Raw genomic sequence first — 72,089 nt, 5'->3', positions numbered from 1 at the left:
CTCATAAGGGAAAAAGACGAAATTACCATAAGCACCACCGACTACGAGTAAACCAAACAAACCCATCCTCAAGGATTGATACTCCATACCCCGAATCGGAGGTTCGCTCAACCACCAGCAAAGAACTGGCAGAGGCCGAACTACCATTAGGTTGGAAAAACTCTAAGGAGAAAACTCCCAAGATAATCTAAGACTAATAAGGCCAACTACATCACGCAAACTCAATCTTAGTAACCATAGTCCCAACTCTTAGGGCACAGAAAGCCCTACTTCTAGGACACCAGGATCCCGATCTCTAGAAGACCATTCAAAAGGCCTCACCAAGAAAAGACTCGATAACCCATAACCTCCGATTGACCTAAGAACCTAGTTTCAGACATTTTACCTTCTGTGTGTTCAACACTCATAAGCGTCAGACCACCGAAACTCTAGAAATGCCACCTGTCAAGGTCAAGGTAAACACGAACCCACATCCCGAAGAGAAGCATGTGTAATGGACATTGACAAAGTTTGGGATACCCACTTGCTTCTAATCGAGTATTCATATAACAACAACTACCACTTGAGCATAGGAGTTGCACCCCTCAGGGCCCTATGTGGCCAGAGGTGCAGATCATCCTTTGTTAGGCTGAGATGGGAGATACCCAGCCGACAAGATGACAAACTCCCGATAGCACACTCACTAGACCCGAAGTTATTCGAGAAACCACGGAAAGGATAGTCCAAACCCAAACATGACCCCAAAGATCGTAACACCGACAAAGGAACTATGCGGATAACATCTTAAAACCTTGAAATCCCAAGGAGGGAATCGAGTTATTATTTAAGAATCCCCCTCGGGGAAAGATGACTCGAGCCGAAGGGAAATGTAAACTAAATCCCCGCTGCATCAGACCCTTCGAGATCCTCGCACGGATCGGCCCGGTAGCCTACAAACTCCAACTACCCTCCGAGTTTAGTAACGCACACCCTATATTCCATGTATCGAACCTAGAAAGTGTCTATCGGACAACCCTCCCAGCCCCACAAGACAAGACTAAGGTGAACTAGAACCTCCTAATCATTGATCAGCCTATCAAGACAATGAACGGGAAAGTTAAGAACACAAAACAAAGTCGCATCCCGATTGTGAAGGTTCGAGAGAACGCTAGACGCAAGCTGGAATTCATTTGGGAACGTGAAAACCAGATGAATCGAAAGTACCTTCACCTATTTCCAGATTCATGACCCTATCCATTGAAAGAATTTCGGGACGAAATTCCCTCTAACGGGGGGATGATGTCACAACTAGCCTTTTTGGCTAGGAAATTTCGTCCTCAAGTAAGCAAGGACTATTGTGAGACTTGTACTAACACTTCTAAGTGTACTATATGAGTTCCTAATGATCCATGTAGTGTTAGAATACAAATTTCTCCAAGTGTGAGAAATCTCTCCCAAATCTCTCCAAGTATATCGAATCTCTCCCAAATCTCTCCAAGTGTGTGAAATCTCTCCCAAATCTCTCCAAGTATATCGAATCTCTCCAAAATCTCTCCAAGAATGTGAAATCTCTCCCAAATCTCTCCATGTATGTGAAATATCTCCCAAATCTCTCCAAGTATGTGAAATCTCTCCAAGTATATCGAATCTCTCCAAAATCTCTCCAAGAATCTGAAATCTCTCCCAAATCTCTCCAAGTATGTGAAATCTCTCCCAAATCTCTCCCATAGGCGAAATCTCTCCAAGTATGTGAAATCTCTCCCAAATCTCTCCAAGAATGTGAAATCTCTCCCAAATCTCTCCACGTATCTCAAATCTCTCTAAGCACATTCCTTAGTCGAAACCAGCTCAAAACCGGAAGAGGAAACCCAAAAGGACCCTCTTGGTCCGGAACCCTCTTGGTCCTGAACCTCTTGGCCGGAACCCTTTTGGTCCGGAACCCTCCTGGTCCGGAATCCTCTTGGGCCGGAACCCATCCCTATTTCGGATGCTTCTGATGGATCCGGAATGCCCATGTTGATTCAGACAATCTCGCATCTCGGATCTTCATGGCTTCGGACGACCTCGCATGCCCCGGAAAGGAGTGGCTCCGAAAGATCGCGCTAGGCCGCTCCGGATTTGCCCAGCCAACTACGCGCCTCCGATCCGGACCTCCGGACTCCGCCTTACTGACTCCGGATGATACTAAAGGACTTCGGAATCCGAGAAAGTTCTCCAGAAGTGTGGACCTAACTCTGGAATCCTCCCTAAGCAATCCGGAACTTCCCTCAGACCTTCGGACCCTCGCAGGAACCAACCCCCACTCGTCCGGAATATCGACATAAAAATCTTTAAATTTTTTTGTATTACAACTTTAGATACATAATTAAATTTTTAGGAATATCGACATAAAAATCTTTAAGATTTTTGAAAGAAAAAAAGGTTTTATCTTAATTTCATTTTTTATTGTGTTAAAACCGAAACTTTGTAACTCTCTTCTACTTTTGCATGTTATTATAGGTTTTCACATATATATTTTGTGTTGGTATTTGTTATCATCAATGTTATTTAAGTGTAATGGGATTACTTTGTTGACCGAAAGTGATCTTGATAAATATTAAACAAGCAAAGAAGGTGTGGAGTACACACTTGTTTGAGTTTGATTAAGTTTCAAAGTACGCTGTCATTTAGGGGCGAAGCCCCTGAACGAACGGGGGTCCGGGGGCAGCGCCCCTGGGAGCAGGGTCCAAGGGGCGGCAGCCCCTGGCGGGGTCCAAGGGGCAGAGCCCCTGGCTGGGGTCATTGGTTTTTCAGATAATTGACCATTGGTTTGACCCTTATCCATATATTCGTTTTTATGATTTATGACAGTTTAAAACTGTCATATGACAGTTTTCAGACAAAGATCTTAAAGTTGGTTTTGGTCTCATTTCTGGTACATACGAAAATATCATCAAACATTCTTTGTTCTTGTCTCTCTGAGTCTTATCCAATTGAGAATTTGAGAGTACCACCCAAATACTTCGATTTGAAAGTGATAATCACAATTCTTAGAATTTCCAAGCCTTTCTATACCCAAATTTCTAACATTTTGCAAAGAAACACTTACCTTTACAATTTTTTACTTCTTTACCTTAACTATTTTTTTCCATATTATATGCATAAATATGTATTTTTAGAAGTATGAATACATATCTAGAAATATTAACATGTTTTTTAAAAGTATTTAGGTTTTTAGAAGTATAAATATATTGTTTAAAAGCATAAATATATATTTTTACTTTTATAAAAATTTAGATACGTAATTTTAGGTTTTCAGAAGTATAGATACATTTTTTTAAAGCATAAGTATGTATTTTTTATGTTTTTAGAAGAATAATTATATTTTTAGAAGTATAAATGCGTTTTTAGACGTATAAATACATATTTTTTACATATGTAGAAGTATAAATATGTATTTTTACATTTTATTTTTTTAATAGAGACCCATATAAAGACGTAATTTACGTTTTCAAAATTATAAATAAATTTTTTAGAAGCATAAATACGTATTTTTACGTTTTTCATAAATATATTTATATTTTTTAGGGTCAGTATGAAGTGTTAAAAAAATCTAATACCTTCTTAATCATCAAACAAATTCAATCACTCTTAATCTCCATCAAAATTAAGTTTTTCACTGTTTTCGATCTTTTCAATAAATTAAACCATTAGAGGAAGATTAATACATTTGTAAGCTTCAACAATGAATTAAACAATCCTATGAGACCAAGAACCGTGAAGAGTCGATACCTTTTGCATTGGCATGTGATCTTACATTGCATATAGTGTATCTTGCATTAAGTTTGTTTAAAGTAAATGGTTTTATTAAAAAAAAGATATTTATCGTATCTATAATCCAAATAGCTCATGAAATACTATTCTCAATGCTCTCACATACTATATTTTAAATGCAATGTATTCATGGTTCATGTATAAAGGCATAGAAATTTATGGTCCTTAGAAAAGGATCTTTTGGTAAATGACTAGAATGATAGTCTTTTGCACTTAGACTTTTTTTTGAAACAGCAAATCTAACATACTCCTAAACTATACATTAAATCCACCTATGTTCACGACGGGACTTGAACCCTCAACCTCAAGAAGGGAGGGCAACATCGGATACCGTTGGGCTAAAGGTATCTGTCTTTTGCTTTATGGTTTGTTTTAATATGAAGTTTGTAAGCCTAAGTTGTATTAACATTTCTAAAATGGTATGTGTTAAAAAAAATCTAATACATCTTAATCATCAAACAAATTCAATCACTCTTAATCTCCATCAAAATTAAGTTTTTCACTGTTTTCAATCTTTTCAATGAATTACACCATTAGAGGAAGATTAATTGTCACAACTAGCCTTTTTGGCTAGGAAATTTCGTCCTCAAGTAAGCAAGGACTATTGTGAGACTTGTACTAACACTTCTAAGTGTACTATATGAGTTCCTAGTGAGCCATGTAGTGTTAGAATACAAATTTCTCCAAGTGTGAGAAATCTCTCCCAAATCTCTCCAAGTATGTGAAATCTCTCCCAAATCTCTCCAAGTATGTAAAATCTCTCCAAGTATATCGAATCTCTCCAAAATCTCTCCAAGAATGTGAAATCTCTCCCAAATCTCTCCAAGTATGTGAAATCTCTCCCAAATCTCTCCAAGTATGTGAAATCTCTCCAAGTATATCGAATCTCTCCAAAATCTCTCCAAGAATGTGAAATCTCTCCAAGTATGTGAAATCTCTCCCAAATCTCTCCCATAGGCGAAATCTCTCCAAGTATGTGAAATCTCTCCCAAATCTCTCCAAGAATGTGAAATCTCTCCCAAATCTCTCCATGTATCTCAAATCTCTCTCAAGTCTCTCTAAGCACCTTCCTTAGTCGAAACCAACTCAAAACCGGAAGAGGAAACTCAAAAGGACCCTCTTGGTCCGGAACCTCTTGGTCCTGAACCTCTTGGCCGGAACCCTCTTGGTCCGGAACCCTCCTCGTCCGGAATCCTCTTGGGCCGGAACCCCTCCCTATTTCGGATGCTTCTGATGGATCCGGAATGCCCATGTTGATTCAGACAATCTCGCATCTCGGATCTTCATGGCTTCGGACGACCTCGCATGCCCCGGAAAGGAGTGGCTCCGGAAGATCTCGCTAGGCTGCTCCGGATTTGCCCAGCCAACTACGCGCCTCCGATCCGGACCTCCGGACTCCGCCTTACTGACTCCAGATGATACTAAAGGACTTCGGAATCCATGAAAGTGCTCCGGAAGTGTGGACCTGACTCTGGAATCCTCCCTAAGCAATCCAGAACTTCCCTCAGACCTTCGGACCCTCGCAGGAACCAACCCCCACTCCGGATTTTGGTCATTTTCGGACTTTTTCATCATTTTAAGGCATTTTGACGCCGGAAATCACACCAAACTCGTATTTTTCCTATCCTAAACCCTTAAACCCCTGTTTTATGCTAAAATTAATTATATTAAACATATTTACATAAAAATAAATGTTTGGGATTTAGGAAGATCTTATCCTAAATCAAGATAAGGACAAAGAGTTTGACTTTATGATGTGATGCAAATTCCTCATTTCCCAAGCAAGTCCCAGTTAAACATAAAAATACCCATGGATATAAGTCTTGTACACCAGTCCTCCAAGCAAGTGTCATATCACTCTTATCCCTCCACTTAGAATACGTGAACTCCTCTTCTCCCTTTTCCCCACTTCTCATTTTCATCTTCAGCAAACTTCTAAGAGTGCTCTCAACTCCTTCAAGCTTCAAGTTCATCTCTTCAAAGGAAATTCTCAAATTTCTTTGGTGAATATTTTTATCCTCTTTGAACAATAATTCTTCACATTATTCTAAGATTTCATTACATTTACACAAAAATTATTCTTAGGATATTTTTAAGTTCAAAGAAACTCTCAAGTGTTGGAACTTGGAAACTCCTCCTCAGCTCTCCAAATCACCCAGCAAGTCAACTAAGGTGAGCTTCATATCCCACCTTTTTCTAAGTTTTTATTGTTTTTGGGGGAGAGTACAAGTCAAATCTTGCCTATATACTTGATTAATTGCATGTATACGTATGTTTGTATGTGTGTGTGAAATATTATTAAATTATTATTTTAGTAATATTTTCATGAACGTAAGATTTCACAACTTTATAAAGAACAGTGGATACTTTGTGTACAAAAGAGCCTCCAAACTATTGGGTATGTCCAACTTAACCCCTTTATCTATGCTTTCGTGTCTAGAGATAAAACTTATAAAAAAAGGGACCTTGATAAGTTGACACTATTTCTAGTAATTTTCGAAAATGGAAACTTTGTGACTATTTGCAAACTATCAGGGAGTATTTTATAAATATTCAATATAAAAGTTTGTGTCATGAAAATACACAAATAGAGCCTTTATGACAGAAATATTTGCATGTCATAAACTGCTGTCGTAAAACCTCCAACAACATAAGTAATGTTCTATATGTCATAAAACAGAAAATGCGTGTCATAACCGGCAGTTATAAATTTATACAAATTATAACTTGACACTTTTTCTCTTGACTAAAATGACTTATTTTTCAATAAACGAAAAGGAACGAACACGAGCACCTAGTTAACGAGCACAATCAACGATACGGAACGAGAACGATATTTCTATTCAATAAGTACGAATTTCATTATTTTTCTAACAAATAATGGATCTCTAACGATTGCTCAAAAGGTTGTTAATATTCTAGTCAGACAAATCTCAAAAGTACCTAAATATAAAAATATTAGTGTACGTCTAAGTCCTGTAAGGAGTTATAGCCAGAGTCTCCTAGAGGGAGAGCGGGAATTTGTGTATAGATCTATACGGGGTTGACACCCCGCACCTTCGTTGTTCGCTACAGCTAGACATGCCAGTCTAGGGTGACAAATGTCTTTTCCAAACCGAGGGCGCCTGAGAAACGACAAAACAGGCACTCCGTCAGATTAGTATGGTTATAACGGCTCACTAGAATATGTTATGTCATCTAGAAATTTATGTAAGGAAAAAAAACCTCGTAAATAAATTTTGGCACGTTGTGTTGACCGTCCTATGCATGATAAGTGATGGTCCGCATTTGTTGCGTTGACTGTCCTTTTTCATCGCGTAGAATGTCCACAATTGCCATGTTGATTTTTTCTCCTAACAAGTATAGAGTCGTAATACTGCTATTTTACAAATTAAAAAGCGTAGGACTCTATGGAAAACATTTGTAAACGATTTTGAAAATGATAAACTAACCCACACATATACATAGTTGGAACTAGAACTTACGAATATTTTATAGCAGAAAATATAGGATTTTCTGGAGAAAACGATTTTCTACGATTTCGATAACGATAAACTAGAACGCACACTCAATTTTACTCGATAAGAGGAACAAGACTTTCAACCATATTCTCTTTTTGAAAATAAGGGATTTTTTCTGGAAACGGTTGACTATTACTATTCAAAAGAACGATTCTCATACACAGCTCGCTTTTACAAATTACACTACTTTTCAAAATCACTCCTTATGAGGATGAGCAAAAGTAATGACATGCACACACACATATCCATGATTTCCAAGGCAAGACTTCAAACGATTTCATAGAAAATATCGGATTTTCTGATGGTACAATGAGAACGATTCTAAACAAGTGTAAACAATTTTATACAAAAATGCTTATGAACTCACCAACTTTTTAGTTGACGCTTTTCAAAACGACTTGTATTCTCAGGGATCTAGTAAGCAGGTGACAAGGGACGCGGATGCAGGACTATTTAGTTGTAGTTTGGATTTTTTCTACTTATGTCTCTTTTGTGTAACTCGAAGAACAAATACAATATGTAAACAATGTAAGTTTGTTATCTCAATGTATGATGTTTGGATTGCTCTGTTTCATTTATATTCAATTGTTATGATACTGCACAATGAAGTCACCCGCCTCCGGACGTTTCCGCCGTCTGGTCCGGGGGTGTGGCAGATTGGTATCAGAGCATTGTTTATAGTGAACTGGTATATCTAGTCATACAAGATATACAACTATAAATACAATGGGACTAAAACACACTCTGCCTGAAAGTATACTTTAAAAATACAAGTATTCTATAAAAGTATACATATCTACTAACACAGTATCATAACGAGAAGAAAACAAAAGTAATTAAAGGTTGAACGCTACAGTCAAACCTAGGCAGTATGTAATCATATATGGGATAAATATAGCTTGATCAACAATATTTATTTGATATATGACCAACATGTATTTGGGAGTGATGGTGGTGTTGCAACAAACCTAAAACCTACCAACTATGAGTACAAGAGAATACTAGAATTGAACATCAAGTTTAAAATACTATAGGAGTATTTTAGGATACTATAAACCCCTCCCACACCTAAACTTTCCCCGTATATCTCATACCTCGATTCTCGCACAAACAACGTAGTTGAAATTCCTCGCCAAGACTTCTACTACCCTATCACGACGATTTGCGAATAGGGCAAGGAGAGACTAGAAGAAGTCCATGAGGAAAAACCCAGAACTGGATCCTAAGGAATACCAAGAGATGAATTGTGAAAGGAAGGATTCTGACTAAGAACCCATCAAGGATAAAAGCGCCGAGGAAACCCTTGGCGAAGCTCTACCCAATTGATAGTAGATCAGAGACCATTTCACCTTTATTTTCCCAGATACATAAACACCTTATATAGGTACTCCTGGAATAGACATACCTAGAAACTGTTGGGTTTTGAGCATTCTAACACTCCTAAGTGTACATGCAACCCTAATAAACCTTGGATCTATGTTTTCTCTAAAATACATGCAAATAATAATTTCCAAGGTTTACATCCTAACTAGCATGGCATGAAGAACTAGAATCATAAAACACTAGAAGAATGACATACCTTTTGATAGTGATTGATTGCTTGGAGTTTGAGAGCCTAGCACCAATAATGTGAATGCCTCAAGTGGAATCACAAATCACCACAAACCTTGGAACCTTGAGAGAATAATATATGTGCTCTAGAAATTAGGCCACCACTCTTGTTCACACACAACTACTGTCATTTCAAGCATCATAAGCTCCTTTATATAGTGTGGAGGATTAGGGTTACATCCATGTAAACCCTAATACCCATGACTCTTCCTTTCCAAGGATCCATGGGTTAAAAGCTCCATGGACTATCCATGGATTCCCATGCATGCCAAGCCCATTCCAAATGAGTATTAGCCCACACTACATAAAATACAAGAGCCCATATTTAATTAGTCACCTTTTTTATCACCAAATTAATTCTAAATTAATTTATGACCAATACTAATTAAATAATATGATTTAATATTAATATATTATAACTTATAATATATTAATAAAGCATGAACATACTATTCTCAAAAGATTATCCAAACAAATTGTTCGGGTGAAGTGCAACCCAAATGGACCATGCCGGGTCGGGTCAAGTACATCTCAAATATTGTTATGGACTTAGACACCTTATCCAACAGTCTCCCACTTGGATGAGTCTAATAACATATTTGCAGATATGACTTCAAGAACCAACCGGCAATCGTAGCTCTCAAACCCTGTTGAACTATGAAGCGCCATTTTAGATAAGTGATCATATAATCCCCTGCTCTCATGATATCAGCCGGACAAATACATGGAACAATGTCTTACTTATTGTCCAGCAGTTTGTTTCCCGATTTCCGATTTGTTTGACAAAGAACTTAATCGAACACATCAATTTAGTTCTGACCGGGCCCGGTACATAGGTCAAAACAAAATCATCGAGGGGCCCAGATATCGCTTCTAATCCTCTAAGGACTAGAAGGAACAGATAAACTTCGACTCATATACTTGTTTCTACTACTTGTTGAATTATACACAAAGGCACGTTTTATAACATCAAGTTACTGATGCGTTTTCGTGCAATCAATGTACAACCAACTCATAGGTAACAACTCATATCTCTAGGTTTGAAGACTTATATGATATTACCGTCTCACGATCACTCGAGATAAATTCCATGAAGTGATGCAAGTGAGCGTGGGTTAAATCCAATACTCATAACTTATGAGCAATCATGAGTGTTGTAGCCATGTCCAACATCTTAGACCTCTACAACCAACTCATGACAGTCTTGATTCATATCTACTTCCAACATATGACCGACTGTGGATGGTTTGAATAACTTAATCATTCGGAAAGAATAACCTAGTTATTATGGAAGTCAAAACATGCAAAGTGAAACACAATAATAATCGAATCCAATATGGTCTCAGAACCCTTTTGAATATAAATAAAACCACCTTTTATTTATCACCATATTGATTACACATTATTCATTGTATAATGTTTCAAATAATCAACTTAATACTTGAATAAAAAACAACAGTTGTCCCATGCTTCTAGCATGTACACTTTGTTTTTCTAAACAATAGTTATGCCATACTCCAAGTATGCATACTATGTTTGTCTATGATCTTTACTTTGTGAAATAGATCAATTGAACATGATTCCAATGATGCTCATTTCACAATCCCAAATCCTTATTGTAAATGTAAGAATTCCCAATTCCTACCATTTACCAAAAATCTATCAGATTTTAAACTTATATGCACTGATCCTTTCGTAATGATTATGCACAAGGTCACCAAAACCTTGTCATCAGTCATTACAGAGGATTCCAAAGGAGATCAATTCCATGGAAACGAAGTCTCATATTCAAAGTACATTGCTTTGAACATCCTTCTTGCACTAAGGTTTTCTAATCTTACACAGATTGAACAACTTCCACCTATGGAGACATTTCCATAGTCCCATTTCGACTATCACTTCCGAACAAGAGTTACCTCTTTTCAGAATATGTCAATATGGTCCTTTCCAACAATTTACATCATACTTCCAACTATCCCTGAGCAACCAATCTTTGGCGAACCTCATACTGTCCTCGACAATTTCTTAATCATTTTAGTCATATCCGGTTCTATTCCTTTTTCCCTCTTAATGCTCTAAGCATTTTTGAAAAATTTAGAACGGATAAATATTATAGCACATGTGACCGATCCTACACCCGAAGCATATGGGACACGATTCATGATGTCTCACATAAAGACCTGATACTAGATCAGTCTTTTGCTACAATATTTTTTATTTGCCATGTTTTCAAAAATCGACTATGAAGAGGGATGCCGTAATCATAATCGAATTTAAGAACGCAATATATATAGAATCTCCTTATGTTGAACCATTCCAACATAAAATCCATATATATATCCTTGACTAAAGATGATTGAAATCTCAATCTAAACTTTTTAGGATTGAAATGAAGTATAATCTCCTCTCCCTTAATTATAGCAAAACAACCTTTTCCAAGTGAAACTCTTGTTTTCTATAATTAACAATACTCATCATAATTGATTATGCTCCCACTAGCATAATAATTATTTAGCACAACAATTATGCTCCCAGTAGCTTTGACATGTACTCTGAAATTGACTTCTAGAAATCAATACTTTATTGACTTTCATCACCAAAGTTCAGACTTCTGACACGAGATGCTTCGACAAAACTTTATCTAAGCTTCTCAGACTCATACATCTTTCCTTAGATAGCTCACATGTGTGTCTAAACAATTATGAAGAGGGATGCCGTAATCATAATGTTTAGACCTGTTTGCCATTTCTCACAAGTCCATGTTAATGTGCCGGTTAACCACACACGCTCCACTAACGACTTTGAGAATGCAAACATCACAATTGCTATCTACTTAAAATCTACTTAGTGAAAGCGTTTCCTCACCATCATTTTCATGAATCGGAGAGAAACCTTATAACACTTAGATTTTATAGTGTATGAGTTTCTATCCATGTGAATTTGTCAAAACCATAATCACAAGACAAGGTTAGTGACAAATTCAGCCTTACATGGATTGAACTTGTTCAATCTTAATTTCTTGTCACCTGGTAGCACAAGGCCCACCAATGCTTCCAAGCTGTTATGCACACATTTTAGAACTAACAGAACTCATATGCATAGTCAACTTAATAGGAACAGACACAGAAACAAGAATCATGTCAACTTAATAGGTTGCAAACCTTAAGTCGTGTGCTAGTGATAAAACTCAGGTTTTACTCTTGATTAAATCTTGAAATCCTTTCAGGATCTTTAAGACTCCCACTGTCCTCTTGACATATAAGTTTCCCTAGTCAAGGACCATTCCTTTACAAAACAAATGTTCAAGGGATAGTGCGGATTCTTATCAAGATAAACACTTCACACAATTGGTCTTAGTTGGTCTTTGTCTTATCCAAGACATCACAACTTACCAATTTCAAATGTACAGGAGTAGAAAACATTTTACACTACATTTGATAAGTGTTTTAAACCTTACTTTATGTCACTCAATGTTACAATCTTGGAGTATGACTCTAAGAGTTGTTTTGAAACGAAGTATGATTCATCTTTTTGATTTAATCATTCCAACAATTCATGAATCCTCTTCTTAGCCATAAAATGCACTAAGATGTCCTTAGAGGATGAATTGTGACATGGTTTCTTAATCATTAAGACGATCATAAAACAAGATACTAAAGTACCCTCCCATCTTTTCAGATTTGAGAAACCTTTTATCTTTCTGCTCAATTTGATTCTTCCCATTCGTCCTGCCATACATTGAAACTTTTCCAATGTTTCAGAATTGTACTACAACTTGTAGGTACAACCATATTTACTTAAACTTTAGTAAATCATAACGAATAGTCTTATCGATCTTTGTGGTGGACCTTGACCAGCACACACCCAGTCTATCTAATTCCTTAGTCCTTCAATTGACTCACATATGCATGTGATCAATGAATTAGTCTCAATTTTACAAAGATGAAAATTCTCATTCATCATACAATACAGCTTGTATGATTCCAAGTTTCTGTCCAATTGAAGCTTGGGTGATGAGAACCTTTCCTCATTTGGTAAATTCAGACACAACCACAAATGAGAGAATCAAACTCATATTTCCACTATTGCTAGAAACATACAAACATCAATTTTCCATAAATGCCATTGCAAGGAGATATAAAATAAAGTAAAACAAAATTTTATTTATTCATAAAATGCGGAAAAACTTTTCCTTACAATGCAACTTTAAATGGAAACTATGCTATTACATATTTCCTAGCAATCTATCATAACTTCTAAGTAGTAGCTCAAGAATCCGATCCTCGAACCATGCGATAGAAATCCATCTTCGTGATCAGATTCAGCACACTCTTCTTTTAACCTTCCTTTTGCTCGATCCTGCTAAACATCAAGATGCAACCTAGTCACATCATGTAATAAGAATCAACAATTAGGAACTTTAACAAAGTTAGATAGTGGACTTACCTGAAGCCAAGTCAAACATTTTGTCTCTACTTGCTTTCAAATATTTCAGGTATTCAGGGCAGCTTCGCTTCCAATGTCCCTTCTCATGACAATAAAAACATATAGACTCTTTGGGAATGGTACACGAGACAATCACAGACGTATCCTTTCCCTTTACCTTTTGGTCAACCGGGTTGACCAAGGCCGATCCCTTTCCATTGGGAAGAGCAAGCTTTTCTGGACTTCCAATGTTACCATTGTCCATGTCCATGGAAGTTTGAGAATTAGACCTTCCATCAATATTTGCTTGACCATTGCGCCAAATCATTGATGACTCAGCAGCAACAAGCAAATAAGAAAGATCTATTAGGGTTATGTCAGGATTTGTCATATGGTAGTCTTTAATAAACTCACTATACGACTCAGGAAGTGACTGAAGAACCCAGTCAACAGCGAACTTCCTTGAAATAACAGCACCTAACATTCTCAGCCTGTCAATGTGTGACTTCATTCCTAAGACATGAGTGCACACAGGTCTTCCATCTTTATGTTTCATTTCTAGTAGAGCTTGAGTGATCTTGAACCTTTCAAGTCTTCGGGCTTGTGGGTCAGGGAGAATAAATGGAGGAGGTGGAGGAAGTGAAGCATGATGTTGAGGGACATCATCTTCAAGAAGAAAGTTTGTTCCAAGAGATTTGGGAAGATCATAGTTGTCTGAACCAGACATCTACAATGGGAGAAAATCAAGTTAGTTGATTCTAAGTCCTTAATATAACACCCAATAAGAAATATTAAGGCTAGGACCCAACACAATATTTTATAACTTGGAAGAGGGATGCCGTAATCCAAGCTATAAAATATTTGAAGGTAGGTGAATGACGATTCACCAATTTCCACCATAAAAAACGAAATGAATTATTAGGTTTTAATTGGATTTGAAATTCCTAGATTCTTTTGAGATTCATTGAACTTTTCAATGGCATGTTTCAATCTCGATTGTGCCCTTCAGGTTTTGTGACTGGGATGCCGAGGATCACAAAACAAGGTGTGAATAACCATGCAAACTCACTTGGTACCCTTAATATTATCACCTAATCGATGTGCCGGTTAACCACACACGCTCCACCGATTTATGATAAACATTAAGTCACCCTTCGTGATCCTTACTAGTCCAAGTTAGTGTGCCGGTTAACCACACACGCTCCACCAACGACTTGGTAAGGTACAAAGTGTGAATTTCATGGGTTAGCACCAAATTCACATTTTCCTAAAGTAACTAAGATTGGGAATTTATAAAAATATTTAGTTACTTTATAATCATTATACTTTTAATGAGAATTAAAGACATTTTCTTACCCGTTCGGCTAACGACCCTGTTGGATAAGGTGTCTAAGTCCATAACTATTTCTGGTATGTACTTGACCCGACCCGGCATGGTCCATTTGGGTTGCATGGCATCATGCATTTGGATAGACTAAATGAGAGAAATAACACTTGTGGTTTATTAATATATTATAAGTTCTAATATATTAATAGTATTATTTAATTAGTATTGATCAAGAATTAATCTAGGATTAATTAAGTGATCAAAAGATGACTAATTAAATATATGGGTTGATCATGTAAATCATCCATAACTTGTATAGTGGGCTAAAAGGCTCCATGGATAATCAAGTTGGGTTAAACCCATTGAATGCTCCATGGAGGATCCATGGGAGTTACAAACCCATGGGTCATGGAAATGAAGAGTCATGCCACATTAGGGTTTACATGGTGTAACCCTAGATGTGACACACTATATAAGCAACATGTTCTCCACCAAAATCGGCGACACATAAGAAACAAGAGGGCTAGGCCGATTTTAGAAGTGTGTATTCTCTCTAAAGTTATTCCAAAAGCATTTGGTGTTGTGTGAAGCATTTGAGGCATCACACTTGGGGTGCTAGGCTCACAAGGTTTCAAGGATCATAAGCAACAACAAGGTAAGTTATTCTATCTTTCATGCAAGTTAAAATTTGTTCCCCATGTATGTTAGATAGGAATATAACCTTGGAATTCAACTTTGCATGATAATTAGACAAACATAGATCCAAGGTTATTAGGGTTGTATGTACACTTAGGAAGTGTTAGACTGCTCAAAACCCATCAGTGGTATCAGAGCCTAGATTCGTTTTATTAAAATTACAAGTTTTTTTAAGTGTAATTTTTGATTCTTGAAAGTATTCATATTCATGTTCTTGAACTTATGAAGATTAGATGATCATAGGAATTGTTTGTAACCTTCATGGTAGTTTAATTCATGATCATAATGTGTTTTAATGGAGTCCATAACTTGTCCTCAAGTTATGGAAAACCAAAAGTCTCACTTTTATTAAAGCCATTAAAAGAACACAAGAGTTATAAAAATGAAGAGTCTTCATTTTTATTACTCAATTAATTCATAAGTTATAAGAAATGAAAAGTTTTGGAAGTTTACAAAACTTGCCCTCAAGTTTTGGAACATGTAAAGTCTTGATTAAAACTTTAGTTCCAACCCTTAGAATTTTAAAAGTTAAAATTCAACCCTTATACTTTATAATATTATAAGTTACTAATATATATATATATATATATATATATATATATATATATATATATATATATATATATATATATATATATATATATAACGTCAAGTCGTCTTACCGCTAGTACGTCTCATTCACGAAGCCGGTCTATAAGGGGGGTATAAGGTTGTTGCCTATAAAATGGCAACTTAATGGGTGTCCACTCTCACCCACCGCTTCCTTGATCGGTGGAGGATCGTTAGCCGAACGGGTAAGACAAGGACTTATAAATTCTCATTAAAAGTATGATGAATATTATAAAGTAACTAAATGCTTTTATTAAATTCCCAATATTAGTTACTTTAGGAAAATGTGAATAAGGTGCTAATCCATGAAATTACACTTTACACTTTGTTTAAGTCATTGGTGGAGCATGTGTGGTTAACCGGCATACTAACTTGGACTTAACAAGGTAGGTAAAGGGTGACTTAAGGTTTACCATAGCATCGGTGGAGCGTGTGTGGTTTACCCGCACATCGATTGAGTGATAAACCTTGAGGGTACCAAGTGATTTGCATGGTTACTTCACACCTCGTTTTGTGATCCTCGGTATCCCAGTCACAAAACTTGGAGGGCACACTCGAGATTGAAACATGCCTTTGAAAAGTAATCTCAAAAGAATCTAGGAATTTCTAAGAACCAATTAAAAACCTAATATTTATATTTTGTTTTTCATGGTGGAAATTGGTGAATTGTCATTCACCTACCTTTCAAATATGTTATAGCTTGGATTACGGCATACCTCTTCTAAGTTATAATATATTGTGATTGGATCCTAGCCTTAATATTACATTTGGGTGTTTTATTAAGGACTCTCTTAATATCTAAACTAATCTTGTTCTCTTCTTTCAGATGTCTTCAAACAATGCTGCTTCTGGCTCTAATCCTAATGGCTCCTTTACCCTTATGAACTTATGTGGGAAAGTCACTTTTGATGGATCCAACTTCAATGAATGGATCAGAAACATCAGGATGATTACCCACTACGAGGACAAAGAATATATCCTTGACAAGGAGCTTAAGGAGATTGATGAGACCACTGCAACTCCCCAGGAGATCGCTGACTTCCGGGCACATGAAAGGGATGCTACAAAAGTGGCATGCATCATGTTGGCCACCATGACAGCTGAACTCCAAAAGTCCTATGAGGACTTCTACCCTTTTGAAATACACCAAGATCTGATGGAAATATACCATCAAAGTGCACGACAAGAGAGGTATGAAATCATATGCTCTATCATAACAACCATGATGAAGGACGGGGAATCCGTCACGAGCCACATTCAGAAAATGCAAAGGTATGTGGATCGGTTGCTGAAGCTTAATGTGAACTTCCCTAAGGAGCTTGCAATAGATATCATTTTGCACTCCTTACCATCGTGCTAGGATCAATTCCGCATGACATATCACATGAATAAGGAAGAGGTCACACTCAACAAACTTCAGGGACTCCTCAAGACCGCAGAAACAGGTCTTAAGGGTAAGTCGGTTGTTAACACTCCTACTCCAAACTCCGCCCCGGTTTTGGCAATCGGGAAAGGTAGAGGGAAGAAGAGGAAGAGCTCTTCGAAGGGTACCAAGGCTAGGACCCTTGATGGCTCTTCTTCAAGTGGAACCAAGAAAGGTTTTGTCACTCCTTCTTCTGACCCTAAAGAGGCTGAATGCTTCTATTGCCATGAAAAGTCACATTGGAAGCGGAACTGCCCAAAGTACTAGCAAGATGTGAAGGATGGGAAAGTTAAACCCAACCATGCGGGTATTTACACTATCTTATCTAATAACTCACCCCATTCTAACTCTTGGGTCCTTGATACCGGTTGTGGTATTCATATCTGTTCTGATTTGCAGGGACTAAGAAGAAGTGAGAATGTGGAGCATGGAAGAATAAACTTAATCATGGGGAATAGGAAAGCTTTACCTGTCACCAAGATTGGAGTTTATACTTTATCGCTAAGTAGTGGGTTTAGTTTAGATTTGAATAAATGTTGTCATTCGCTAGAAATGGCAAGAAATATTATTTCCTTTCATGCATTGTATAAACAAGGTTTCACCTTTTCATTTGATAATGAAGTTGGTTCGATTAATGCTTTCTTTAATAATGTTCTTTATTTTAAAGCATTACCTTGTGATGGTGTGTATGAAACTGTATTTGTGGTTGATAACTTAGGAAATAATGTATTGTGTATTGATTCTGTTAATGATAATAACTTGGATGAAGCATCATTATGGCATTGTCGTCTTGGACATATAAGCAAGAAACGCATAGGCCAACTCCAAAAGGATGGAGTATTGGAGTCATTTGACCTAAAGTCAGATGATAGTTGTGAATCATGCTTACTTGGAAAAATGACAAAGTCACCCTTCACAGGCTCTTGTGAGAGGGGTGAAGGTTTGTTGGATCTTATACACACGGATGTGTGTGGGCCCTTCAAACATGCCACAAGGGATGCTAAACGTTATTATTTGACTTTTACTGATGATTACAGTAGATATGGATATGTCTACTTAATCAAGCATAAGTCAGAGACTTTTGAGAGGTTTAAAGAGTTTAAACAGGAAGTCGAGAATCAATTGGGCAGGAACATTAAGATGCTTCGATCCGATCGAGGTGGTGAGTATCTTAGTTCAGAGTTCCTCGACTATCTTAGGGAATGTGGGATTGTCTCACAATTGACACCTCCCAGGACACCGCAGTTGAATGGTGTAGCTGAGAGGCGTAATCGAACCTTGTTGGATATGGTTCATTCCATGATGAGTCGAGCTTCGCTACCAATCTCATTTTGGGGGTATGCCTTAGAGACTGCTGCCCATATCCTTAATCTAGTTCCCACAAAGAAAGTTGCCAAAACTCCTCATGAGATGTGGACTGGTAAAGTACCCAAACTAGACCACATTAAGATTTGGGGTTGCGAGGCTTTCGTGAGACGCGAGACTCATGATAAGCTCGAACCTCGAAGTGAGAGGTGTATTTTCATCGGCTACCCACATAAATCCTTTGGTTACTTCTTCTACAGACCTAGTGAGAATGTGGTCTTTGTAGCTAGGAGGGCTTTCTTTCGAGAGAGAGAGTTCATAAGCCAAGGAGACAGTGGGAGGCAAGTTGACCTTGAAGAAATTCAAGAGTCAAGTGGTGAAGGAACTTCAAAGCCTAGCACTCAACTTGAGGAGGAAACTTCTGTTGAGCCAATTGACAAGTCTGTACCTCTGAGGCGTTCCACAAGGGTTAGGAATGCACCTGAGCATTACTATGGATTCCATATTACTGCGGAAGGTGATACACTTATCAGTGATGAGACGCTTATAGGTCTGGATGAACCTAACAGTTACGCGGAAGCCATGGCAGGCCCTGAGTCAGCCAAGTGGAAAGAGGCAATGGACAGCGAGATACAGTCCATGTATGACAATCAAGTTTGGAACTTGGTTGAGAATGTACCAGGCCGTAAGACTGTAGGGTGCAAATGGATCTTCAAGAAGAAGACCGACATGGATGGTAATGTGCACACTTATAAGGCACGACTGGTTGCAAAGGGTTTCTCACAAACTCCGGGAGTTGATTATGATGAGACCTTTTCTCCAGTGGCCAAGATTAAGTCTATTAGGGTTCTGTTAGCCATAGCCGCATTTCATGACTATGAAATATGGCAAATGGATGTCAAAACCGCTTTCCTTAATGGAAAGTTGGCTGAGGATGTTTACATGAGTCAACCAGAGGGTTTTGTCAACACAGAGTACCCTAATAGAGTGTGTAAGCTTGAGAAATCCATTTATGGGTTAAAGCAAGCACCTCGCAGATGGAATCTTTGCTTTGATGAGAAAGTCAAGGAATTTGGCTTTTCTAGGAGTGAAGATGAATCTTGTGTATATGTCAAGGCTAGTGGGAGTATAGTTAGCTTTTTGGTATTGTATGTGGATGACATACTACTCATAGGAAATGACATCCCAACTCTGCAGGAAGTTAAGTCCTGGCTTGGGAAGTGTTTCTCTATGAAGGACCTAGGAGAAGCTGCCTATATTCTAGGGATAAGGATCTTGAGAGACCGGAGTAAAAGACTAATTGGACTTAGTCAGAGTACTTACTTGGATAAGGTGTTGAAGAGATTCGGCATGCAGGACTCCAAGAAAAGAGAGTTACCCATCCAGAGTAACGCCAGATTGAGTAAGACACAAAGCCCTAGTACTGAGGCTGAGATAGCAGAAATGAGTCGAATACCTTATGCTTCGGCTGTAGGATCGATCATGTATGCTATGACGTGTACTCGACCTGATGTAGCCTTTTCTTTGAGCATGGTTAGCAGGTATCAGGGGAACTCTGGCAAGGCACACTGGACTGCGGTAAAGAATATCTTCAAGTACCTACGGAGGACTAAGGACTGGGTCCTTACCCTCGGTGGGAGTGAAGACTTGAGAGTTGTAGGGTATAGTGATGCTAGCTTTCAGACTGATAGGGATAATTTCCGCTCTCAGTCAGGCTGGGTCTTTACGTTAAACGGAGGAGCAATTTCTTGGAAGAGTTCCAAGCAAGAGACAGTGGCTGATTCAACTTGCGAATCAGAGTATATAGCAGCTAGCGAGGCAGCAAAGGAGGCGATATGGCTGAAGAACTTCATTGGAGACCTTGGAGTTGTACCAGCTATTAAAGAGCCAATGGAAATTTTCTGTGATAGTGAAAGTGCAGTTGCCTTAGCCAAGGAACCAAGGGATCACGGGAGATTCAGACACATCGACAGAAAATACCATTTCATCAGACATCGAATAGAAGAAGGACTCCTCGTGGCAAAGAGGGTATCATCGGATGAGAATCCAGCAGATCCCCTCACGAAAGGACTGACTCGGGTTAAGCATCTCCAGCATGCTCGGAGCATAGGGCTGAAGGATGATATTAGATTTAGTAGTTAGATAACCTTGAAATTTGTAAAGTGTAATTGACATTAGATGATGAATAAAAGGTGTTTTATTTATGAGTAAAGTGTTGCTATCTCTTGTCGATCGTTTACTATATTTCTTTTGCATGTTTTGACTTCCAGAATAATTATGTTTGGTATATCATATTATTCGAACCTCCACAATCGGTCATATGTCGGAAGTAGGTATGAATCAAGACTGTCATGATTGGTTGCAGAGGTCTAAGTTGTTGGACATGGCTACAACACTCATGAGCGCTCATAAGTTTTGAGCATTGGACTCAACCCACGCTCACTGGAATCACTTCATGGAATTTATCTCGAGTGATCGTGAGACGGTAATATCATATAAGTCTTCAAACCTAGATATATGATTTGTTACTTATGAGTTGGTTATGCATTGATTGTACGAAAACGCATTGGTAACTCGATGTTATAAAACGTGCTCTTGTGTATAATTCAATGAGTAGTAGAACAAACATATGATTCGAAGTTTATATGTTCCTTCTTGGATTAGAAGCTGATATCTGGGCCCCTCGATGATTTTGTTTTGACCTATGTACCGGGCCCGGTCAGAACTAAGTTGATGTGTTCAATTGAGTTCTATGTCAAACAAATCGGAAATCGGGAAACAAACTGCTGGACACAAAGTAAGACATTGTTCCATGTATTTGTCCGGCTGATATCTAGAACAGAGGATTATATGATCACTTATCTGAAATGGCGTATCATCATCTTCTCAGTTCCGAGAAACCTTGAAAAGAGCTACGATTGCTGATCGGTTCCTGAAGTCATACTTGCAGTTATAGTTATTAGACTTATCCAAGTGGGAGACTGTTGGATAAGGTGTCTAAGTCCATAACTATTTCTGGTATGTACTTGACCCGACCCGGCATGGTCCATTTGGGTTGCATGGCATCATGCATTTGGATAGACTAAATGAGAGAAATAACACTTGTGGTTTATTAATATATTATAAGTTCTAATATATTAATAGTATTATTTAATTAGTATTGATCAAGAATTAATCTAGGATTAATTAAGTGATCAAAAGATGACTAATTAAATATATGGGTTGATCATGTAAATCATCCATAACTTGTATAGTGGGCTAAAAGGCTCCATGGATAATCAAGTTGGGTTAAACCCATTGAATGCTCCATGGAGGTTCCATGGGAGTTACAAACCCATGGGTCATGGAAATGAAGAGTCATGCCACATTAGGGTTTACATGGTGTAACCCTAGATGTGACACACTATATAAGCAACATGTTCTCCACCAAAATCAGCGACACATAAAAAACAAGAGGGCTAGGCCGATTTTAGAAGTGTGTATTCTCTCTAAAGTTATTCCAAAAGCATTTGGTGTTGTGTGAAGCATTTGAGGCATCACACTTGGGGTGCTAGGCTCACAAGGTTTCAAGGATCATAAGCAACAACAAGGTAAGTTATTCTATCTTTCATGCAAGTTAAAATTTGTTCCCCATGTATGTTAGATAGGAATATAACCTTGGAATTCAACTTTGCATGATAATTAGACAAACATAGATCCAAGGTTATTAGGGTTGCGTGTACACTTAGGAAGTGTTAGACTGCTCAAAACCCATCAGACCCTCCACCGATCAAGGAAGCGGTGGGTGAGAGTGGACACCCATTAAGTTGCCATTTTATAGGCAACAACCTTATACCCCCTTATAGACTGGCTTCGTGAATGAGGCCTACTAACGGTAAAACGACTTGATCTTATACATATATATAATAATTAACCATTAATGTTATAAATAGTATAAGTGTTGAATTTTAACTTTTAAAACTCTAGGGTATGGAATTAAAGTTTGTGTGCGACTTTACAAATTCCAAAACTTGAGGGCAAGTTTTGAACAATTCAAAAACTTTTGGATATTCATAACTTATGAGTTTTAATTAAGTGTTTTAAAACTTTTAATGAAGAGACTCTCGGATATCCATAACTTGAGGACAAGTTATGGAGTCCATAAAAGCATTTATTAGAAAACTCTTCAAGAAAATGTAACTTATGACTTCTTAAAAAAACATTTAAAAGAAAAACTTTTGGAATTCCATAACTTGAGGACAAATTATGAATTCCATTAAAACACATTAAGATCAACAATTAACTAACAAACAATTTGCAAATAATTCCTATGATCTAACAAAACTCATATGAACATGAACATCCACATCAACAATTTCAAGAATCATATGAACACATATAAAAACTTGGAATTTTGATATTAGCCTTGAAATTGGTTTACCACAATCATTACCACATCAAAACAGGTTTTATAAGTCCAAAACAGTTTAAGGTAATGATTCTAGACCAATTCCAGCACAAAATCTTGAAAATCTGCACTCAGGCCTGCCAACTCGTCGAGTGCATGAACTGACTCGGCGAGTTGGTTGAATATATGCATGAACTCGGCGAGTTCCATGAGGGACTCGACGAGTCAGCTGTGCAGAATGCAGTTTTTCGACATTTTTTCAGCTATTTGCATCAAGTATTCAAGAAAACAAGCCTAGGCTCTGATACCACTGTTGGGTTTTGAGCATTCTAACACTCCTAAGTGTATATGCAACCCTAATAAACCTTGGATCTATGTTTTCTCTAAAATACATGCAAATAATAATTTCCAAGGTTTACATCCTAACTAGCATGGCATGAAGAACTAGAATCATAAAACACTAGGAGAATGACATACCTTTTTATAGTGATTGATTGCTTGGAGTTTGAGAGCCTAGCACCAATAATGTGAATGCCTCAAGTGGAATCACAAATCACCACAAACCTTGGAACCTTGAGAGAATAATATATGTGCTCTAGAAATTAGGCCACCACTCTTGTTCACACACAACTACTGTCATTTCAAGCATCATAAGCTCCTTTATATAGTGTGGAGGATTAGGGTTACATCCATGTAAACCCTAATACCCATGACTCTTCCGTTCCAAGGATCCATGGGTTAAAACCTCTATGGACTATCCATGGATTCCCATGCATGCCAAGCCCATTCCAAATGAGTATTAGCCCACACTACATAAAATACAAGAGCCCATATTTAATTAGTCACCTTTTTTATCACCAAATTATATCTAAATTAATTTATGACCAATACTAATTAAATAATATGATTTAATATTAATATATTATAACTTATAATATATTAATAAAGCATGAACATACTATTCTCAAAAGATTATCCAAACAAATTGTTCGGGTGAAGTGCAACCCAAATGGACCATGCCGGGTCGGTTCAAGTACATCTCAAATATTGTTATGGACTTAGACACCTTATCCAACAGAAACAAAACGATACCCACACAAAAACAAGTTGAGAAATTGGCTCCTATCCCATTTAGGGCGTATCTCCACAAAAGACAACCCGATCCACAATCGACGTGCACCGAACTCCGATAGCCAACGCCCTCACGAATCAGACATCTGTTTAAACCAAAAGTAACCCAAAGTGACTCCCGGTTTCCAACCCTCTGTCATGGAGTAATGGAGACCATAAACAAAGCCCGATATATGGGAATGTAAATTCGATCCCCCACGAGTAACAAGAACGCCATTCCAAATGCCTTACGAGACCCACAAGTAGGACCAGAAAAATATGCAGACCATGTGCACTCCTTAAAAGGGGAAATGGTCATTTGGAGACCGCAACTCATAGCAATCAAGGCTAGGACAGCCTTAGCCGCGTAAGGAACACAAAAAGGGAACTCATAGTATAAGTAAAATGGCCAAGCACTTTGTGTGCCAAAAGAGGATCACCACACTACTCGCCTTAGGTTCATAATGCCCTTAATCGCAACCAGTAGTAGTAAACCAAGAGGAGTACATCCTCCAAGAATCCATACAACCGAATACGGTAACTATAGTGCTAGCTATGTGCTATTTTGACGGACTTTACGTCAGACGATACATGTTCCCACTCAATACCATAACTGCATCATGGGGATGTAGGTTGACACAATTAGCACCAGTACGTTAAGATTATAGGATTAAACCCACTTGAAACTAGCTACAAGTACTTACGAGCTCACTTTTCGTGTGCAACAGGGTCATGTCTTACCATGGAGATAACCAGTACGCTGACGATGCACCGGTCCTATAAATAAACTCCACCGCATTCCAAGCCACTGTAACAGCTGCCGTAGCAGCCGCCATGGAATACTTCAATGCCAACAGCGCGAACGAAAATGGAAGCAATATCGATAAATTCAACCGTAACAACCACCAGGGAAACCAACAAAAAAACAACTCGCCAATGCACCCTAAAACCTAAACCTAAGCTCAAGAAACGAAAATTCGGGAACGAGAACGGAGGCAGTTCGATTCAGAGACCTACTAAAAGACAACAAGTGGAATCAGTCCCTACCCCCACTAACCCCACACCTCCCGCTACTGTAGGGCCCCAGCCCCATGCGTTGCCCCAACCCGCAACCCATAAGTAAGTTCAGTTTGCCACAAGTGCGGTGCAACAGGACATCTCAAGAGAGATTGTCCAACGAAGATGACTAACGAAGGAGTCGACAACTAGACAGGAGTTGACGACAAGGAACCCTACCGCAGCTTTTGGTACGTTCCACGATAAACTTAAACATCGATCTATCACAAAAGTTTTTGTCAATTAAAAACATAATCCAAAAACATTTGTCTCGTTAGAACAAATCATGTAGATTACAGGAAGCTAGGGATCCTTACGAATGGACCATGATGGTCCCATATGAACGTTAGTATCACCTATGATTAGGATTCCGCAAACTAAGGACGTGCGATTCTGCCTTACTTTCTGTCCCTGGGCTAAATAACGAGTAGGACAGAACCCCACAGTCAACCATCTCTAAAGATCCTAAGATCTTAAGTATGTACGGTTAGGTCACATCCATCTATAGCGGAAGGACCTGGCAGAATTCGGATTACGAATTCCCTTGCCTTATAGCAGCACCCTCGTGTCGCCAGAACACCTAACAAGAAGAAACGAGATAGACCCAATGGTAACAACGAAAACGAAACTAGCAACGATAAGAACACGAAAACTAGAACACCTAACAAGCAGAAACGAGATAGACCCAATGGTAACAACGGAAACGAAACTAGCAACGATAAGTACACAAACACTAGAACACCTAACAAGCAGAAACAAGATAGACCCAATGGTAACAACGAAAACGAAACTAGCAACGATAAGAACACGAACACTAGAACACCTAACTAGCAGAAACGAGATAGACCCAATGGTAACAACGAAAACGAAACTAGCAACGATAAGTACACAAACACTAGAACACCTAACAAGCAGAAACAAGATAGACCCAATGGTAACAACGAAAACGAAACTAGCAACGATAAGAACACGAACAATAGAACACCAAACAAGCAGAAACGAGATAGACCCAATGGTAGTAACGAAAACGAAACTAGCAATGATAAGAACACGAACATAGGAACACCTAACAAGCAGAAACAAGATAGACCCAATGGTAATAACGAAAACGAAACTAGCAACGATAAGAACACGAACACTAGAACACCAAACAAGCAGAAACGAGATAGACCCAATGGTAGTAACGAAAACGAAACTAGCAACGATAAGAACACGAACATAGGAACACCTAACAAGCAGAAACAAGATAGACCCAATGGTAATAACGAAAACAAAACTAGCAACGATAAGAACACGAACACTAGAACACCAAACAAGCAGAAACGAGATAGACCCAATGGTAGTAACGAAAACGAAACTAGCAACGATAAGAACACGAACATAGGAACACCTAACAAGCAGAAACAAGATAGATCCAATGGTAATAACGAAAACGAAACTAGCAACGATAAGAACATGAACATAGAACACCCTGTCATTCCTAGCAACCAATACACCTCAAATCGACGTAACAACAAGAAGTCCAATGCCATCAATTGGCACGGACAGACTTGATCCTCACCTTACAAACCCCGAGCACTACAAATAGACTTTCGTCCTACTCCACCGGGTGACGAAACTCTTTCAGCCGGTAACGACAAATCCCTAGCAATCAGACACCTAAGTCCTGGTGTAAGAAATACCACACACTTTTCCCTAGCCCCAATAAAGATTAAAAACCAAGAAGCAAAGGGAATCAAGGGAATCTGAAAGGCTTCCAACCTTCCTCCAAAGGTTCCCAAAACCTCTTGGAAACCTCAACCAAGTGCTAAGCGGAAATAAAATCACCCCGACTCCTGGAACCACCCCAATAACCAAACACCCGATACCACTTAGCACAGTCACAAGAACAGATAGTGTCTGATCGCGAGATCGACATAATAGATAAGGGAAACATCAGACCCAGTCCCTAACCACAGGAAGCACCTATCTAACTCATAAGGGAAAAAGACGAAATTACCATAAGCACCACCGACTACGAGTAAACCAAACAAACCCATCCTCAAGGATTGATACTCCATACCCCGAATCGGAGGTTCGCTCAACCACCAGCAAAGAACTGGCAGAGGCCGAACTACCATTAGGTTGGAAAAACTCTAGGGAGAAAACTCCCAAGATAATCTAAGACTAATAAGGCCAACTACATCACGCAAACTCAATCTTAGTAACCATAGTCCCAACTCTTAGGGCACAGAAAGCCCTACTTCTAGGACACCAGGATCCCGATCTCTAGAAGACCATTCAAAAGGCCTCACCAAGAAAAGACTCGATAACCCATAACCTCCGATTGACCTAAGAACCTAGTTTCAGACATTTTACCTTCTGTGTGTTCAACACTCATAAGCGTCAGACCACCGAAACTCTAGAAATGCCACCTGTCAAGGTCAAGGTAAACACGAACCCACATCCCGAAGAGAAGCATGTGTAATGGACATTGACAAAGTTTGGGATACCCACTTGCTTCTAATCGAGTATTCATATAACAACAACTACCACTTGAGCATAGGAGTTGCACCCCTCAGGGCCCTATGTGGCCAGAGGTGCAGATCATCCTTTGTTAGGCTGAGATGGGAGATACCCAGCCGACAAGATGACAAACTCCCGATAGCACACTCACTAGACCCGAAGTTATTCGAGAAACCACGGAAAGGATAGTCCAAACCCAAACATGACCCCAAAGATCGTAACACCGACAAAGGAACTATGCGGATAACATCTTAAAACCTTGAAATCCCAAGGAGGGAATCGAGTTATTATTTAAGAATCCCCCTCGGGGAAAGATGACTCGAGCCGAAGGGAAATGTAAACTAAATCCCCGCTGCATCAGACCCTTCGAGATCCTCGCACGGATCGGCCCGGTAGCCTACAAACTCCAACTACCCTCCGAGTTTAGTAACGCACACCCTATATTCCATGTATCGAACCTAGAAAGTGTCTATCGGACAACCCTCCCAGCCCCACAAGACAAGACTAAGGTGAACTAGAACCTCCTAATCATTGATCAGCCTATCAAGACAATGAACGGGAAAGTTAAGAACACAAAACAAAGTCGCATCCCGATTGTGAAGGTTCGAGAGAACGCTAGACGCAAGCTGGAATTCATTTGGGAACGTGAAAACCAGATGAATCGAAAGTACCTTCACCTATTTCCAGATTCATGACCCTATCCATTGAAAGAATTTCGGGACGAAATTCCCTCTAACGGGGGGATGATGTCACAACTAGCCTTTTTGGCTAGGAAATTTCGTCCTCAAGTAAGCAAGGACTATTGTGAGACTTGTACTAACACTTCTAAGTGTACTATATGAGTTCCTAATGATCCATGTAGTGTTAGAATACAAATTTCTCCAAGTGTGAGAAATCTCTCCCAAATCTCTCCAAGTATATCGAATCTCTCCCAAATCTCTCCAAGTGTGTGAAATCTCTCCCAAATCTCTCCAAGTATATCGAATCTCTCCAAAATCTCTCCAAGAATGTGAAATCTCTCCCAAATCTCTCCATGTATGTGAAATATCTCCCAAATCTCTCCAAGTATGTGAAATCTCTCCAAGTATATCGAATCTCTCCAAAATCTCTCCAAGAATCTGAAATCTCTCCCAAATCTCTCCAAGTATGTGAAATCTCTCCCAAATCTCTCCCATAGGCGAAATCTCTCCAAGTATGTGAAATCTCTCCCAAATCTCTCCAAGAATGTGAAATCTCTCCCAAATCTCTCCACGTATCTCAAATCTCTCTAAGCACATTCCTTAGTCGAAACCAGCTCAAAACCGGAAGAGGAAACCCAAAAGGACCCTCTTGGTCCGGAACCCTCTTGGTCCTGAACCTCTTGGCCGGAACCCTTTTGGTCCGGAACCCTCCTGGTCCGGAATCCTCTTGGGCCGGAACCCATCCCTATTTCGGATGCTTCTGATGGATCCGGAATGCCCATGTTGATTCAGACAATCTCGCATCTCGGATCTTCATGGCTTCGGACGACCTCGCATGCCCCGGAAAGGAGTGGCTCCGAAAGATCGCGCTAGGCCGCTCCGGATTTGCCCAGCCAACTACGCGCCTCCGATCCGGACCTCCGGACTCCGCCTTACTGACTCCGGATGATACTAAAGGACTTCGGAATCTGAGAAAGTTCTCCAGAAGTGTGGACCTGACTCTGGAATCCTCCCTAAGCAATCCGGAACTTCCCTCAGACCTTCGGACCCTCGCAGGAACCAACCCCCACTCGTCCGGAATATCGACATAAAAATCTTTAAATTTTTTTGTATTACAACTTTAGATACATAATTAAATTTTTAGGAATATCGACATAAAAATCTTTAAGATTTTTGAAAGAAAAAAAGGTTTTATCTTAATTTCATTTTTTATTGTGTTAAAACCGAAACTTTGTAACTCTCTTCTACTTTTGCATGTTATTATAGGTTTTCACATATATATTTTGTGTTGGTATTTGTTATCATCAATGTTATTTAAGTGTAATGGGATTACTTTGTTGACCGAAAGTGATCTTGATAAATATTAAACAAGCAAAGAAGGTGTGGAGTACACACTTGTTTGAGTTTGATTAAGTTTCAAAGTACGCTGTCATTTAGGGGCGAAGCCCCTGAACGAACGGGGGTCCGGGGGCAGCGCCCCTGGGAGCAGGGTCCAAGGGGCGGCAGCCCCTGGCGGGGTCCAAGGGGCAGAGCCCCTGGCTGGGGTCATTGGTTTTTCAGATAATTGACCATTGGTTTGACCCTTATCCATATATTCGTTTTTATGATTTATGACAGTTTAAAACTGTCATATGACAGTTTTCAGACAAAGATCTTAAAGTTGGTTTTGGTCTCATTTCTGGTACATACGAAAATATCATCAAACATTCTTTGTTCTTGTCTCTCTGAGTCTTATCCAATTGAGAATTTGAGAGTACCACCCAAATACTTCGATTTGAAAGTGATAATCACAATTCTTAGAATTTCCAAGCCTTTCTATACCCAAATTTCTAACATTTTGCAAAGAAACACTTACCTTTACAATTTTTTACTTCTTTACCTTAACTATTTTTTTCCATATTATATGCATAAATATGTATTTTTAGAAGTATGAATACATATCTAGAAATATTAACATGTTTTTTAAAAGTATTTAGGTTTTTAGAAGTATAAATATATTGTTTAAAAGCATAAATATATATTTTTACTTTTATAAAAATTTAGATACGTAATTTTAGGTTTTCAGAAGTATAGATACATTTTTTTAAAGCATAAGTATGTATTTTTTATGTTTTTAGAAGAATAATTATATTTTTAGAAGTATAAATGCGTTTTTAGACGTATAAATACATATTTTTTACATATGTAGAAGTATAAATATGTATTTTTACATTTTATTTTTTTAATAGAGACCCATATAAAGACGTAATTTACGTTTTCAAAATTATAAATAAATTTTTTAGAAGCATAAATACGTATTTTTACGTTTTTCATAAATATATTTATATTTTTTAGGGTCAGTATGAAGTGTTAAAAAAATCTAATACCTTCTTAATCATCAAACAAATTCAATCACTCTTAATCTCCATCAAAATTAAGTTTTTCACTGTTTTCGATCTTTTCAATAAATTAAACCATTAGAGGAAGATTAATACATTTGTAAGCTTCAACAATGAATTAAACAATCCTATGAGACCAAGAACCGTGAAGAGTCGATACCTTTTGCATTGGCATGTGATCTTACATTGCATATAGTGTATCTTGCATTAAGTTTGTTTAAAGTAAATGGTTTTATTAAAAAAAAGATATTTATCGTATCTATAATCCAAATAGCTCATGAAATACTATTCTCAATGCTCTCACATACTATATTTTAAATGCAATGTATTCATGGTTCATGTATAAAGGCATAGAAATTTATGGTCCTTAGAAAAGGATCTTTTGGTAAATGACTAGAATGATAGTCTTTTGCACTTAGACTTTTTTTTGAAACAGCAAATCTAACATACTCCTAAACTATACATTAAATCCACCTATGTTCACGACGGGACTTGAACCCTCAACCTCAAGAAGGGAGGGCAACATCGGATACCGTTGGGCTAAAGGTATCTGTCTTTTGCTTTATGGTTTGTTTTAATATGAAGTTTGTAAGCCTAAGTTGTATTAACATTTCTAAAATGGTATGTGTTAAAAAAAATCTAATACATCTTAATCATCAAACAAATTCAATCACTCTTAATCTCCATCAAAATTAAGTTTTTCACTGTTTTCAATCTTTTCAATGAATTACACCATTAGAGGAAGATTAATTGTCACAACTAGCCTTTTTGGCTAGGAAATTTCGTCCTCAAGTAAGCAAGGACTATTGTGAGACTTGTACTAACACTTCTAAGTGTACTATATGAGTTCCTAGTGAGCCATGTAGTGTTAGAATACAAATTTCTCCAAGTGTGAGAAATCTCTCCCAAATCTCTCCAAGTATGTGAAATCTCTCCCAAATCTCTCCAAGTATGTAAAATCTCTCCAAGTATATCGAATCTCTCCAAAATCTCTCCAAGAATGTGAAATCTCTCCCAAATCTCTCCAAGTATGTGAAATCTCTCCCAAATCTCTCCAAGTATGTGAAATCTCTCCAAGTATATCGAATCTCTCCAAAATCTCTCCAAGAATGTGAAATCTCTCTCAAATCTCTCCAAGTATGTGAAATCTCTCCCATAGGCGAAATCTCTCCAAGTATGTGAAATCTCTCCCAAATCTCTCCAAGAATGTGAAATCTCTCCCAAATCTCTCCATGTATCTCAAATCTCTCTCAAGTCTCTCTAAGCACCTTCCTTAGTCGAAACCAACTCAAAACCGGAAGAGGAAACTCAAAAGGACCCTCTTGGTCCGGAACCTCTTGGTCCTGAACCTCTTGGCCGGAACCCTCTTGGTCCGGAACCCTCCTCGTCCGGAATCCTCTTGGGCCGGAACCCCTCCCTATTTCGGATGCTTCTGATGGATCCGGAATGCCCATGTTGATTCAGACAATCTCGCATCTCGGATCTTCATGGCTTCGGACGACCTCGCATGCCCCGGAAAGGAGTGGCTCCGGAAGATCTCGCTAGGCTGCTCCGGATTTGCCCAGCCAACTACGCGCCTCCGATCCGGACCTCCGGACTCCGCCTTACTGACTCCAGATGATACTAAAGGACTTCGGAATCCATGAAAGTGCTCCGGAAGTGTGGACCTGACTCTGGAATCCTCCCTAAGCAATCCGGAACTTCCCTCAGACCTTCGGACCCTCGCAGGAACCAACCCCCACTCCGGATTTTGGTCATTTTCGGACTTTTTCATCATTTTAAGGCATTTTGACGCCGGAAATCACACCAAACTCGTATTTTTCCTATCCTAAACCCTTAAACCCCTGTTTTATGCTAAAATTAATTATATTAAACATATTTACATAAAAATAAATGTTTGGGATTTAGGAAGATCTTATCCTAAATCAAGATAAGGACAAAGAGTTTGACTTTATGATGTGATGCAAATTCCTCATTTCCCAAGCAAGTCCCAGTTAAACATAAAAATACCCATGGATATAAGTCTTGTACACCAGTCCTCCAAGCAAGTGTCATATCACTCTTATCCCTCCACTTAGAATACGTGAACTCCTCTTCTCCCTTTTCCCCACTTCTCATTTTCATCTTCAGCAAACTTCTAAGAGTGCTCTCAACTCCTTCAAGCTTCAAGTTCATCTCTTCAAAGGAAATTCTCAGATTTCTTTGGTGAGTATTTTTATCCTCTTTGAACAATAATTCTTCACATTATTCTAAGATTTCATTACATTTACACAAAAATTATTCTTAGGATATTTTTAAGTTCAAAGAAACTCTCAAGTGTTGGAACTTGGAAACTCCTCCTCAGCTCTCCAAATCACCCAGCAAGTCAACTAAGGTGAGCTTCATATCCCACCTTTTTCTAAGTTTTTATTGTTTTTGGGGGAGAGTACAAGTCAAATCTTGCCTAAATACATGATTAATTGCATGTATACGTATGTTTGTATGTGTGTGTGAAATATTATTAAATTATTATTTTAGTAATATTCTCATGAACGTAAGATTTCACAACTTTATAAAGAACAGTGGATACTTTGTGTACAAAAGAGCCTCCAAACTATTGGGTGTGTCCAACTTAACCCCTTTATCTATGCTTTCGTGTCTAGAGATAAAACTTATAAAAAAAGGGACCTTGATAAGTTGACACTATTTCTAGTAATTTTCGAAAATGGGAACTTTGTGACTATTTGCAAACTATCAGGGAGTATTTTATAAATATTCAATATAAAAGTTTGCGTCAAGAAAATACACAAATAGAGCCTTTATGACAGAAATATTTGCATGTCATAAACTGCTGTCGTAAAACCTCCAACAACATAAGTAATGTTCTATATGTCATAAAACAGAAAATGCGTGTCATAACCGGCAGTTATAAATTTATACAAATTATAACTTGACACTTTTTCTCTTGACTAAAATGACTTATTTTTCAATAAACGAAAAGGAACGAACACGAGCACCTAGTTAACGAGCACAATCAACGATACGGAACGAGAACGATATTTCTATTCAATAAGTACGAATTTCATTATTTATCTAACAAATAATGGATCTCTAACGATTGCTCAAAAGGTTGTTAATATTCTAGTCAGACAAATCTCAAAAGTACCTAAATATAAAAATATTAGTGTACGTCTAAGTCCTGTAAGGAGTTATAGCCAGAGTCTCCTAGAGGGAGAGCGGGAATTTGTGTATAGATCTATACGGGGTTGACACCCCGCACCTTCGTTGTTCGCTACAGCTAGACATGCCAGTCTAGGGTGACAAATGTCTTTTCCAAACCGAGGGCGCCTGAGAAACGCCAAAACAGGCACTCCGTCAGATTAGTATGGTTATAACGGCTCACTAGAATATGTTATGTCATCTAGAAATTTATGTAAGGAAAAAAACCTCGTAAATAAATTTTGGCACGTTGTGTTGACCGTCCTATGCATGATAAGTGATGGTCCGCATTTGTTGCGTTGACTGTCCTTTTTCATCGTGTAGAATGTCCACAATTGCCATGTTGATTTTTTCTCCTAACAAGTATAGAGTCGTAATACTGCTATTTTACAAATTAAAAAGCGTAGGACTCTATGGAAAACGTTTGTAAACGATTTTGAAAATGATAAACTAACCCACACATATACATAGTTGGAACTAGAACTTACGAATATTTTATAGCAGAAAATATAGGATTTTCTGGAGAAAACGATTTTCTACGATTTCGATAACGATAACCTAAAACGCACACTCAATTTTACTCGATAAGAGGAACAAGACTTTCAACCATATTCTCTTTTTGAAAATAAGGGATTTTTTCTGGAAACGGTTGACTATTACTATTCAAAAGAACGATTCTCGTACACAGCTCGCTTTTACAAATTACACTACTTTTCAAAATCACTCCTTATGAGGATGAGCAAAAGTAATGACATGCACACACACATATCCATGATTTCCAAGGCAAGACTTCAAACGATTTCATAGAAAATATCGGATTTTCTGATGGTACAATGAGAACGATTCTAAACAAGTGTAAACAATTTTATACAAAAATGCTTATGAACTCACCAACTTTTTAGTTAACGCTTTTCAAAACGACTTGTATTCTCAGGGATCTAGTAAGCAGGTGACAAGGGACGTGGATGCAGGACTATTTAGCTGTAGTTTGGATTTTTTCTACTTATGTCTCTTTTGTGTAACTCGAAGAACAAATACAATATGTAAACAATGTAAGTTTGTTATCTCAATGTATGATATTTGGATTGCTCTGTTTCATTTATATTCAATTGTTATGATACTGCACAATGAAGTCACCCGCCTCCGGACGTTTCCGCCGTCTGGTCCGGGGGTGTGACATTAATACATTTGTAAGCTTCAACAATGAATTAAACAATCCTATGAGACCAAGAACCTGGAAGAATCGATACCTTTTGCATTGGCATGTGATCTTACATTGCATATAGTGCATCTTGCATTAAGTTTGTTTAAAGTAAATGGTTTTATTTAAAAAAAAAAAAGATATTTCACGTATCTATATTCCAAATAGCTCATGAAATATTATTGTCTCAATGCTCTCACATACTATATTTTAAATGCAGTGTATTCATGGTTCATGTATAAAGGCATGGAAATTTATGGTCCTTAGAAAATGATCTTTTGGTAAATGACTAGAATGATAGTCTTTTGCACTTAGACTTTTTTTTTAAACGACAAATCTAACATGCTCCTAAACTACATCTTAAATCCACATATGTCCACGACCGGACTTGAACCCTCAACCTCAAGGAGGGAGGGCAACATCGGATACCGCTGGGCTAGAAGCCCTTTGGTATCTGTCTTTTGCTTTATGATTTGTTTTGATATGAAGTTTGTAAGCCCAAGTTGTATTAACATTTCTAAAATGGTATTTGTTAAAAAAAATCTAATACATTCTTAATCATCAAACAAATTCAATCACTCTTAATCTCCATCAAAATTAAGTTTTTCACTGTTTTCAATCTTTTCAATGAATTACACCATTAGAGGAAGATTAATACATTTGTAAGCTTCAACAATGAATTAAACAATCCTATGAGACCAAGAACCGGGAAGAATCGATACCTTTTGCATTGGCATGTGATCTTACATTGCATATAGTGCATCTTGCATTAAGTTTGTTTAAAGTAAATGGTTTTATTAAAAAAAAAGATATTTATCGTATCTATAATCCAAATAGCTCATGAAATATTATTGTCTCAATGCTCTCACATACTATACTTTAAATGCAATGTATTCATGGTTCATGTATAAAGGCATAGAAATTTATGGTCCTTAGAAAAGGATCTTTCGGTAAACTAAATATCGGTAAACATACTTGAAGGTACTAGTGTTTTTATTATTATTTTTTTATTTTTTTTCTTCATTTTTTATTTTTTATTTTTTAGATTTTATAAACTAAATATCGGTTTGACTTTTTAATGTTTAACATTTATAAAATTTTAAATAAAAAGAATATTAAGGATCATAATATTTTCGTTCATACTTTTTTGAATCATATTATTTTTGGATCATAAAATTTTGAATCAAATTATTTTGAATCGTAGTATTTTAAATCAAATCATTTTTGAATCGTATGATTTTGTTCAATAATATATTCAGTTGAATATAGTTTTTGTTCAAAAAAAATTATGGATCATTATATATTTTGAATCATTTAATTTTAAATCATAAACGATATAATTAAGGATTATAAAATATTTGAGTTTAAATATTTTTAGATCATAACAAATTAAGATCATAAACAAGTTGAATAAAAAAAATTTAAATCATAAATATTTTGAATAATCACATTTTGGATCATATTATATTCAATATTTTTTAAAATGAATATTTCTTAAAATTAAAATTAAATACTTTAAAAACTTGTTTTTGAAAAATTATTTTTACAAAGTCACTAGTATATTGAGTAGAAGTATTCCTTACATTTTTATGACTTTTTGAGAAAAAAAAATTTGGGTTTTTAATATATATATATATATATATATATATATATATATATATATATATATATATATATATATTCAAATTTTCATGATTGTGCTCAATTTGTAGAGAACTGACGTCCGTTTCCTTGGGGATTTTCTTCTTTTTTTCCCTTTTTCATTTCAAATTTTTATGATTGTGCTCATTTTGTAGAGAATTGACGTGCGTTTCCTTGGGGATTTTCTACTTTTTTTTCCCTTTTTCATTTACGCATTTAACCTCCAAACAATTAACATTTGTCGGAAAATATCAAATTTTCGCACATAATTACAAAAATATCATATCATCTCGCGAGATATTGACGATAAATAAAATCAAATCTCCACCTTTTATTTTTTCAATCCTATGGCAAAGATTTGTCCTCGCAGTGCTCACTCGATCCAACTTATAGATATATATATATATATATATATATATATATATATATATATATATTGTGACAACCCGAAATTTCTATCTTGTACAAACCATTCACTTCAATCAAAGTCAGACTTGTTTCTGCTAACTTTTAGCACTGTTTAGAGTCTGTTTGAGCATTCTGAGCCTAGTGCTCCAAAGGAATGAGTGAAAGGAAGTACCAATTGAAGTTGTAACCTATCAAACAAGCCATAAACCCTCAAATGAGGAGTTTACAGCCAGGGACCATGAGTTTACGGCCATAAACTCATGGTGGCCGTAAACTCCATACTATATATATGGTCCTTAGTCATTTTCAATCACTTTTCACATTTCAAGCCTAGAAATCGGATTTTCTCTCAAGTACCTTAAGAACTTTCATCGAAATCTTCAATCTAGTAAGTAATCTTTCCAATTTCAACTTGATATCCTTCCATATCTAGTGAATATACATGATTTCATCCATGAAATCTCTTCTTTTGGTTAGATCATCAAGTGTTCTTCATTTCACCAAGAACACACTAGTGTTTTTGGACCTTAATCACCCTTTCAAGCTTCTATATCGTAAGTACTCTCTCCTTAGCTTGTTGTATACTTGTAATACTTGAAGAACACTTAGAAAACATCAATTTGACAAGAACAAAGGGAGTTTACGGCCAAGACCATCTCCCTTGGCCGTAAACCCTTAAAATGGTGCCATATTGACCCTAAACTCTTCTAGGAGCTAAACTTGTGAACTAGAATACTTCTTGGAAGACCATTAGACCTTAAAACACACTATGGTACAAAATACCATGAGTTTACGGCCATAAACTCATTGGGCCGTAAACCCATGGACCGTGAACTCATGGGGGTATTACCATTTGGGCCGTAAACTCCTATGTGAGGCCCTACATCCCTTATATGCAACCCTATGTGGCTTAACACTTCATTTCAAGTGTTTCCTAGTCCCTAAGGTTGTTCCATTTCATGATTAGTTGTTATAAACACTAATTAGATGCATATATGTGTCATTATATGCTAAATAGGATCCGTGTGTGCTCAAGTCTTCACTTGACACTTAGCATCCTTTACCGATCTTACATTCGCATCACTCACTACAGGTGAGTTCATACCCCCTTAACTTATCTTTTAAATGATTTTAAATGCTTTTATGGGGGGGGGGGGGAATACAAGTAGAAAACATATAAGTTATATAATCAATCACATGTGATTAATAACTGTGTTTCAAACAAAGGATTTCATATACTTCAAACTGTGTTTCAAACAAAGAATTTCTTATACTTTAAAACTGTATTATCAAACAAACTGCTTTTAAATCGTTTTATAAACTGACATCAAGTCATTAATATTTATTGTTAAACTCTTTAAATGTATTACAAAACCTCTTTTAAACTTACATATTGTCAAAAGCATGTCTATATATGTATAGTTATATAAATAGTGTTTAAAGGACTTAGGATTGCTAATTCGCCTTATTTCCTTTTCCTTGTTTGGATGTGGACTTAGGGTATCGGTTATTTGTCCGAAGGTCGTCTAAATATTAGATATATATTATGTATACATATGTAGATATAAAAGTACTATCAATCAGTTCAGTACCTTTGGGTAGCAAGGGTATACATTCAGTCAATTATTCAATTACAGAAATCACTAGTAAACTATAATAGGTATAGTTTAGGAGAATACTATCATATACAAATACTACAACAGAGAATACTATAACAGAGAATACTATACAAAGGATAATATACAGAGAATACTATACATAGAATACTATTACTATAACCAGTATACTATAACAAGGTTCAGAAATAACATAATGTGAGATACTACTTCATGACACAGCGACCATTTCGTTGTGTCACGTTTTGTAACCAGAATCTCCTGGAGGGAGAGCGTGAGTTTGCGTATAGATCTATACTGGATTGACTATCCTACACCTAGCTGTTCGCTACAGTGGGACTTGCAAGTCTACGGGTGCCAAATGTCATTTCTTCCGACGTCTTTCATCGTCGTGTTATAGTCGGTTTAGTATGGTAACAACCTCATCACATTTTACCTTATATAAGCCTTTTTGGTTTAAGGTAGTTATTACTTCAGTAGTTAATACAAATAATACTGCAGTACACATACATTTTCCCATTATATTCAAATTGTGATCTTCTCACATAAAGGGTAATATAAAACTATATTTTGGTAATGATAGTCATATTTGGGAAAAGCGTCCACTTTTACAGAGAAACAAACATACAAAAACAGTCGGGTCTTGGTAGAAGACTACCTTTTATACTAGTAGAAAATATAGGATTTTCTAGGAGTTTTCAAACATATACAACCATCTACATTGGACATTTACAAACATTTTCAGTAAACTTATACAAATATTGACACTAAATACTTATGAACTCACCAGCTTTAATGCTGATCTACGCTTTCAAAATAACTTGTATTCTCAATTCATCAGTAGACAGGTACAGTCGACCAGGTTTTTGAGAAGACGGAGCATGTTCAAGACTCGTCTTTTATTTTGATTATTCATTTTGGTGTCTTACTACTTTCAAAGAACACAATTGTATTAAATTATATTATTAATGCAATGGATGATGTTGTTGCTTGTTTACTACTTTGCATTGTTATGATACTATACATGATGTCCTCCGGCCCCGAACGTTTCCGTCGTTTCGGTTTTGGGGTGTGACATATATATATATATATATATATATATATATATATATATATATATATATATATATATATATATATATATATATATATATATATATAAGAGAGAGAGAGGAGGGTTCAAATGAGAAAAAAAAAAGTTGAGAATGAGGGAATCATTCTCAGCCACACATTTATTTTGCCGCAAAACACTTAGGCGTACCGGCGGAAATGGATAACGGATAAACATGTGTTTTCTAACCAAACATGTTTCCATAAAATATGTTAATCATTACCTTAATATACACAAAAACATTTTTTTTTGTTTTTTTTTATTTTTGGAAAACCATTTTTATCGAAAAATTATTTTAAATATATCAAAATTCATAATTTTTTATTCTTTATAAATAGACATCCATATTGATATAGTTTTAAGATTAAATAAAAAAAAATTTAGAGTTTCAGCTCTCGTTATTCATAAGTGAATAAAAATCTATCAGATTTTTATTACAGTACATTCGTTATTCACTTATGAATAAAACGTATGCTTAATTTTTATTTATAGTTTAAGTATCGTTCATATATGAATATGACACGTAATAAAGTTTTCTTACTTAAAATATATTTTTTACATCATCTTTCGTCATATATTCTATTTATATATGAATAAAACGTGTATTAGTTGCCGTCATATTTTATATTCATATATGAATAAAACATTTATCAGATTTTTGTTACAGTTAATTTGTTATTCATATATGAATAAGTAGTATAAATGATACTTAAACTGTAAAAAAAATTAATTATATATTTTTATTCATAAGTGATTAACAAATGTACTGTAGCAAAAAATTAATGCATTTTTATTCACTTATGAATAACGATAGCTGAAAATATAAAAAAAACAAATTTTATTTTATCTTAAAACTATATCAATATGGATGTCTAGAGAATAAAAAATCATGATTTTTGGTATATTTAAAATCATTTTTCGATAAAAATAGTTTCTTAAAAATTAAAAAAACGAAAAAAAAACTATGTTTTTGTATATATATTAAGGTAATGATTAGCATAATTTAAGAATACATGTTTTGTTGGAAAACACATGTGTATTTTCTTTCCAATTTCCGTTGGTACGACGGAGGCTTTTGCGGCAAAAATAAATGAGTGGCTGATAATGATTCCCCATTCTCAACATTTTTTATTTTTTCAATTGAACTTACATATCTCTCTCTCTCTCTCTCTCTCTCTCTCTATATATATATATATATATATATATATATATATATATATATATATATATATATATATATATATATATATATATATATATATATATATATATATATAACGATCCCCTTCCTCCCTTGCAGGGTCCTAGTGTAACGTTCCGAATTTTTTATATGTTTTTATTTAACTATTTAAAAATAAAAAATACCCTAGATGTAACTAATTAATAAATTCATGGAATTTATTTATGGAAACTTGATTTGTTTATTTTATGGTGTGTAGGGGTTGTTTGGTGACATTGGAACTTGTTTTGTGAAGATTAGTGGAATAAGGGTTGTTTTTGCCAAGTAAGGAAAAGATGTGCATGTGTCCACGTGTTATGTGAAAATGACGGGAGAGATGGCCTTGTCTCATTTGGTTAAGTACTTAATTGGTTAAGAGAAGGAAAAACCCAAGTTGTAAATCTATGCAAAAACTTACCAATCCGTTCCTTTTGTGTAAAAATCATATATAATTCTAGGAAAATCATTTAAACCTAAATCCAGTGCCCAAAGCTCACAAATTGAGTCTAGTTACTTTCCACCAAATTTCATAATCTGATTCCATTCCTAGGTATGGTGGAATTGGCCATCTTTGTAGGCTGGTCCGGAATTGACAACTTGGATAGGTAATTTTCAATAAATCACCATAAATTATAGAAAAATAATTAGACTTTGTGTAATATATCTCTGGAAAGGTATTGAGCTGAATTTTATGAATATGAGATAATAATTTGGACTTAATGTGTTTAAGGGAAAACAGATCTTGAGCAGTCTGTAGTTTTGGTGTTAAAAGCTGAAAATGAACCTAAGGACTAACTAGTTGAATTAATGGCTAAGGGTTGCTTATTAATGATCTATAACACTTCTGTAGGGGAAAGGAGGTTCCTTGATTTCATTAGAGCTTTTGTGTTTGCCTGTTGTGATCTACATTTGGTTCGAGGTGTGTTTTTCACTACGTTACATTGATATGTATGTCTTTGCATGAGATCGTGTGATATATTTGATTGTATAAGAATGGTACTAGGTTGTGTAGTGTCTAGTACGTGTATGCTATTGACATGTTTTGTGTGGATTGTACATGTGTTGGTGGGTGCTTAGTCTGAATGTGCTAAGGTGAGCTGGTAAGTATCGATCGATATATGACCTGAGTTGTGATGTGCCTTTTATGCTAGACTTTAGCTAGCAAGTGCCTTGTACTCTTTGTTTATCTAATTTGTACGCTTAGATTACAAGTGTATGGCATCTTGATATATGTGTGTGGCAGGTGTAAAGTACATATTACTGCTATATGTTGTTGTGATGGAATTCATTAAGTTTCGTGCTTACCTTTTTCCTATAAACAACTTTTCAAGAACTTCGGGTACTGCAAAAGGGAAAGACAAGATTTCCGAGAGTCACTGCCTATCGCATATCAGCTAGTCTAGATTAGTTGGTTTTTAACCTAGTGCATAGCTTATGTATCAATAAGGATGGTGAAAATCAATAAGGGCGGATGCTTTTTGGGAGCAAGTTCTGAAACACTGTAAACTGCGACTGTGGGTTCAAATCGTAACGCATCAAATTAACTCAAAAACCAAAAGATGAATACGCGTACGAGTGAAAAATCGATATCAATATTTTTAGGTCTACACAAAGTGAGTATCGCTAATTCTATAAAATGAAAGATTTTCCACACGAGACACCTTAGGATATTTTAAAGTTTCATGACAAATGGTTAAACGCTTATTTCTTAATCAGCACGACAAAATGGTTAAACGGCAAGTTGCAGAGCTTTAGAGATGTAAAATTTTAGTTTAAGATTTTAATTATCGTTCTAGTATTTTTATTGTCGTCTCAAATTTTAATTGTCGTTTTATGATTTTATTTTAGATGAAATATCGAGGTAACTTACATAATCTAGGTTGGATTGTACGGACATTTCACCCTTTAAAGCATGTAACATTTGTATTGCTAGCTACTTGCTAGTTTTTGTTTCGTTTTAATATATTGCTTTGGTGAAACCATCGATGCAAAAATGGTAAATTGATTTTTTTTTTATCAATTATATGATCATATTGTTATTGTTAAAATATGGTTAAATAATTTTTTTATCAATTATATGATCATATTGTTACTATGTTAACAATGTTATATATTCATTACTTAACAAGGATTAAAATATATATATTTTTTGTAAAAATGTTATTGCAATCATATGTTTTTCTTACTAATCATCCATGCTAGTTTATCGACGAAATCGACAATGATTAAAAAAAAAGTAATATGCATATCTAACTCATAAATATTTATTTAAATTTATAATAATTTCATATATAGAGTTCATATATGTTACACTTATGTCATATGTATAGTATCTCCATCTCAATCTCATGTTAAATCATTTATTGTTCATCTACTTTGGTATCAATAGCTTGTACTTTCCGACATAATTTTCAATGTCACTTAATATATAGTCAATGGGAAAAGAAATCAAATTGAATATCAACTTTCAATGTCACTAGTTGGATCCCAGGGGTAATTTGTGACAGTTAATTCAAATCGGAATAATTCGAATCATGAGGCATTAAGCACACTCACATGTGACTATTTCGTATCCAAGAGCACGTTATTTTTTTTTCATCAATAATATCATAATATGTAATGTAATTATCTTTAGTATATCACTAAGTATCAAACCAAGAAACATGTTCAGGCCTCATAATACGACCCTTCTTCCTCTCTCTGAATCTCACTTGTATTCATCCCCACCGAGCTGCTCCCCCCTGCACCACCATCTGCCGCCACCTCACCGCCCGATTCAGATATTTTTGTGATCCTCTGCAACTCATCTGTCACCTCAGTTGACCTAGCCAGAAACTGTTCATCTGTCAACTGCTGTCCTTGTTCCTTTTCAAAGGGTGATTTCTTCGGTTGCCTGATGGCGGCTGCCGCCTCAGCCATGGCTACAGGTGGCGCCTGAGGTGGGACCCACGCAGGCCGCTGAACAGGTCGCTCACTGTACCCAGTAGTCACCTTGTTCTCTTCACCTTCCACTTCAGAAATCTTCACATTCTTTTGTTGCCACCATGGCGCCCCACCACCTTCTCCATTAGCCTGATAGACAGATGTGGGCCCCGCTCCGTACTCGTTAAGCCCATTATTGCTATTTTCATAGATCGAGCTGCCACCCTGTGACTGTGACTGTGACTCCCAAGGCTAGTCGGTAGAAACATGAAAAGCAGTGTTAGTGGTAAAATATGTATACAAAACATAATTTTTTTTTATATTAAAAATAGTAAACTATGTATCATATTTATATATCATTTATGCTTTTTACAGATCAATGAAAACCTTAGGTTTTGGTGTTAAGCGAGGATTTGATACAGGTTGATCAGGGTTTGGTGGTTGATCATTGATTTCCTGAGCGAAATAAACATAAAGTAAACACTTCAAAACACACCCGGAAAAAAAAAATTAAAAAAAGATTCTACTTACTCGGATGTTGGGAGGCCTTTCGCCTCTTTGAATCATAGACATTATCTGCAAATCAAAGAAAAAAAGTTTTTTTTTTTTTTTTTAAGTAATGCTTGAGCATTCATGTATGTAGCATCTAGCAAGAAGACAAAAAAGTTACACCTCCATATAAGATTTAGGGTGGGAGGGTGTAGCAGAGGGGGGTTCCACTACAGATGCAGGTGGTGGTGACAAGGATCTAACTGACCGGGAGTCGTAATCTGTCCTGCCATTTGTGTATGGTGGCTGCAATATTCCAAAAAATAAAAATTAAACAAATGAAATATAACTTTAAAATGGGGTTTATAAATGTATAAGGCATAGAGGCATAGTCCAAATATGTCTCATATCTAACTCACCCTTGTGCTTGTGACTTGAACCTCTCGCCCTGGAATGTTGTTATTTTGTCCTGAAAAGTAGAAAGTTGCAACTAAGATATATATATATATATATATATATATATATATATATATATATATATATATATAGTATGATATGTAGGTTTCATAAGTTGTTAGAAAATGGAAAACTTTTAATATATATGTCCAAAAAAACAATTTATGGGTTACCTTCTAACTTCTTTATTGAGTTACTCATTGACTTCATTTCCTGGACTTGCACATCCAAAAGACTCAAAAGTTCCCCAAAGTATTTCTTCTCTGTAAACAGCAAAGATTATATCAGATACAATTATACAAACAACACAATTCTTATCAAAATTCCATGTTTGTGTGTTTGTACACATGGCAGATGACATGGTAAAAACCAATGCCACATCAGCATTATAAAGGTTTTTTGTTACAAAGCGGTGTATATTGGTAGAAAGATGCAAGTTGGTTGCTATTGAGGGTAAAAGATAAAGTATGTTGCATATATTGGTCAAAGAAGGTAATTAACTACATTGCTATTTGGCACATATTACCCTATAAGAAACATTAAAGTCAAAATGAAGAAAACTAAGATAAAGAAATGCAGGCTACCTTCAGTTTTTGAGGCCAGCATCTCCTGGCTAGCACGAGCCACATCAGATGCTGCTGCAGCTGCAGCTTTTGCAGCAGCAGCTGCTTCTTCAGCCAATGTCGGCTTTCTGTTTGTTTCATTGTCAAGGTCCTCTTTTTCATCTTCTTCATGTACAACTTTACGTATCCAAGATTTCAATCTAGGAACAACAGCATTCTAACACCATATACGGGTCAGCTAATAGCATAACAAAAATACGTGTCAGCTGTTAGCAATTGTCTACTGTTTGTTTTTACCTTAAAAACTACAGCAGTTCCAGCTCCTGATATAGCAAGAACTCCAACAGCAAGCAAAGCATGTGACCAATGAAACCTACTCCTCAAACTGGGAGCAGTTGCAGGTTGCAGTTGCAGAGACTGAGTTGGGGCTTGTGGTTGAATACTTGAGGTAGGCTGTGATGGGACACCTTGATTCACAACAGCTGGTTGAGTAGTTGAAATACCAGGGGATTCATCCTGCCATTTACAGTTTTACAATGTAAGGAATGAAAGGAACTGGAAAAGAAAACGAATGATCAAAGAAAAGTAGATAAAATTTTCTTACAGGGACACGACGAAATGATTCATCTATCTCCTCCTTTGTAAGGCCTTTCCTCTCAAGAAAAGATCTTCTATACATAACAGGAGATCCTTTAACCTTTGGGTGTGAAAGGAACTTTACAGCATTCTGCACTTGTTCTTCTCGTATCGGTTCTGTGTTTACGAATATTGATGGTTCCTTGGTAGCTCCTTTGTCGGCATCTTGTTGATCATTGGTCACTGGCTTTACAGCTTCCGGAACTGTGGTCATTGAGTCAAGTGTGCAAGGGGGAAGTCAAGTCAATTCACTTGAAACCAATCGGAAACTAGGTATTTAACATCAAATTTAAAGTTGATAATCAAATCAACTCAATACTTGATTCGATTTCTACTAATCAACCCAAAACACTATGATTAAAGTTCCCTTTAAGTATATCAACATAATTAAGCTTGAATATCGATAAAATTAAACTCGGATATACATAAAATATATACTATAGACTTGTACGTAGAGAAATAGACCTGGATTTTGGGGGTTCCCGTCAGTAGGGTTTGGAGGAGTTGCCATCTTCACACTCTGCACAATTAGAAACTTGAACAAAGGAAAAATAATAAGCCGATACACAAAAAGCTTCAGTCACTGCAACTTTAATGGCCGAAAAGGCTAGAATAAATGAATCAGAGGGATGAAAGCTTACCGAGGTACTGATGTCAGCGAAAGGATCAGGGGGAGGATGGTTTGCTCATCCCGACGCCAAACATTCATAATTTCTACCAAGCCCAGTACACTCCCAAGTAATTGCCACCAGGGTCATGTCATGTTTGATTATATGGTCCTTCAAGTTTTCACTGCTTCGCAGATTTAGTCCTCCGATTATTCGGGTAGGGGTGCAATGTTCAGTTTGTTTTTCACAAGGCAAGTGGCAAATAAGAACCAATCCTTTACATAATTTTCTTTTTATAATCGAATGAATGTTACGTGTCACATATATAGTGTAATAATGCAGAAAAAATATTAAAAGATAACTATATGATCAGCCCTTCATATGGACATTCTCCATATTCAAAGTTCAAACTAAAGATTATATGCATTGTATATGTTACTTGAAAGAAAAGAATATAAAGATATAACATATGTGTATATGTATATTAACATATGTGTATATGTATCTTGTCATATATGGGAATAATAAGTGTGTGTTCTTGAAAATCAAATTTTTGATCATTTTAAATATCAAATTACTGGTTATTTTGATCAATTGATTCATACTGTTTTGTATCTTCACAATGATCTTCTAAAATGAGAGCAAAATAAAGAGTTTTTTTTTGGGTTCTCTTCAAATTTTAAGTTTTCTTTTGATCTTGCCTCCAATAATGGATTATGGATCCATGATCAATTAAAGGAATCCCTTTTAGGTATGTATTCTACTAAAGACCGTAATGAAATACCCTTATATGATAGTTTGAAATATATATATATATATATATATATATATATATATATATATATATATATATATATATATATATATTGCATTTGTCAAGACGTATAAATATGTAATTTCTTTATTTAGTTTATTTAGTTTATATTCTATATCGGTGCATAACGCATGACATTTTATATTTATCAATAAAGCTAGTACATCTTCTTCAACTAACTAGTCACACAAAAAGAAAGTTAAGCTTATAGGTTCTATCATACCAACGAAGACTTTAGAAGGCAAAAAACGAAATGACTCTTCAAAGGACATCCAGATCGATGCCAAAACATATACATGACATCTAGGAGCTTTTTTTTTAGGGATTAAAAATTGGCGCTATTCTATTTAGCAAATTTCAGTTGGGTAAGTTTGTTTTTGCAACCCTCTAGCTGTTTGTGTAACTCGGTTTCAATGTGATTTTCCGAGCATCTTTTAAATACAATATAAGTTTTGAAAAGGAAAAGTTAATAAATCTTACTTTCTAAGTATATATTTTTCATACACGCTTTTTTCCTATATAAACATTGTAAACATATAATAATAGGACATGTGACATGTGAATAAACAAAATGTTGAAATACTATGGTATTATGTGTCGTTATTCTAATTAATTAATTCAATTTATTTGAAATCATATACAAAAGTTGCTGCAGAAACTTTAAGGATAGTCCGAGATATGTCAGAATACTCGAATATAAAAGCAAATGTACCGACAGAAATACCAAGGTACGTGATATATTAATTTATTTATTTCAACAAATGGATCGATTACTACACATCAAATCATCGATCACTATAGTTTATTTTACATTATATTTTTAATTGTTTGATTAGTAAAAATGGAAAGGAAGTAGAAGTAGAAGATGACACAAATCAAATTAATCTGGAGAATATTAGAACGTTGCAAGTAATAACTGGACCACCACCACCATCACCACCATTTGACCCCATACAAAGAATCAACGATGGGTTTAAATACTTCAAGCTCAATGAGTTCAAGTAAGCTACTCGAGCCTCATTTAATACTAATATAAAAGTCAATTATGGTAAGTAACATTCTATTTAATTTCATTGAATCCAAGTCGTAAAATTATAAAAATAAATATGTGGCTTAACATTGGACTTTTTATAATTTTGAAGTTGTTTGATAGTTGTCGATTCAGTCAGATTTAATTGAGTCGATATATTATCGAGTCAGACCTAGTAAGAGAGATATCATAAGTCAAACACAACTAATTGTCGTATCAGACTTTTTGAATCTAAACAAGTCAGACCCAATAAGAAGAATATCAAACAGTCCCTTAAATTTTTTTATATATTTTTTTTGTAATGGCTTTATAATTTATATTTAAAAAAAAAGTTATAGCACTAGATTCATAATAATTTAGTTTGTATAATAACTTATATGTTATATACAAATTTACAGCAAAAATATGCCTTCCTATCGTAAATTGGCCGACAAAGCGGAACCCAAGGTAATATGACCATTAATTATCAAAAATATTAATTATTTTATAATAATTAATATTTCATACAAGGATTTCTGTATATTACTCTAAATTTAAAATTTTAAATAATTATAAAATTGGTACAGTTTCTAATATTTGCTTGTTCCGACTCCCGAGTTTGCCCAATAACTATCCTGAACCTGCGACCCGGGGAAGCTTTCATAACCCGTAATATTGCCAACATGGTCCCTGCATTTAATCAGGTGACAAAATCAGTCCCTTCAATTTCACAATCTTTCTTCAACAGTTCAACTATATATTTGATATTTCCATTTCCATTTCCATTTATTTTCTAGATTTATATTACTTTTTTAGATTTGTCTTTGAAAGAATTTGTTATTATGTTGTGGACTGAATACCACATATGAATCAATTAATATGGTGTGGGATTGAATTGTATATAGTTAGTTGGTCAGTTCCTTACTTAGATTGTGTTTGACACGTATAAGTTAATTTATTTTTTGAGTTTATTACAATTTAATGTGTCATGAGACCAATAAATAGCTTATAACTTAGAAGTTAGTTATTTCAAATAGTTCGTCAAAGATGTACATATAAGTTTTGAACTCAATGGGATATTGAAAATTAATCATCTTCAAAATAAAATAAAATAAAAACTCTTTGATATCATTTTTATAACGGAAGTTGATTCCAAAGTTTATTACGTGCGCATTATACATATTATTCATTGTATCATAGCATTATAGATATTTTAGATGCAAAAAAAGTATTAATTTAAGAAATTGTAATTTTATGATTATTAGTGATAGTTATGTTTGTTTTTGTTTTACAGCAAAGGTACTGCGAAGTTGGTGCTGTTATTAAATATGCAATCTTAGTTTGCAAGGTTGTTTTGGCAATTTATTTATATTTCTACACAATTATTTTTAAGTATTTGTATATATAAAATGAGGATCAATGTGAATGGTTAATTAAGGAAAATCGCTTTTTTTAGGTTGAGGCCATTTTAGTCTTTGGGCACTGTCGATGTGGTGGAATTGAGAGACTCGTATGTCTTCCTGATGGAAAAACTTCATCACCGTACGTTTGTTTTTATTTTATTATTACATAATTATGCTTTATATTCAAAATAAAAAATTGTTTTGTTTATTTTAACACAACATAATTAATTAATTATGAAAGCTTAATTTATTTCATTTGTGATGAAGTGACTCGGTAGATGATTGGGTTAGCATTGGTAAGCCTGCTAAGGCAAAGGTGGTTGGAAAGAATCCAAAAGCATCTGGTCTTGAACTTCGAGCACTTGTTGAGAAGGTAAATAAATAAAAATTACCATAATCTTTAACTAAAAAGTAAAAACACATGTTCACTTTTATATAAACTAGGAAAGAGCTCATGCTTCGCATAGGTTGTAAATAATTTAAAGTTCCTAAAAAAAATGGTTGGAAATAATTTAAAGTTTTCTAAAAAAAATGGCACAAAAGTGAATATTTCTAAAAATATGTAACGACGAAATCCAAGAGTGTATAATAAGATTGATTACCCATTGACCAAGGAAGGGCCAAATGTGTAATAACGGAAAAAGTATGTGCAAAAAAAGTATTGTAATAGAACAATGTTGGAAAATGAAGGGATTAAACTGTAAAGCACCCAAAGGGTGGTGGCAGAAATGTAAAAGTCTAAACTTTCCTGTTGAAAGTTACCATGAGCTTTAATATATATATAACTAGAAAGGTTACCCCCGCTATGCGGGGGCTAGAAGCTTTCAATGTTGTTTCCGAATTGATAAATATGACAAACATAGAAAGTGCAAGGATGAAAAGTCCGGGCTTTGCCCCGGACAAAAAATGTAAAAGTTTTTACTACAAGGACAGAAGTGTGAAAATGGCTAAAGAATTAAAGGGGTAGGAATTAGCAACTTTTTAGAAAAGGGATCAAAGTTGTCAAACTGTTAAAGTTTTGTGGCCAAACTTTAAATATTAAAAGGTTCCAAAAAAGTGTAAAAATATTGATTGCAAGGACCAAAAGTGTGAAAATGGGTAAAGAATAATGACCAAAGTTGCCAAAAAAATCCAAATTTAATATTCCTAACTTCCAACAATAATACAGGGACCAATTCTGCCAAAAAAATGGGAAGTTGAATGAAACACAAACAAAAGGACATGAATAAATTAATTAAAGAAGTACAGGGACCGGATATGTAAATCAATGGACCAAACGTGGACAAAGTATCCCAACTTTACTATTCCTTTCTTCCACAACTTTAATATATATATAATAATGTGATTTTATTGTTGTTGTACATGTACGCAGGAGTCGGTGATGAATTCATTGGCGAATTTACTAACCTACCCTCAGGTTAAATCTGGAGTAGCCAGTAAAAAAATCAAACTAATTGGTGGACATTATGACTTTGTTCGTGGACATTTTGACATCCTTGGGACTCGATCTTAATCAATCAACATATAAGTCGAACCAAGTTTAATGGAGTCATATTGATATTATCCGATATATTTGTCCTTTTTTTTTTAATATTTTATGTGGTGGCAAACTTGTTGACATAATAAGCACAATCTACAGTTGAATAAAGTCCTTTTTTTTTCTTCTATATCCATATCATGGTTTCTTATATCGATTTGTGTTGATTAATTTGTTGAAAATACATGGGGCTAAGGAAAAGAACATATATAACTGCATTCGATCTTCATGTTAATTAATTGTTGACATCAGGAGAAAATAGTTTCAGTTTTTACTAAAAATCACTGAATGTTCTTGAGCAATTTTTCTAAATAAATCTTCTGTTGCACCAAGCTGAGAGATTCTGATTTCTGTATAGCATTTCCAACCAGAATTACTGTAGATGATTGTGACGCATTCACCTGTGTATACCAATTTCACAAATTCAAAATATGATTAAAAAAAAAAGTAAAATCTGTAAAGAATTCCCTTTAATAGGACGCACATACCCAAAAACGGCCATTTATGCCAACAGCTATCTCAAATGAGAGCTTCTTCCCAAGAGCTTCAAGAACTGGATAAGGTGGAGAACTCAGCAACCTACAGAGACCAAAATTGTAAGAACCAGCTATTCTCAAGGACCAAAAATGTAATTTACTCAAAATTATTCAAGAAGCAATAACAATGTCTCACGTTCTTGAGAGGCCTGTGGATGATTCAAACATATACCCCTCTTTTAGTACACCATACTCTGCTGCTTTTCCATTAGCTACATACACATGAAATACATTGTCATTTTTTTAATAATTTTTGTGCTTTAAAAAATAGATGACACAAAAAAAAAAAAAAAAAATGACTCACCATCCATGCATGACAACTCAGGATTCATGCCTGTATTTGCATTGACCACACGAACATACAATAAAGTGCCCACCTACAAAAAAAGGTTGTGAAATTTAGCGTTATATAATTATATTGTCCATGAGAAAATAATAAATAAGAAAAAGAAAAAAGGAATATCATACCTCAAATTTGGGTATGTTCCTTCTAGTTCCTCCTTCAAATGCAAGAACAGGTAGAAATGCCAATGCAGGTCCTTTAATATCCACAAGGAAATTCTGAAACAAACACATGAAAAATAAAAAATAAAAATGTTGGAATGAAGAGCAAAAAAAATTTCTAAGGGGCTATTTCTTTTTGATTTAATGGACTTAATGGATACATGACTTAATCTGCAAAGATATATAGGGGTGTTTCTTTTTAACTTAATTTGTTAAGAATGTGTGAATGTGGTAAGTCAAAAAAAAGTTCCACTCATCCAAAAAGAATAATGAATATAAATAAATTTCGATTTAAGTTTTTTTACAAAGAGAAGTGCTGTAATTATTCAAATGAGATATAACAGATATAGAAACTATAATATATATATATATATATATATATATATATATATATATATATATATATATATATCAAGATTGTTTGAGTTATTAACTTGACATGAACTGATGGTTAAGTTTGATGTCAATTTCCAAACAAAAGGGCAAAATTGTCATTTACTCAGATTCAGATACTTGATCACGTCCATAGAAAGAGTGGAACAAAAATAATAATAAAAAAAATTAAAATAAGAACAGCCCCAAAGTATTGTTGTAAATTAAAACTTCAGTACAACTTACTTCTGGTTTAGTATCCACCACCACTCCAAGAACATTATCCCCAGCATTAGGTACATACTACAAAATATCAGTAAAGAATGCAAAGATCAACATATAATAATTCCAGAAAATTGGATATCAAGAGAAATTAGGCATCTTCAAGGATAAACTAATTTGGGTTCAGTAAAAATATGTGCTTTTTTTCTGTAAAACAACAAACTTACCCTCTTGTGGGAGCTCTCCACCCAATATTTGTTTGGCTTTGTGAATCTCAGATTACCAGCCTTCATTACAGAAATGGAATCACCATCCTAACAATGTGGATTGCAAATAAGTAAATAATCCTTCAAATACTTATATCTAATTTGCACCCAAAAGATACTAGGTTAGACGTAGAATATCAAAGTACAGCTCATTTTAGAAATGGAGGTAAATTGAAAAGTTAAGTTGTTAGGAAATACGTGAAACAATAAACCCTAAATTGAAAAAAGAACCTGACGAAGGCCACCTCCGAGCTTGATCGTTTGATTGGCCATGCTTGAGAGGTCCAGTATCACATCTCCCGGAACCTAAGTCACGTGAACAAATGAAGAAGGGTACACACTGAAGAAAGGACAAGAAGTAAAGCAGAGATGACGAAGAGAAGCAGGAGTGGTATGCTTACGACTAACTGATCGACAAATGTTGAGGGAGAAGTAGATGAGGGCTTCGCTTCCATTGTTCTGACTCGCACTTGCAGAGCTGCAGGTGATGTGGAAAAAACAGAGGTGTTGGAGAATGGTTTCCCGGCGCCGGCGAGGTTTCCGTAGATTGCTCCAATCGGACAATGCCCTTAACATCATTTATGTTTGTGACTACTCTGACTAGAGGTTGAGGCTCGAAGTAGCCCAGCCCAACATAAAAAGTTAAAACTAATCCGTTTTCCTTAACCGGCCTAATAAAATTTGATTGGTTTTTTTATAATGGTTCAAATAAAATTGAACCGTCGGTTTGTATAGGTTTTTAAAAAGAAATTAAAAAATATTTTTTTTCGGTTTTTTCTAAAAGACGAATTGAATTGGTTTTTAAACCTAGAAACTTGATTTTTTAATAAAATTTCACTTCAAAAAATTGAAAAAATCAAATTAATTGTAACTGAAAATGGTCTAGAGAAAAACTGTTTCTCTGAAACCGGTATGTATGTACCTCTGGTCCAAACCTTGAAAAATTATGGATATGGTCCTTATTCCATAGTTTCAATACGGAATTGATCACTTTCAAAATTAAAAAGACATTTGTAACTTTATAATTTAATTTTTAGATTTTCTTTAATATTTATTAATTATTAATTAATTTTAAAATAGAACACAAACACCCCATCCCACTCACACCACCCCTTAAAAACCTAATATATCTCTCATCTCATTTGAAGAAAACCCTAAAAACCCTTTGTTACTCTGGCGAACAAAGAGGAAGAATGACCCTTTTACTCATATTTAACCACCATCATAAGCCACCACCATCTTCATCTTTGCCACCAAAAACCAGCACAAGTGGTCATTCTTCATCGTGTCTTTCCCCTGATATCTACCTACAAAATCGAAATAAAAAGGGGTGGTTTTTTTCCTCACATCAGATTTAGGGTTGGTTGATATCCACCTTTCTTCCCCAAATCCCAAAAACATATTTTGGTTATTTTTAACTAACCCAAAAACAGATAATGAATGAGTGGGCGTGGTCATGGGAGGTGGCGATTAAATCAAGCCTAAGGACCTTCCTTCTCTACACATGTCCTTTTCTCGATCTGACGTAAAAGCTTCCTAACCACTAGGTGAACTCCGCCATCGACAACATTCTATCGTGGGTGGACGTAGAGAGAGAGAGAGAGAGAGAGAGAGAGATTGGTCTAGTGAATAAGCAAACTTGGATCGACGTTGGTCCAATGGGTTCTACAGGTTTTCGTCGGCGATCTATTAGTTTGTGATAGTGGTCCGACGGTAGTCTCGCGGTCATGGGTTTGAATAGTTTATGGTTTTCTTCAAATATGAATTAAGATTTATCACTTATCAGAATGGATGTGGAAAGTGGGGTGGGTGTGAGGGTGTGAGGTTTACTTTATATTATAAATTTATTGAATTTTTAATAATATTGAAAAAATATAAAATTATATCATAAGGGTAAAATAGATTTTTTAATGTCGACATGCACCAATTCCGTAATGAAACCATTGACCATAATTTTTCTAAGATTTAGACTTTAGCCACATAAAATAATAAACCATTAGGACCATTTTTGCAATTTTGTCTTAACAATATTGAATTAAGATAAAATTACATAGATGGTCCATGTAGTTTACCAAAGATCACAAATTTAGTCATTCCTAATTTTTTTTTACGAACATGATCCTTGTGGTTTCCAAAACTTGCATGAATGGTCCTTTTTGCTAACATCGTTAGTTTTTGTCCGTTAGTGTGAGAGTAATTTGGTCATTTGAGGTAGCATGAAATGTGTTTGTGACCATAGATAAACTATAGGGACCATTTATGTAATTTTATCAATATTTTATATTTATTAGTTTATGGTTTTTCCACCCCTTTACTGTTTAAAATGTCACTTTGACCCTTCACTCTGAACTTTGTAAAATATTATTTTCTACCGATTCATTTTCTAAATTCAAGTTGGTTAACGTTTCGATGTGAATTTAAACTTTTCCTTCGTTAGTTTAAAAAAAAATTACTTGTTTTTATGCACATATCGGTTTAACTTCGAGTTTGTCTATGATTCGACGTACATTTTTATGTTTTTGTGTTCTTACGTATTATTCGGGTCACATATAATAACTTTCGTTTGTTTTTTTAAAACAATCAACCATATATTAAAAACAAAAAACTAGCAGGGAGCTATAATAAGAATTACATAAAGTCTAAAAGATTTTGAAGTCAATTTAACCAAACAAACGAACATCTATGATTCCTATTTGCAAACCACAAAAACAAAAACTCTTTAATATAATCAACGGCTTCACTTTTTCTAAGTTTGCCCGCTTTGAACACCACGCCATTCCTAAACCTCCAAACATACCAAATCGTAGTACAAAATATTGCATGAACCACCATTTTCTTCTTTGACGGCATTGAGCTATTATCGATGGTATAAAACGATCCAACAACCAAATCTAGACTCACCCAATCAAAATGAAGCCAAGAAAATATTATGTTTCAAGTTTTTACTGCCACTTTACACCTTATAGCAGGTGGTCAGGTTGTTCTATGTCAAAATCACAAATCAGGCACAACACCGAAGGAACATCCATATTTCTATTTCTAAGTTAATTCAAGTTGGAATTCTATTGCTCAAGACCCTCCAAATCAAAATGTTTACCTTTCTATGTGTAACATCCCCCTCTGGCATGTATCACAATATTGTCCGCTTTGGGCTCCCGGCGCGAAAACTTCCCAGGGGGTCACCCATCCTTGGATTGCTCTCGCCCGGGCACGCTTAACTGCAGAGTTCTTATGGGATCTGCTGGCCTCACGGCTTTAAAACGCAGTGTGACAAGGAAGGTATCCACACCCCTTATAAGGAAATTTTTGTTCTCCTTCCAAGCCGATGTAGGATCAGGTAGTGGGTTGTACTTGATCCTACATCGACTTGGAAGGAGAACAAAACATTTCCTTATAAGGGGTGTGGATACCTTTCTTGTCACAGCGCGTTTTAAAGTTGTGAGGGCAGCAGATTCCATAAGAACTCTGCAGTTAAGCGTGCCCGGGCGAGAGCAATCCAGGGATGGGTGACCCCTGGGAAGTTTTCGCGTCGGGAGCCCAAAGCGGGCAATATTGTGATATGTGCCAGATGGGGATGTTACACTAGGGACAAAAGGATTCCATCTAGTTTCCAAATCTGAAGACGACGGTAAAACCACTTCATCAATCCACCTCCTTATATCTCCAAATTTAAAATAGGCATCTTCACTAATTTCGCGACACCACCTATCTGTTTGATGATTCAAAGAGACATTTTGAATAACTTCCATGAGGGTCGAAAATTGAACAACTTCTTCACCCATATGATTAATATGTCTCCGGAGACGTTAAACCACTTCATCAATCCACTACATATTGTATTGGAACCGAATACAAATTCACATGTTTACTAAACTTGGAGCTGATTTCGATCCATTATAAATAGCATTACTAAAACCAGGAGGTCTAGAGGGCGAAGGAGTTGAACTTTCATTTACCTGCTGTTTTTCTACAGAATTTTTATTATAATTGACAACTTGTTCAAGAACAAAATTATTGTCTTCCTTTTATTTTCCCTACTTTCACTTAGATTCGTGCTTTTTAATAGAACTCACTTCATCTAACGAGATATCTTCAGCAAACCCATTCATCTTATCATTAAAAATTGTGTTATAGAGTAGCACAATCTTTTTTGAGAAGGTCCTCGTCGTTACAGTTTACATCTGCAAACTAGGGATTACTAGAGTTGAGCAATTGATAAGACTATGAATCATCTTCACTGCCTGAATCATTTTGTTTATCCTCATGAGAAACAAATGATGTCCAATTGGCAACCTCCGATACAGTAATAAGGAATTTTGTTCCATCTATATCGACTTAAACAATGTCGTTGATCTTTTTCATACTAGAAGTCTGAATGCAAATTCTACCAGAACCTGCAGGCTCATCTTCATCGTCATTTATAAAAAGCACATCACCAAATCTCGAAGCGACCATATTAAAATCTGAAGGAGCCCACGCTTAAAGAAATAGCCCAGACACCTCTATCCATACAACACAACAATCTAGAAGAAAATTCTTATGAATGTTTGTAATAACAGAAAATACACATTCATAGTTTCAGACTGTTTGAACATGTTACACAATCTTTGTTTCTTGAACTCAATCCAAATCCAATCACATCCTAGATAAGTTATGTTTAAATCTTTGAATCCTTCCTTTTCACATAGATCATACATGTTATCAATAACAGTAATTTCTCTTATCTTCCCCATCAGAACAGTTCTCTCACAGGAATAAAAAGAAGGGTGTAACACCCCGTTTATTTAATAAATAAATAGACGAAATGAATGAATGAATCGTAGCCCTAAAATTTATAATTATATAGCAAGGTGTTGGTTTTGGGAAGCCAAATGCCTTAAGTTGGATATTTTGGGGGTTAAAGTATAAGTTCGGGATTTATTTTGTAAAGATTTTAGAAGACATGGGATATTTGGTAAGTACTAGACCTAATATGAAAGGATTTATGAAAGCGGGGGCTAAAGAGTAAATTATGGACCTCATTTGACAATAATTGTAGAGGGATGGGCTACTTAGTAAAATATGGGACTTAATTTGAAAGGGATTTTTGAGGTCAGGGTTTAAATGGTAACTATGGGGAATTATTTCAAAGTAATTTCTGGAGGGAGGGGCTGAACTTGTTATTATGGAAACAAGTTTGGTGGATCGGGGTATATAAACCCGTCACCCCCGGTTCTAAACCCTAACCCTAACTGGTGAAGACAGCCGTCATCGCCGGAGTCCTCTAGCCGCCACCTTCTCCACTATCATCCCCAACCGGCCACCACCCTACTCCTTCTTGCTTCTCCGACCACCGAAGCCATCACTGCAAACCGTTGATTCCGGTGAGGATGTTCACTGTCGTACTGTTGTGTTTTGAGCATTCTAACACTCCTATGGTGTACATGCAACTCTATAAACCTTGGATCTATGTTTTCTCTATTATACATGCAAATATTAACTATTCCAAGGTTTCATCCTAACTAGCATATTATGAAGCACCTATACTACAAAGTTCTAGTTAGATGACATACCTTTTGATGTAGCTTGATGTCTTCAAGCTTTAAGAGCTTAGCCCCAAATAGTGTGGAAGCCTCAAATGGAATCACAAATCACCAAAACACCTTGGAAGAACTTGAGAGAATATGTATGCACACTAAAATTGGCCCACTCTTATTTTCACACACTTGTGCCAATTTTGTGAGCCAAGGACCCCTTTATATATTATGGAGGATTAGGGTTACATCCATGTAAACCCTAATACCCATGACCTTTCATTTACATAGGATACATGGGTTAAAAGCTCCATGGACCATCCATGAAAGCTTAGCCCAACCTAAATGAACTTGGCCCATTCCATATATATAAGAGTCCATATTTAATTAGTTCTTTTTGATCACTTAATTAATTCTAAATTAATTCTTGATCAATACTAATTAAATAATATGATTCCATATTAATATATTAGAACTTATAATATATTAATATAAATCATAAATATACTATTCTCAAAAGACTATCCATATAAATTGTGCCGGTGAAGTGCAACCCAAATGGACCATGTCGGGTCGGGTCAAGTACATACCAAATATAGTTATGGACTTAGACATTAATCCAACAGTCTCCCACTTGGATAAGTCTATAACTATTATTGAGTATGACTTCAAAACCTAACTGGCAATCGTAGCTTTTAAAGCCGCTGTCGAACTCTGACCTTGTCAATGACTTTTCCATTAGATAAGGGATCATATATTCCTCCATTCTAGATATCATATGGACTGAGACATGGATTATAATCATTCTCTCTGTCTATTTGTTGTTTCCCGATTTTCGATTTATGATGACTGACTGATTGAACAAATCAAATCAGTCCTGGCTTGGCCAAGCACTCACATGTGTCATCGCTAAATCATCTAGGGGCCCACAGATATCGCTTTTATCCCGAAGGTAAAAGGAATGGATAAACTTCGACTCATATGGCTTGTTCTACTACTTGTTGAATCATACACAAAGGCACGTTTTATAACATCGAGTTACCAAATGCATTTTCGTGCAATCAATGTATAACCAACTCATAGTAACAACTCATATCTCTAGGTTTGAAGAATATAAGATATTATCGTCTCATGATCACTCGTGATAAAATCCATGAAGTGATTCAAATGAGCGTGGGTTGAATCCAATACTCAGAACTTATGAGCACTCATGAGTGTTGTATCACCACTTTGTCCACCAACTTGGACCTCTACAAACCAACCCATGACAGTCTTGATTCATATCTACTTCCAACATATGACCAACTGTGTATGGTTTGAATAACTTAATCATTCAGGAAGAGCGACTTAGTTATTCTGGAAGTCAAAACATGCAAAGTGAAACACAAGAATAAATGAATCAAATATGGTATCAAACCCTATGAATATAAATAAACACTTTTATTTATCACCATACTGATTACTCATTATTCATTGTTTCGGTTTTATCAACTTTATACTTAAATTAAAAACACTAGTTGTCCCATGCTCCAAGCATGTACACTATGTTTTTCTTAAACAATAGCTTTGCCATACACCAAGTATGTACTCTATGTTTGTCTATGATCCTTACTTTGTGAAATAAACCAATTGAACATAATTTCAATGATTCTAATTTCACACTCCCAAATCCTTATCGAAAAATGTGAGAATTTCAAATTCCTATCATTTATCGAAATCTGTTTAGATTTTAAACTTATATGCACTGACCCTCCTGTAATGAATATGTACAAAGTCACAAAGACTTGTCAACAGTCATTATAAGGTATTCCAATGGAGATCAACTCCATGGAAACTAAGTCTCATATTCAAAGTACATTGCTTTGGACATGCTTCTTGCATTAAGTTTTCTAATCTTACACAGATAACTTCCACCTATGGAGACAACTCCATATTCTCATTTTGACTATCACTTCTGAATAAGAGATGCCTCTTTTCAGAATATGTCAATATGGTCCTTCCAAAATTAGCACTATACTTCCAACTGTCCCTGAGCAACCAATCTTTGGTAAACCTCAGATTGTCCTCGACAATTGCTTAATCATTTTAGTCATATCCAATTCTAGACCTTTTCCCTTCTTAATGCCTCTGGGCATTTGAAAAAATTTAGAAATGACAAATATTATAGCACATGCAATCGATCCTGTACCCAAAGCAAATGGTACACGATTCATGATGTCTCACATAAAGACATGATTCTAGACCAGTCTTTTGCTACAATATTTTTATTTGCCATGTTTTCAAAATTTGACTATGAAGAGGGATGCCGTAATCATAATCGAATTTTGAGAACGCAATATATAGAATTTCCTTAAGTTGAACCAATCCAACATGAAATTCATATATATATTCTTGACTAAAGATGATTAAGGTCTCAATCTAAGCCTTTAGAACTGAAATGAAGTATATCCTCTCCCTTAATTATAGCAAAACAACTTTTTCAATCCCTGCAGCGTCACGAATTGAAACTTTTGTTTTCTATAATTAACATTGCTAACTTGCAACACTAACAATAATTATCATGCTCCCACTAACATGATGATTATTAGCATAACACTTATGCTCCCACTAGCTTTGACATGTACTCAGAAATCAGCTGGACTTCTAGAAATCAATACTTTATTGACTTTCTTACCAAAGTTCAGATTTCTGATACGAGATGCTTTGATAAAACTTTATCAAAATCATACACCTTTCCTTATATAGCATGCATGTGTGTCTAAACAATTTCAGAACTATGAAAAGGGATGCCGTAATCATAGTCTCAATTGTTTAGACCTTTTGCCATCTGCTTCAAATCTACTTGGTGGAAGTGTTTCCTCACCATCATTTTCATGAATCAGAGATAAACCTTATGACCCTTAGATTTTATGGTGTATGTGTTCTTATCCATGTGAATTGTCAAAACCATAGTCACAAGACAAGGATAATGACAAATCCAAACTCATATGGACTGAACTTATGCAATCTTAACTTCTTGCCACCTGGCAGTACAGGGCCTGCCATTGCTTCCAAGTTGTTATGCAACCAATTGAGAACTTTCAGAACTCCTATGCAAAGCCAACTTTAACTGGAATGGGCACAGAATATGTCAACACGATAGGTTATAAACCTCAAGTCGTGTGCTAGTAAAGAACCTCAGGTTTTATTCTTGATTAGTTCTTGAAATTCTTTTTAGGATCTTTAAGACTCCCACTATCCTCTTGACATATAAGACTATCTTGTCAAATATTCAAGAGATAGTGCGGATTCTTTATCAAGACAAACACTTCACACAATTGGCCTTAGTTGGTCTTTGTTTTATCCAAAACATCACAACTTACCAATTTCAAATGTACAAGAGTAAGACACTTTTACTCTTACATTTGACAAGTGTTTTAAACCTTTCTTTAAGATATGTCACTCAAGTTACAATCTTGGAGTATGACTCTAAGAATTGTTTTGGAACGAAGTATGACTCATCTTCCTGATCTAACCATTTCAACAATTCATGACTCCTCTTCTTATTCATAAGAATGCACTAAGATGACCTTTAGAGGACTAATTGTGATATGATTTCTAAATCATTAAGATGATCACAAACATGATACTAAAGTACTCTCCCATCTTTTCAGATTTGAGAAACTTTTATCTTTCTGCCTAATTTGATTCTTCCCATTCGTTCTGCCATACATTGAGACTTTTCCAATGTTTCAGAATTATACTTAAACTTGTAAGTATAACCATATTTACTAAACTTTAGTAAATCAAATAGTCTTAACGAGCTTTGTGGTTGACATGACCAGTGCACAAGAATGTGTACTCGATCCCTTTAGTCCTTCACTTGACTCACACATCCATGTGAACAAGTAATTAGTCTTGATTTCCCAATGCTTGAAAGTTCTCATTCATCATATTATTCAACTTGCATGATTCCAAGTTTCGGTCCAATTGAAACTTGGGTGATGAGGAACTTTCCTGATTTGGTAAATTTAGACGCTACCACATATGAAAGAATCAAATCCATTTTCCAATATTGCTCTTAATGGAATCATATAAGCAACAATTTTTCACAAATGTCATTGTAAGGATACTTAAAATAAATAAAAATAAAACCTTTTTCTTTTATTTTAAAACTTTACGGAAAAACTTCTTATCCTTACAATCCATATGAAAACCTTGTTGTTATATATTCCTAAGCAATATATATCATAACTCTTTAAGTAACAGCCCAAAATTTTGATCACCGAACCATGCGACCGAAATCCATCTTCGCGATCAGAATCAGCATATACTTCCTTTAAGCTTGCTCTCCTTTCTTTGACTCTTAAGACATCAATATGTGACCCAGTCACATCATGTAATAAGAATCTCCAAGTAGGAACTTAATAGAGTTACACAATGGACTTTACCTGAAGTAGAGTCAAACTTTTGACTTTACCAGATCTTTCAGGTAAATCTGGCACCTTCGCAATCAACGCCCCTTCCTTTGGCAAAATAAACATATGGACCCTTTGGTAATGAGACTATCTTAGACTTAGCCTTTCTCTTTACCATTTGGTCAATCGGGTTGACTATGGCCAATCCCTTTCCATTGGGAAGAGAATGCTTTTTCTGGATTTCCAGTGTCACCATTGTCATTGTCCATAAAGTTTTTGGGAAGTTGATCTTCTAATCAAATTTGCTTCACTATCGTTCCAGCTTTAAGAGCTTCAGTGATTCTAGTTAGATGACATACCTTTTGATGTAGCTTGATGTCTTCAAGCTTTAAGAGCTTAGCCCCAAATAGTGTGGAAGCCTCAAATGGAATCACAAATCACCAAAACACCTTGGAAGAACTTGAGAGAATATGTATGCACACTAAAATCGGCCCACTCTTATTTTCACACACTTGTGCCAATTTTGTGAGCCAAGGACCCCTTTATATATTATGGAGGATTAGGGTTACATCCATGTAAACCCTAATACCCATGACCTTTCATTTACATAGGATCCATGGGTTAAAATCTCCATGGACCATCCATGAAAGCTTAGCCCAAACTAAATGAACTTGGCCCATTCCATATATATAAGAGTCCATATTTAATTAGTTCTTTTTTATCACTTAATTAATTCTAAATTAATTCTTGATCAATACTAATTAAATAATATGATTCCATATTAATATATTAGAACTTATAATATATTAATATAAATCATAAATATACTATTCTCAAAAGACTATCCATATAAATTGTACCGGTGAAGTGTAACCCAAATGGACCATGCCGGGTCGGGTCAAGTACATACCAAATATAGTTATGGACTTAGACATTAATCCAAAACGTACCTCCCTTCGTCGACGACGATAAGGCCGCCGCCTCCTACCTCGCCATTAAGCGCAAATCGCGACCTAATTGTCGGAGTCGTTGGCGGAACTAGGATAAAAACCAAGACCGGGAACCACCAGTCGGGTAGCGTCACCACCATTGTGGTTACGCCATCGCCGCCGCTATCTCTGGCCAATAGTGTCACTGCTGTTGTTTCCGTTGAAGACGAGTGTCACTGATTTATGGGTTTTCTGCTTGCTGGCATGTGTTTCTGCGTTATTGGGAACCAAAAGGAACCACCGCCACCACCGTGAGGTGGTGGTTGCCATCGTGAATCCGATGTTGTAGCCGTCGTGAGCCACCAGGTGGGTGGCTGGAGTGTGTACTACTTTTGAAGCGTGTGTTGGGGCATTTTGTTTAGCCGGAGTTAACGGAAAAGCCACCGCCACCAACATGAGGTGGTGGCTGCCACCATGTGCCGCCATGTGTGTGTGTTTATGTTAGTAGTGTGTGTATTACTTTTGGTATTTTCATTGTAAACTGTAACAAAAAATAGAATGATGGAAAGAAACTCAAAACCACCACCGGCCGCCGTGTCGGGTGGCGGTATGCCTCGTTTGTATTGTGACTCGTTTGGGATGTTTGGACAAAGGGACTAAAACCCTAATGGACCTAATGAAGCCCTACTTGACCTAAAAGCCCAAACATTTGACTAATGGGCCTAATGAACCCTAATAGATCAAAAGACCTAACTATTGGGCCTATTGGGGTAAGATGGGGTTGGAAACCCTAATTAGGGTTTAGAAAACCCTAATATTGGATTTATGGGCTTTGGACTTATTGGGACCCACTTTTGGGCCATTGGAATGGAGTTGTGAATTACACCCAATAACACCATATGACTTATCTAGTAGAGTGATGGACTTAATGGATTAAGTCCTTAATGGGTTAAGTGAGAAACACTTAACCCTAATTGTCATTTTATGTGAAACCCTAATTTCACTTGGGCCTTGAGCTGGGCCTTTCTATTGGGCTTTGGTAATTGGATCAATAATGGGTCATCCAAGAATAATCATATGGACTAGAATATGTTGATGGGCTTTAAAGTAAGACCCATATGAGAGTTTGGGCCCAATTTGGAAAATTGGGCTATAGTTGGGCCTTAAAGATTATATGATATTGGGCCATTAGAATGTCAAATGTTGGACTAGAATAAATGGTTGGGCCTTAGGGTAAGACCATGTAAAGGTTTGGGCCCAATTTGGAAAATTGGGCCATATGTTGGGCCTTGAGCCATAGTTGGACTTTTGGGCCTTTGGTTTGGGCCTCGGGCTTGAATCAAGCCAAGTTAGGGGTAGAGTAGTCTTTTACCCCCAAGCATGGACTTATGGTTATGTATTGGAACCCAATTATTAATTAGGTGTTATTTTGATGTTGACAGTTCGGGAACTTGTCATCCATCAGCTGGGGTTGTGTCTACGGGACTTCAGCAGTGTGAGGTGAGTTACCTTCCAGTAGAAGTGGGTCTACAGCCACAATGCCGGCCCATTAATAGGTATTGGTTGTCGAGTAGTTGTCTTTGTGATTATTACGTGGGCTTGTCACTATCTGATGTGTTTTATGTGTTAGCATGATATGATGCTATGTGATAGTGGTAGTAGGGGGAATAGTCCCCGGTTACCGGTCGATAGGGCCGAAGGGGGTAGTCTAGTACCCAGCTATGCTAGACAGTATGTTTATGTTTATGTTTATGTTATGTTATGTGGTAGTGGTAGGGGTGAAATAGTCCCCGTAACCGGTTGAGATACACCGGAGGGTAGGTCGGGAACACAGATATGCCTGACAGTGGGGTAGGTTGAGCACCCCGGTATGCTCAGCAGGGTAGGTCGGGCACCCAAATATGCCTGACAGGGTAGGCCGGGCACCCAGATATGCCCGGCAGTATGTGATCCGTATGGTATGTGGTATGATGGGGGAACCCACTAAGCTTTGTGCTTACGGTTTATAGTTTTGGTTTCAGGTACTCATTTTCAAACGAAAGGAGTCGGCTTGATCGTAGCACATCACACTATGTTTTCCGCACATGAGATCTTTGGGATTACACTCTGATATGGTTTTATGATAATATGTTTTGATTATTGACACTTTGGTTTTGACATGAGATATTATTATGAATGTTTTCATACTGTTGGTTTTTATATAATAACTTAATTAAAATGAAATTTTTGGTCTTAAATATTGGGATGTTATAAGTTGGTATTAGAGCCTTAGTTTGAGGGATTCGGGCACACTCCCGGGTGTGTCTGAACTCAAACTAAGGACTTGGTATGAAATTTTCAAAAGTAAAAACCTTTTATAAAAAGAAGGTTGAAAAGAATTTGAAAAGAGAACAGAACTTTGAAAAGAACAAAGTGCGTGATGCGTGCAATCAGTCGAGCTCAAGTAAGTTTTCCCCAAGATACCCATACATGTTATGTTATGATATGATATGATTATGAGAACTGCATGCTAGATTAGGGCTAAGGATCTAGGAAGGATGCCTTATATGCCTATTGTATGTGCTTATAGACTTGCATACTAGTACTGATCAGTCAGTGATAGGATAGCATGTTTAGGTTATGCCTGATTGTGTGAGCTTTTGAATTGCACGTATAGATTCATGATTAGAGGATAGAATGGTTTGATTGGAATATGATGGTTAGATTTTCCATTGTCTGAATGTTGCTTGCTTTGTGCTTTGTGGGACTCTTAGTAATGTGAGCTAGCTATTAAGTGAATATGCTAAGTCACATGTGGCACAGGCTGTATAATCTCAGAGTGATAGATTTGACCCTATTGCGCAGCTCTTGTTTGAGTCCAACCATTCTAGGGATGAGTCTTTTACTCGAAGGATTATCTAATCTATGTTGCATGTGGCTATATTCATGAGGTAGCTAGTTGACATTACTGGGAATCTTTCAACAGCTGAGGACTACGTGAGTTCGGGAACCTAGGAAAGCCTAGGATATGTTTCAGTGGGTTAGTGGTGAGGTTCAGTGAGACTTGTGTGTACCAGTTTGAGGAAGTGACTTGGAGGATTCAGGAGGATTGCTGAGGAAAGTATGGATAGGTGTGGAAGGTAGTATTGGGCCCGTACTACTGAAAGCATAGGATCCATACTCGAATCAGTGAGAGTCTTGGAGAATCTGAGAAGCTTCGGGGAGGAGTTAGTGACCCGGTTTGGGGACAGAGGATGTCCCAGTTGTTGCAGCTTAGTCATTGGCCAGTGAGCTAGTGAGCGTGACAGGGTGTCAGACCCTGGAGGATATGACTTTTAAGTCTGAGGATGCGAGATCGATTTGGAGCACTTTGAGAAGAGAGGTTCGTGCCAGGTGCGTATAGTAAAGGGTCCCGGGAAAAGACCCATGACTTCTGATCATCGGGTGAAAGGCCAGCAGGGCCGGAGTCAGTGCAGCACGTACGAGAAAGTGCGCAAGGGAGTTTGACATTCCAAGGGTTTAGGCTGCTACAAGTATAGCGGGGTTGATCATGTCAGCTGAAGGTGATCAGTGTTCCTCCAGATGTTGCGGGTATGTCATCTTCTACTGCTACTAGATGGATGTTAGGAATATGTATCGCTTTGGAATTGTGAGTGAGTTGGATAAGTCAGACCCCGGGTCGGTTTTCTGCTATTGTTTAGTTGATCAAGGATCATATATGCCATCCTGCATGCCGAAAAGTCCTTGATGAACCCACAGAGGGACGCATCTTGCGGAGTGGGTTCCGCGTGGACCGTTATCATTCCGGATCTTTGTCGGGATCTGTGCAGGAGTGTTATTTAGAGGATACTCGGTCAGGGTTAGAGAGATAGTTCTTCAGTGAAGTCAGCGTTCAGTGGTTCTATCATGGTTCAGGGGTGGTCGACAATTGTCTATGGATGAACTTTGGAGTTCAAGGCACTACCATTGCTAGGACGGGACTAGTAACATGAAGAGGGTAGTGCCAGTTGCGGGTGTTAGATGCATAAGTGGTTGGTCATCGGATGTTCAAGAGAATTGTATTTTCGCATGGGCTGTGTTCGGTTAGAGCTCAGTGGTGTTGCGAGATTGGAAGTGGGAACGAGGACTCGTCAGCTAGAGTGAAGATTAAGGCCTCTAGTTGTCAGCATGGGAGGTGGAATGAGGTGTCAGACTGGACCAGATTTCAAGAGTACTCATCAAGATTTTCGAGGCTAGGCGATCTCAAGGTTTAACCGGTGATTAATCGCTAGCATTGGTAAGCGTAGGTTGTCATCAGTGGGATATTAGAAAGCGAGAAGGATTGGGAATCCTTCAATTCTCGCATGTCGTGAAGACTTAGTCGAATCTAAGTAGGGGAGAGACTTTTTGTAAAGTTCTCCAAATGTGAGTTCTGGTTGCGCGCGGTGCAATCTCTTGGGCACCTTGTCAACCAAAAGGGTATTCTGGTCGATCCGACCAAGGTAGAGGTCGTGATGCAGTGGGAGATTCCGAGGCCTCGAACTGAGATTCGGAGTTTCCTGGGCCTAGCGGGTTATTATCGGAGATTTATACATGACTTCTCCGAGATTGCAATTCCTATGACCCGACTGACCAAGAAGTCGGTGGCCTTTCGCTGGGGCCTGAGCAGCAGGCAGCCTTCAGGACTCTCAGACAGCAGTTGTGCGAGGCACCGATTCTCACCCTGCCAGAGGGTGTAGATGATTTCGTGGTTTACTGTGACGCTTCAATCACGGGCATGGGTGCAGTACTGATGTAGTGGGGTCACGTGATAGCAGGTTTCGGGAACTAGGTTAGAGCTCCAGTTAGGACTCAAGTTTAGTTGTGTGTTAGGTCAAGTGCATGTTCGACCGGTATGGAAAGTGTTGTAAGACTACGGGGGTAGCCGTAGCATTCACTAGCGATCAGGTAGTATGGAAAGTGTTGTAAGACTACGGGGGTAGCTGTAGCATTCACTAGCAGTCTGATAGTATGGAAAGTATTGTAATACTACGGGGGTAGCCGTAGCATTCACTGGCAGCAAATAGTGCTAGAAGTGTTGTAAGTCTGCGGGTGTAGCCGTAGCATTCACCAGGTTAGCAGATAGTGTTAGAAGTGTTGTAAGTCTACGGGTGTAGCCGTAGCATTCACCAGGTTGGCAGATAGTGAAAGAGTATTGTAAGTATGCGCGTGTAGCCGTAGCATTCACTAGGTTGATAGATAGCATGAGTGCATTGTTAGGACGCGAAAGGAACAGTAGTACCCACCAGTCGGGTGTAGCAGTGAGGGCGTGGCAAATCCACGGATTGGTTTATGGATTTCCCCAGAGGGATTAGACCTGGTTAAGCCAGTGATAAGATTGTAGGAGCGCCACTACAGTTATGAGATCAAGGAAGCAGTGGACTGCTTAAGGTCATTTGGGATATTAGGCTACCATTGGTCGGGTAACAATCACTTTTAGCCTTGGATTTGGTGACGTCAGGATTTGACGCATGGACCCGATCGGTTGGGTCGGGAGGTTGTTAGAGCCATAGTGGCATGATAACTAGTGGCAACTAGTTTTAGGGAAGGACTTCGTTCGGAAGTCGTGTGAGGCAACTATGTGGGAGTCCTTTAGCTTTGCGACCGGTCCGGAACCTGGTATTTTAGATGATTGGTGAACGAATTGAGACCAGGGAGGTCTCGGTAAATTTTGGAAAGCAACCATGTGGCAGCATACTGCTTCAATCAGATCAGCGTGCGGGCAGATTCAACGTTTGGGTAGATATAAGTATTTGTGTTTTGGGTTGCAAATACGGACGGAATAATAGATTGCTTGGGTTATGCTAAGTGACCAGCAGTGATAATTAGGTCTGTGAACCTGTTTTCTAGTGGGAACCACAGGTTATCAGAAGTTGAGTAGTCAGTTGAGGGATAAACAAACTAGATTCAACGACAATGATTCAGTATGAGTGGTCTGTCAAGGATTCAGACCATCTCGAGACAGCAGATTTCGGACAGAGTACATGTGATCTTGTTGCGAGGAATTCGTTCACCTGCGGATTTTAGGGCTTACGAAGATTGGTCACGGCTACCCTGGGAAGGCTAGGGTGTGCCCAGGATGGTGACCATGTTACTAGAGTGGTAGGGCGTGTAAGGAATGGTAAGGAATGATTTCGAGGACGAAATCTAATTTAAGTGGGGGAGAGTTGTAACACCCCGTTTATTAAATAAATAAATAGGCGAAATTAATGAACGAATCGTAGCCCTAAAATTTATAATTATATAGCAAGGTGTTGGTTTTGGGAAGCCAAATGCCTTAAGTTGGATATTTTGGGGGTTAAAGTATAAGTTCGGGATTTATTTTGTAAAGATTTTAGAAGACGGGGGGATATTTGGTAAGTACTAGACCTAATATGAAAGGATTTATGAAAGCGAGGGCTAAAGAGTAAATTATGGACCTCATTTGACAACAATTGTAGAGGGAGGGGCTACTTAGTAAAATATGGGACTTAATTTGAAAGGGATTTTCGAGGTCAGGGTTTAAATGGTAATTATGGGGGTTTATTTCGAAATAATTTATGGAGGGAGGGGCTAAACTTGTTATTTTGGAAACAATTTTGGGGGATCGGGGTATATAAACCCGTCACCCCCGGTTCTAAACCCTAACCCTAACTGGTGAAGACAGTCGCCATCGTCTGAGTCCTCTAGCCGCCGCCTTCTCCACTATCATCCCCAGCCGGCCACCACCCTATTCCTTCTTGCTTCTCCGACCACCGAAGCCACCACCGCAAACCGTTGATGCCAGTGAGGATGTTCACTGCCGTACCTCCCTTCGCCGACGACGACAAGGCCGCCGCCTCCTGCCTCGCCATTAAGCGCCATTCGCGACCTGATTTTCGGAGTCGTTGGCGGAACTGGGATAAAAACCAAGACCGAGAACCACCAGTCGGGTAGCGCCACCACCACTGTCGTTACGCCATCCTCGCCGCTATCTCCGGCCAATAACGTCGCTGCTGCTGTTTCCGTTGAATACGAGTGTCACTGATTTATGGGTTTTCTGCTTGCTGGCGTGTGTTTCTGCGTGATTGGGAACCAAAAGGAACCACTGCCACCAACGTGAGGTGGTGGCTGCCACCATGTGCCGCCATGTGTGTGTGTTTATGTTAGTAGTGTGTGTGTTACTTTTGGTATTTTCATTGTAAACTGTAATAAAAAAATGGAATAATGGAAAGAAACTCAAAACCACCACCGGCCGCCGTGTCGGGTGGCGGTATGCCTCGTTTGTATTGTGACTTGTTTGGGATGTTTGGACAAAAGGGACTAAAACCCTAATGGGCCCAATGAAGCCCTAATTGACCTAAAAGCCCAAACATGTGACTAATGGGCCTAGTGAACCCTAATTGATCAAAAGACCTAGCTATTGGGCCTATTGGGCTAAGATGGGGTTGGAAACCCTAATTAGGGTTTAGAAAACCCTAATATTGGATTTATGGGCTTTGGACTTATTGGGACCCACTTTTGGGCCATTGGAATGGAGTTGTGAATTACACCCAATAACATCATATGACTTATCTAGTAGAGTGATGGACTTAATGGATTAAGTCCTTAATGGGTTAAGTAAGAAACACTTAACCCTAATTGTCATTTTATGTGAAACCCTAATTTCACATGGGCCTTGAGTTGGGCCTTTCTATTGGGCTTTGGTAATTGGATCAATAATGGGCCATCCAAGAATA

The 72,089-nt window shown here is 36.8% G+C and overlaps 3 protein-coding genes across 6 annotated transcripts; 1 reads left to right on the top strand and 2 right to left on the bottom strand.

The window, feature by feature from the left end:
* Positions 1 to 43,646: 43,646 nt before the first annotated feature.
* On the bottom strand, positions 43,647 to 47,060 carry PEX14 (peroxin 14). 3 transcript variants are annotated; one of them, XM_079044502.1, is made up of 11 exons: positions 46,927 to 47,060; positions 46,751 to 46,805; positions 46,254 to 46,489; positions 45,947 to 46,165; positions 45,671 to 45,866; positions 45,260 to 45,349; positions 45,050 to 45,099; positions 44,814 to 44,936; positions 44,673 to 44,717; positions 44,529 to 44,597; positions 43,647 to 44,393 (listed from the first exon to the last, which is right to left on the bottom strand). In XM_079044502.1, exons 2-11 carry the CDS (start codon positions 46,794 to 46,796, stop codon positions 43,887 to 43,889), a joined length of 1,581 nt encoding a protein of 526 aa, XP_078900628.1. In that variant the 5' UTR covers positions 46,797 to 46,805; positions 46,927 to 47,060; the 3' UTR covers positions 43,647 to 43,886. The 3 variants fall into 3 exon arrangements, with proteins under 3 accessions (XP_078900628.1, XP_078900627.1, XP_078900629.1); XM_079044501.1 differs by having other exon boundaries at positions 46,751 to 46,820; positions 46,927 to 47,057; XM_079044503.1 differs by lacking the exon at positions 44,529 to 44,597 and having other exon boundaries at positions 46,751 to 46,820; positions 46,927 to 47,057.
* Positions 47,061 to 47,839: 779 nt separating this feature from the next.
* Positions 47,840 to 51,792, top strand: LOC145107595 (carbonic anhydrase 2-like). Of its 2 annotated transcripts, none has more exons than XM_079044499.1 (9): positions 47,840 to 48,072; positions 48,363 to 48,435; positions 48,544 to 48,708; positions 49,136 to 49,184; positions 49,304 to 49,420; positions 50,011 to 50,064; positions 50,173 to 50,258; positions 50,387 to 50,492; positions 51,492 to 51,792. In XM_079044499.1, the coding sequence occupies exons 2-9, from the start codon at positions 48,386 to 48,388 to the stop codon at positions 51,630 to 51,632; spliced, it is 768 nt and encodes a 255-aa protein (XP_078900625.1). In that variant the 5' UTR covers positions 47,840 to 48,072; positions 48,363 to 48,385; the 3' UTR covers positions 51,633 to 51,792. The 2 variants fall into 2 exon arrangements, with proteins under 2 accessions (XP_078900625.1, XP_078900624.1); XM_079044498.1 differs by having other exon boundaries at positions 48,354 to 48,435.
* Positions 51,793 to 51,848: 56 nt separating this feature from the next.
* LOC145107596 (uncharacterized) lies at positions 51,849 to 54,137 on the bottom strand. Its single transcript, XM_079044500.1, has 9 exons — positions 53,958 to 54,137; positions 53,788 to 53,862; positions 53,518 to 53,604; positions 53,315 to 53,371; positions 52,661 to 52,753; positions 52,497 to 52,569; positions 52,329 to 52,404; positions 52,145 to 52,235; positions 51,849 to 52,057 (listed from the first exon to the last, which is right to left on the bottom strand). Exons 1-9 carry the CDS (start codon positions 54,009 to 54,011, stop codon positions 51,938 to 51,940), a joined length of 726 nt encoding a protein of 241 aa, XP_078900626.1. The 5' UTR covers positions 54,012 to 54,137; the 3' UTR covers positions 51,849 to 51,937.
* Positions 54,138 to 72,089: the final 17,952 nt, after the last annotated feature.

Source organism: Lactuca virosa, chromosome 4 (assembly GCF_052849685.1).
Source record: "Lactuca virosa cultivar CGN04683 chromosome 4, Lactuca_virosa_CGN04683_v6, whole genome shotgun sequence".
Lineage (NCBI taxonomy): Eukaryota > Viridiplantae > Streptophyta > Magnoliopsida > Asterales > Asteraceae > Lactuca > Lactuca virosa.
The sequence above is the reverse complement of the archived record's forward strand: the minus strand, read 5'-3'. Positions and strand labels throughout refer to the sequence as shown.

What these genes read in the sequence shown, in the direction of transcription:
- LOC145107595 (XM_079044499.1), top strand. Translation starts at nt 48,386, where the DNA reads ATGTCAGAATACTCGAATATAAAAGCAAATGTACCGACAGAAATACCA. An exon ending in TTCAAGCTCAATGAGTTCAA is followed by an intron (nt 48,709 to 49,135) that starts GTAAGCTACTCG and finishes ACAAATTTACAG; the next exon opens with CAAAAATATGCCTTCCTATC. An exon ending in ATGCAATCTTAGTTTGCAAG is followed by an intron (nt 50,065 to 50,172) that starts GTTGTTTTGGCA and finishes CGCTTTTTTTAG; the next exon opens with GTTGAGGCCATTTTAGTCTT.
- LOC145107596 (XM_079044500.1), bottom strand. Translation starts at nt 54,011, where the DNA reads ATGGAAGCGAAGCCCTCATCTACTTCTCCCTCAACATTTGTCGATCAG. An exon ending in TGAGTTGTCATGCATGGATG is followed by an intron (nt 52,405 to 52,496) that starts GTGAGTCATTTT and finishes ATGTGTATGTAG; the next exon opens with CTAATGGAAAAGCAGCAGAG. An exon ending in TCCACAGGCCTCTCAAGAAC is followed by an intron (nt 52,236 to 52,328) that starts GTGAGACATTGT and finishes TGGTCTCTGTAG; the next exon opens with GTTGCTGAGTTCTCCACCTT.
- PEX14 (XM_079044502.1), bottom strand. Translation starts at nt 46,796, where the DNA reads ATGGCAACTCCTCCAAACCCTACTGACGGGAACCCCCAAAATCCAG. An exon ending in CGGGAACCCCCAAAATCCAG is followed by an intron (nt 46,490 to 46,750) that starts GTCTATTTCTCT and finishes CAATGACCACAG; the next exon opens with TTCCGGAAGCTGTAAAGCCA. An exon ending in AATCATTTCGTCGTGTCCCT is followed by an intron (nt 46,166 to 46,253) that starts GTAAGAAAATTT and finishes TGTAAATGGCAG; the next exon opens with GATGAATCCCCTGGTATTTC.